General features: G+C 47.3%; 1 pseudogene; it reads right to left on the bottom strand.

Moving 5' to 3' along the window:
* Positions 1-36821: 36821 nt before the first annotated feature.
* On the bottom strand, positions 36822-36994 carry LOC138570449 (U2 spliceosomal RNA; annotated as a pseudogene).
* Positions 36995-72089: the final 35095 nt, after the last annotated feature.

Genomic DNA, 72089 nt, shown 5'->3' with positions numbered 1-72089 from the left:
ACCTCTGCATACGCAGCCCTACTGAGAAGGCCCCCTTCACCTTCCCTTTCCAGTCATACACCACACGCCACACACCTATCTTTGGAAGGGTCCTATCATGCTATGCCTTCTGGGTTTGCGGCATCATGGTGCTATTTCTCCCCATTGAACATTCTGCAAACAGGTGGCATATCAAAGCACTGGCGTTGAACCACCAGCATGCATATGAAGAAAGTAGAAACAGCAGATACAAAATAAAAACAATATTTAAGTATCTTTCCTATCTTCTCGTGGACCCGTCGTTAGTCAATTCCGGCAAGTTCAGGCCAGCTCATATCCTCTCTTTGGACCAGGCCAGCACTACTTATTGAGTAGGCAGTGTTCTTTGCTTTTCCAGATCACCAGTCCTTCTATTTCTGTTCAAGAGGGAAGCAAGATAGCCACGCCCATTGTGTCAAATAAGGTCAACTTGCACAACACTGCTGTCTTGCTACTGGCCACCATATTGTATTTTTGTTGATCAGTGTGGGATCTAACTCCCCAGATGTTCTTTAGTACCTAGGTCCCTGTCAGTCACACCCACTGTCTTCAACTCGCCAATGGACGACCTCCTCGGGTGGGAACCATTGGACTCTGGCCAACCAGCACCCTCTCACCTCCCTTTGCTTCACTAACAGCATTGCAGTGCCATGCATTGCACACTTCAGCCCTACAGGGACAGAATGGGCTACAGACCTGATGCCTCTTACACATATTCTGCTTGGAATGGCCCAGTGGGGTTTCCATTGGTTGTCTTGGCCTCCCCTCTCCAGCTCTATGTTGCTCTCAGAAAGGTACAAGGGGGCCCCACTTTCTTCTCTCAAGAGAATGATTTATTGTTGTGAGTTTTTGTTTCGGATTTCCGGTTGTAAAACCAGTTTTTCTTTTTGAAAGCATGAGCTGTGGCTGTTACCAGTCCACCAGTGTGCCACTCAAATATTTTATGAACTATAACAATTACCATGTGGTGCTATAGTAAACCAATGAATCATTTTAAATGCATATGCCTATAGGGTTTTTATATTACAATATGTGTTTAGTCATTTTACAATCCTACCAACATGGCCACAATAGAGTGACAAGATGTGAAACGAAGGGGGCCTGACTTCATCTTTAGTTTATGGTATCTTCCTCCGAGAGTAGGCATCAAAGCACTGTCTTGAATGTATACTAAGCTTGATATGCACGTAGCCTTGTGCGCGAGAGAGCGGGTTATGCAACAGCAAACGCCCTGCACTTCTTTGCTTGTAATTTGCGAATGTATCCGTTTTAATTACTCCATTGCAACCTTTCATATTGTTTGCACGCAGTGGTTGTCCAGTCATCGCGCAAGAGTTTAATTTAAATAGCAGCTAATATGGTTCCTGCTCTAGTGGCTAGGATGTAGTAATGTAATCTGTGTTTCTTTGCTCGAGGGCAGGCAGCCCGCTCGCTGCTGAGCAATACTGAAAGGGCAGGCAACAGCAATGTGACTGTAAGTGGCAGTGTCAACCGCACGCGCTCTCGGCGGAGATTCTGTGGACAGACCAGTTTGGTTCCCGCGCTTTTTGGCTTATTGCTCAAAAACCCAGACTCATTTAAAAGTGGAAAAGGTTGCTTTAATGTGACAGGCCAAAGCTTACAATTAAACGCTTACCTGGCTCCATGGCCTTACAAACTAAAGAAATATTTAAACAACCAATTAACTAATTAAACATTTTCATTTTCCCCCAACAATTAAATAATTAAATAACGCCATTTCCTCCCTAACTGTCCCTTGGACCCTACCGTCTCCTTCCCCTTTTCCAGGTGTCCCGCTTTCTCCCTGGAGCCATGCCCCTCCAGGCTCAATACCTGTTCCCCCGGGGTGGCCCGCTTGTGCAAACAGCACCACCCCATCCTTTCCCGTGTCATTCCCCCATTGTGCTTCCCTCCCCCCCACATCAAAAGGGGCCATGCCCCCAGCACCAGAAAAACCCTCTCCCGAGGAGTTCTTTCTGCCCCACCCCCCCACCACTTTTATTTACCTCCAACTCTTTAACCAATCTCCCAGCCAAGAGCCCAGGTCCGCCAGATAATGATTATTCCCATAAATCGACAAGTGTACCACATCCTCTAAAGATCATGAAACCTTCATACACTATTTCCTTATGTTCCATAACCTGTACCGCCACCGAGGCACAAAACTTAACCATCTCTCTGTTGATCCCTTTCCTAGCCCGCTCTATTGCCCCCTCACTTCTCACACCCCTCCACACTCTCCGCGGCAACAACTTAGTCCATACTACAGCTGCTTCAGGCCACATTTCACGCACCCAGACTAAATCCCTTTTCATTTGCCTTAGCAGAGCCACCGCCGTATCCCTTACCTGGTCATTCTCTCCAGCATGAATAATCAACACCTCTGGAGCCCCATAGCGTTCCCTCAACCCAGCCAACATAGGAAGCAACTGGTCCCAGCGCAGACCCCCTAGCCCGTGCCATCTTACCACCACATCCTTATAGCTACACTCCAGTTGCCTACCAAGGACCCTTTTCTCCGCTTCTTTCCCTGCCCACTTAACAATTGAATGGCCGACAATCCACTCTTGCGCCAACTCCCCCTCCTTTCGCACAGCATCTGAAAAAGAAATTACAAAAATTACTACAAATCAATACATTCTACCAAATGCTGTTGTCAACCAGGTCCTCTGCCCCCTTCCTTCAAAATTCCCCTTTATCAAACTCCCTGACATACCCTTTGTATCTCCCGGACCTCCAACGCCCAAAACTTTTCACCTTATCCTCCGAAAAACCCAGCCTATTACCCTCAGATGCTGCGCCCATCCTGAATGAATGTGTACCAAAATCCCCTGCCATTTCTCCTACCGCTACCAGAGCCTTCCGCAATACCCCCCGGACTTGTGCCGCTGAAACCGGCGTCGCATCCTCATGCTTAAACACCAAGCCTGTCTTACCCCCACAACTCTCCTTCCACAACCTGCCTGTCTGCACTGGGCATAGGTCCTTGCTCCCCTGAGCCAACAAAACCCAAGAACCCTTTCCCTTTTGGTCCGTTTTAGACCTATTAATCTTGATGTCCAAACCCAATTCTGTAATTTGCACATCCTCCCACTGCAATCCCCCAAACCCCCCATTTCCCCCCACCAACTCCGAAACCCGAAAAGCCCCGAAGAATAACCAAGTAAAACAAGTCGCAAACAGCTCCCCTTCCCATACCGACCAGCAAACTCCCCCCACCGCCTTAATCAACCTCTGCAGCAATTCCGCCGATATCGGCCTCCTCTTATCCTTGTCCCTCTTACTCTCCCTTGCCCATCCTTCCAACATCCTACTCGCCATTTCCCCCCCACTCGGCTGAAAACCCCAGAACCATTTCCCGTAGAAAGCAATCCCGGCTAACTTCCCTGCTATAGTTGCTCTTGACCAGCTCCTGTCCATGCACCTCAGGAGGAAGTTCATGACATCGTCCCTCCTCCGCTCTTCTGCATCCCATCTACCCTTCCAACTACAAGCTCCCCCTCCAATAAAATCCTCCAAGGCCCTCCTGTATAACTCCTTAGATGCCCCGGCCAATGAACCCTCCACCAAAGCAAGCACTCTCAGCTTCCTATCTTCCACAGCTCCTCTGGAATCTGCTGCCCCTCCTGATCCGCATCTGGAGCCAATCCACGGAATCTCTGCCATTGAAAACGAGATAATGCATCAGCGATGCCATTATCCTTCCCTGGCACATGTGTTGCCTTAAACACCACATTCCATTCCATGCAGCGCAGAACAAACTCTCTCATAAGTCTTTCCACCCTCTGATCCCTTGCTGACTGCCTGTTCACCACATGGACCACGCATTCATTGTCAACATTGAAATTCACTTTCCTATTCTGCAAATCCTTCCCCCACAACTCCAATGCCACCAGCAAGGGGAAAAATTCAAGGAATGCTATACTCCTTCCCTCTTTCAACCACAGAGCTGGCCACTTCTCCGCACACCATTTTCCCCCCAAACAAACTCTGAAACCTCCTGCTTCTGCTACATCAGAAAACATCTGTACTTCCCATGCCACCGGGTCTCCCTGCAACCACATTGACACCCCGTTGAAACTCTCCAAAAAGCGCAGCCAAATTCTGCAATCCTCCCTCACTGCCCCCGATACTCTTATCCGATGATGTGGGCACTTTGCTCCCGCCATAGCCCTCGCCATGTTCCTACAAAACGTCCTCCCTGGGGCCACCACCTTGCATGCAAAATTCAAATGCCCTACCACTCTCTGCATTTCAACCAGCATAATGTTCTTGGCCCCTACCGCTCTCTCCAGCAGTACCCCCAGGCAAGCGTGAGATCATGGCCACTGAATCCAGTTCAATTCCTAGAAATGTCAACACCACTGCCGGCCCTTCTGTTTTGTCTTCCGCTAACGGCACACCCAACTGCTCCATCAGCTCCTGAAACAACTTTAGCATTTCCTTGCACTCCCCCTCTCTTTTTGCCCCGCTAATGAACAGAAAATCATCCATATAGTGCAGCACACTTTCCCAACCCGAGTTAAATGAAAAAACCCACTGTAAGAAGGAGCTGAACGGTTCAAACAAAGCGCAGGAAATTGGGCACCCCATTGGCAAGGCTTTGTCTATGTATATGCGGTCCTCGAACTGCAAACCTAACAACCAAAAATCCTCCGGGTGCACCGGCAATAACCGGAACGCTGCCTTAATGTCACACTTGGCCATGAAGGCCCCTCGCCCTTCTTTCCTTACCAGCTCCACTGCCTGGTCCACATTTGCATATACAACCCCACATTCTTCCGGGGCAATGAAATCATTGACTGACATGCCCTCCGGCCATGACAAATGGTGTATTAATCTGAACTCCCCCGGAGCTTTCTTGGGCACCAACCCCAGTGGGGATATAACTAAGTCACCCGGCAGGTCATCAAATGGCCCTACAATCATCCCCGCCGCTATTTCTTTGCTCAATTTTTCTCTTACCACCTCAACATTTTCTTTGGCTGACTTCAGATTTTCAGCCCACCGGCGCACCCTTGGGCCCTGGTACCCCAATCTGAAACCCTGACAAAACCCCTCACTCAAAATCTTAGCCCCTTCCCTGTCTGGATAAAATTGCAACCATTTTTGCAGCACCCCCACTTTAATTGGAGTAAAAGCTTTTCCCCACAACCCCTCTACCTGAACCTCTCCCCCTCCCCCTGTCTCCCTGTTGGAAACACTGAGTAAGAGGGTGTTTTCCTCCACACTTGCTACACTCGTGCCTGAACCTACACAGGGTCCTTGTGCAGCCGTCCTTATTAAACGCCCAACATGCTGCTGAGGACTGCCCTCTGCCTCCTCCCCACTGCCCCCTCATGGGCGGTGCGACCAAGAAAGGGCCGGAAAGGCACCAGCAGCCCACTTGCTGTGTGCAATGTCGGGGCAGGCCTCGTCTGAGCCATCCATTGCAGCCAAAGATCGATGTCTATCTCCCCCCAGACCGCCTGAATGTCCTCCGCCATTCCCGCTCTGAATTCCTCATCATACCTTACCCAGGCAAAGCCCCCAAAACTCGTGAAACCCTGACAAAACCCCTCACTCAAAATCTTAGCCCCTTCCCTGTCTGGATAAAATTGCAACCAGTTTTGCAGCACCCCCACTTTAATTGGAGTAAAAGCTTTTCCCCACAACCCCTCTACCTGAACCTCTCCCCCTCCCCCTGTCTCCCTGTTGGAAACACTGAGTAAGAGGGTGTTTTCCTCCACACTTGCTACACTCATGCCTGAACCTACACAGGGTCCTTGTGCAGCCGTCCTTATTAAACGTCCAACATGCTGCTGAGGGCTGCCCTCTGCCTCCTCCCCCCACCCCCTCATGGGCGGGGCGACCAAGAAAGGGCCGGAAAGGCACCAGCAGCCCACTTGCTGTGTGGAATGTCGGGGCAGGCCTCGTCTGAGCCATCCATTGCAGCCAAAGATCCATGTCTATCTCCCCCCAGACCGCCTGACTGTCCTCCGCCATTCTCGCTCTGAATTCCTCATCATACCTTACCCAGGCAAAGCCCCCAAAACTCGTGAAAGCCTTCCTAATTATGTCCATATATTTAAGCAGGGCCACAAAACGCTCTGGGAATTTTTCACAATAAACACTGGCATAAATGATAAATGCCGACGTCCAGTTCTCAATAGTCACTGGGACTCTTGGGCGCGAAGCCAGTTCCCTCTTCTTCCTTAGACCCCGCCTTAGCTCTCACTTCACTATGGAGCAATTTAAAAACATCTACAAATTCCCCCTTCCTGAATCTTCTCCCTAGTCGCTGCCATCAAGTGCGCCCCCAACGGTTTTGTTATCCCCATGTATTGCAGTTTTTTCTCCTTGCCTTTCACTTCCAACTCCTTTTCTTTCCCAACTTGCCCCTCGAGCACCAATGGCTCCACCACCTTGTCCGTTTGGACCTCCACTGAGCAAATGCCCTTCTCAACCCCCAAGGCTCCCATGGCCTGTACACCAACTTCTTTCCTTGCCCCTTGCAATCCAGACCCTTCATTTCCCGTCCCCCTTCTTGTGACCCCTCTCTGCCATGCAGAGGACCATTCCCTTTCCTGCTCACCTCTTTCCACGCCGGCCGTCTGCGGTCTGGCGTCCACACCGATGCTCCTCATCTCTTTTCTTAGAGGGCTCCTACTGCGGGGACAAAACATGTCAGTAGACTCACCCAGCCAACAGTTCCCCCGACCTCTTGCCCCCCGACCACCCTGCACCTGCCTTTTAAGATCCCACCACAAACTTCTTCTCTCCTCCCCCCTTTCCCCTACCGCCCTATAACCTTCCACCTCCCATTGCCCCACATAATCTTCCAATCCAACTTCATCAACCCTCAAATACCATTGTGGATGCGAGCTCATGCCCGAGTTGAGCTGATCTTCCTCTTGCGAGCCCGGGGCATCCGCCCCACCACTCCTTTGACGTCTTCTCGGCGGGGCCGCAGAAACCCCTGCCTGGTCCTCTTCACTCGGGCGAGGCGTTCCGTCCTCCACCCTGGAATCCTCTTCTCTAGGGGCCGTGCTGCACCCTCTAGGCTCTCCTTGCGCTGACCGAGGAGGGGCCGTTCTAAAACCCTCTACCTCAACTTGACCGGCGGGGGCTGCGCAGCGCCCTCTGCCCTCACTCCTCCTACCCAGGTGGGCCGTTCCGCACCCCCCTCTAACCTCCTCCATTGATGGGGACCTCACCCTCCTTCTCCCACCTGCACTCTTCTGCAGATGTTTACCCCCTCTTCCCCTCTGCCCTGTCACCCCCTTCTGCGCCCCCTCACTGGCCCCACTGTAGTTCCCTTGAGCCAACTCCATTTGAGCACTCCCCGCTTCTATAGGGCTATCCTTCCTTCCCTCCCTCACTGGCTGCCCCCCCCGAAATCATTCCTCCCCCGGACACCCTCCTGTCTATCTCCCACCTCATCTTCCTGCCCCTGGATTCCCAAACCCCCCCTCTTCCCGCCGCAGGGGTGCAAGCCACCACTGCCGCGAGAGCCCCATCTGCCGCAGCTCTACGCTGCGGCCTGCCCCCACCTACCTCCCCTTCTCCCGTTACTTCCCCTACCGCCCCTTCCAATTGGGCCTTAGATGCCCTGCTAATTATTTCCAGGGCCTCCATCAGAGCCCTAGCATCCACCAGATCCTTCTTGCTAGCTCCCTGGCCCAACATTGTCCACCAATAATTTGGGTGTGCACTAAAAATATGCCCCCTGAAAATTAAGCTGGCTAACTAAGCCCCCAAGCCAAAACCTACCCGTGGACCTATACCCAAATTGCCCAAACTGCTAACTTTGAACAGCATAAAAATACACCTCTTAAAAACCCACTGGTAATATGTACCAAAATAGTATAATTATTTATTCATTTATTCAATCAAAATGTTTTTTTTTAAATTTATTTATTTATTTTATCCTGCCCCGCAACTACTGCCCCCTCTTACTGCCTGAGCCCTCCGATACCCCCCACTCCAGCCCAAGCAAGGCTCTGCCCCCACCAGCCACACAATCCACTTAACCAGAGATCCACTTGAGCACAATACCTCCCACACCGCCCCCTGGTGGATCGCGAGATGCACCGCACTGTCAGGGAATCAATGAAAAATTAGCGCTGTCCCTTTAAGGAACCGCACTGCCCCCTCTGTCCTTAGCCTGCTACCGCGTACACTAACACACTGTCTCCTCTCCCCTTAACGGCCGGCCGACCCACACACCAGGAGGACCTAGGAAGCGCAGCACTAGCGCTGGGTTAACAGGGAACCTGCGCTGACCTCTCCCTCAATGTTGCAGTGCAGCGCACTGCTTCCCAACCCAAACACCCCGCCGGCAAGCAACCGTAGGAAGGATGTGCCCCACTCACCCACGGCGCCCCCAGAGCCCTCGAACCACCCACTTCCTGCACTTCCCAACGGCACGCACCAGAAGATACAGACCCTCCGGTAAACCGCAAAGGGTGTCTTATCTACGGCACCCCTAATATACTTTAAAAACGAAATAACTATATATATATTTATTTTTTTTTGTACTATAAAACTACCTAGCCCCCCACTCTAACACTCCCCTACCTCACCTCACTATCTCGCGCACCTCTAGGCCCTGCTACTACCAAGGAAGGCTCGGGAGTAGGCAACAGGACTTGACAATCGCCAAGTCTAACCGTCGCCTGCCTCCCGAACCTTCCCTGGACCCTTAAATACCCCGGGGAGGCGCTCTGCCCCCCACGGCCACTCGCTGGCCGTGTGCAGCGCCAAAAACCTCCCCAGGGGGAAACGCTTCGCGTTCCCCCTGAGTCCCCCCTTCATACACAGAATGCATGTGCGCCGTTCACGTGAAAGACACGGCGCAGTCTGTCGACCCAGCAAACAATGATTTTGTGACGATAAACAGAAAAAAGTATTTCTTCAGAAAAACGTTGCACTGTTAAATACGCAGGTGTTTTTTGGTAAACGTGTTAACACAGCTTATTCAACTATATGCACAACAATAATAAACGAGTTTAAGTACATTTTATGCTAAAAGAAAAACACTAGAGGGAAAGTGGGCCTCATTGTGAATTGGGCGGTATTCCGGTGGTAAATCCACCAGAATACCGGCCAATGGAGTAACCGTTACTGCCACTTAGTTCGGCAGATGTACTGCCAGATTACAAATGTTGGTGGCGGCGTTAGTCTCCATGAATTTGGAGTCCATAGGACTGCATGGGGGATTTTGGTGGAATTGCCGCCATGGTAATTCTACCTATTTTGCCAATTTTGCGGCAGAAAGTGGGAGGATTGACCTACAGCATGATGCTGGTGGTAAAACCCCCACTCCAGGGCCAAACTCATAGTATGGCAGAGCAGGAAAAGCGGCGGTAAATCCGTTATCATCACTTTTTTCTCACACTGCCATACTCGTAATGGGAACATCAGAGGCAAACTTCAAAGCGGAGGATCCAGGTTAATACGTGTTTCTGATCATGTTATACAGCATCTGGAAAGTGCTCAACTGCTATTGGTGTGACCTCAAAGAACTGAGGTAGTCTGAACCAACACTGCACAGCACAGTCAACGAAAAGAGTGTATAAAATATGTAATTATATTAGCAGAGGCCACTCTACTGATTAGACTTTAGGATTAAGAATAACATATGGTGTGCCTCTTTGGAGTGGGCTGTGTATTGCCTGTGTTTATGGTATTGGGTGTGTAGGAGTCGCATTTGAGCATGAGCAATTCAGTCAAATGAGTGACTACGCGGAAGCAGTGGTCAAAGTGTACAAAAAGAAGTAGTGGAACTATGTTCCCTGCTGGTCTGCCCCCACTCTCCACAAACCCCCACCCACGAGCAATCCAAACCCCCAAACACACCTGCAGTTTAAGGGAATGTTAACTGCAAGTTTTCAAATTCTTCCTACACTTTTATTTTAAAACTAAGCCATTCCGGAATTGTTTCTTTTTAAAATAAAAGTATAGGAACACTAAAACTTAAAAAATAAAAGTAGAGGAGCTCCTCTCCCAAGCGCTCCCGCCCACTTCGACCACTGCACGTAAGTGTGTGGTCAGGTGGTATCCCATCTATCACAGTGCAAGTGATAGATGCCGTTGTGTGCACAGTAACATAGATAAATGTAGTTCAGTTAATTTAAAAGGTATCCAAACACTATTTTTCTTTTTGGGAATGTTCGACAAACGCCAGGGCAGAGAGAAAACACTGAACAAAAAAAAGATCTATTTGCTATAGAGATCTAAAAAGGGAGATCATTTTTTTAAAGCACCACTTTACAGACAAGCCTGGGTACTCTGAAACTACTACAGTGGTGGTTTGGTGCAGTCTCACAGCTTCATAGCAGAGCACAAGATAGAAAGGCAAGTCCTTTCTGATCTTATTGCACAAGCGTTCTTACAACTCGGACTAAGAGCAGACATGCATAGTCAGAGTAACCAGGCGGAGGAGGGTGTGCTTGCAGAACAGGCCCCACAACTAGGCTTCTGGGAACCACAGCAGAAATCAGGGTTCCTGGGAAGGCGCGTGACCAACTAATGGAGGAATGCGCTCAGGTGTGTTCATGATACGATCTTCCCTCTACAAAGTGCTATGCAAATGAAGTCTAACTTGCACAGACAAAGCCATTGCAGTACGGACAAAAAGCAAGCTCTTCGTGTTCACATGGTGAACAAATCTTAGTTATGTGTTTTATTTTATCATTGCTAGCTGTTCATGTATTTACACATTCTCTTATTTATTGAATTTATATCAGGCATTAAGGCAATGATTGGAGACATTTTCCTAAGTCACAGCACTCAGGCCAAGAGTAAACTGAACAGAGTCGAAGCAGGCGCAGGCCCCTTCATTGGAAGTCATGAAAGGCTGGATCGAGAGGATTAAAGAATCCGTCAAGGAAAGCTCTGGAGCAGAGGTGTAGCCAGGATTGTCTAACAAGTGAGGCCGGAAGCTAATGTAGTTGGGCATGCAGCAGTGACATTAACATCTGTAAATACCCACACCGCGATGCTGATTGGACATTTACAGATTTTAGGTGGGCCTTTCCCGCTCAGGCCCTACCCTGTCTATGCCTCTGTGGAGCTGCGCAACTGGTGTGAAATTATGTTAAGAATAGATTATAAGTGCTGGTGTGACAGAGAAGGTGGAATGGGGGTTTAATGGGCTCTGTCCATAGAGGCACATGCTACCATTTAAACCCATGATGCAACCGAGATCCTTTTTCCAGAGGATGCGAGCTGTCTGAAATTTCAATGAACTGCAATTCTGTCTAGGAGGGAGGGGGGTTTGGTCCACAATTATTTTTGAAGGTGGCATGCAGTGTCTTTGCCTTCATTAACACCTGCTCCCTCGGCTCTTTACTCACAAAGATATAGGGCCTCATTACGAGAATGTAGGTAGCGGTTTATAGTCATAATGTCGAAAAAAAAATGTCGACAGACAAAAATGTCAAAAAAAAAATGTCGAAAATAATAATGTCGACATCCTATACTTATAATTGAAAAAGTCATTTTTTCGAAAAACAAATGTCGACATTTTTTTTTGACATTATGACTATAAACCCTTAAAACTATCAACACCTCACCCAACACCCCCCTGCCACCCCCCCACACCCCCCAACCACCCTTTCACCCCTCATACTCAACACATACCAATTATTTATTTATTTATTCAATAAATAAATAACCTAAAAAAGGATCATTTACTATGGGGGGGTCCCCCCAACCCCCCCTCACCCAACACCCCCCTGCCACCCCCCCACACCCCCCAACCACCCTTTCACCCCTCATGCTCAACACATACCAATTATTTATTTGTTTATTCAATAATTAAATAAATAAAAATTGTATTTACTATGGGGGGGTCCCCCCCCAACCCCCCCTCACCCAACACCCCCCTGCCACCCCCCCACACCCCCCCAACCACCCCTCATACTCAACACATCATATATTTATTTATTTATTTATGCATACACTAAATTAAATTTCGAAAAAATATCGAAAAATGTCGACATTTTTGTTTGTCGACATTATTGTTTTTCGACATTAATTTGTCGACATTTTGACTGTCGACATTATTGATGTCGACATTATGACTGCACACCGTAGGTAGCCTTGGAGCTATTAGATCCATGGCTGCCTCCGTTCCGGGCTCCATTACCGGGTTCCTGCAATGGGGACTTAACGGGTTACTCCGAGATAGGAGGACCCGGTAAGTCCTCCATGCAGGAACTCATCCCCATTCCCATTTGAGCCCCCATAGGGCTCAATGCAAATGGGGAGGGAGGTAATAACGGGCAGAGTACAACTTGCCCGTTATTGCCTCCCTCTTCCCCTCGCGGGACCCGGAAAGCACGCCTGGTTTCACCAGGCGTGCGATCCAGGTCCCGCGATAGGAAGCTCGTAATCGGCGCTCCCGGATTGAAAGGAGCCGGTCCCGTACCGGCCCCCTTCAATCCGGGAGCACCATGGTTATAATGAAGCCCATAGAACAATAGCTTGTCCAGCACAAAGCAGTGGACTCAATACTCCAGGGGGCAATAATGGTCATCCCAAAGCAATGGCAGGACCCCACTCACAGCATAAAGGAAGTTATCACTATTTATCCTTCAGGCAAAGTAGATTTTATGAAAGTCAGAATGCCCTTCATCATCGAAGACGAATTATACAGACTGGCCTATCAGCGGGTTTATCCAACACTTTTATGTATCAACTCAGAGGAGGCATTTGACAGGGTGGAACTGTCCTACATGTACAGAAGAATGGGAGAATTTAGCTTTGATGTAGGGTTGGTTTGCGGGATCATGGCCGTAAAAGTCCTGGATGTTGACATACAGAAACAGGGGATATGTGACTTCAGATTGAGAGGGGTACACACCAGGGATCCCCTCTGTTATAACTACGGTTAGCCATTGCATTACAACTATTAACTGTACAATCAAAAATGTCCCATGGATTAAGGATGCCAGGTTGGGTAGCAAACTGCCTTTGTATATAAATGACATTCTTTATTTATAGAGAAGCAGAAGCCCTGCCACTTCTCTCAATCTAAACTGATAATGAAAAGAACACTGGATAAAATCTATGAAGGCATTCACACCAATGGGGAAACATAGATACACTTAAAAGTATCCCATCCAAGCAGATATCTGAGCCAAGCTATAAGTCTCAACTTTACCTAGCTTTACTCACAAATCTATTGATTCTATCAGCACGATGCTGCTTGATTTGAGGTTCCTCCGTGCTTTGTATGTTGGGTTGAAGGATTTCCCTCACCCTGACCATTCACTGCTCTGTGTGCAATGCATAGTACTTTACAATGGATCATCTGCTTCCCCAGAGTTGGAGTGATGTGTTCCCTTTGCTCTAATATTAGTAGAAGCCTTGCTGCAGTGTTATGATTATGTTGTAACTTCATGTGAGATAATCTGACATGTGTAGGCATAGGCTGTTTGAAATGATCAGTGAGATTATGGTGAGTGTCCTGTGTGGGAATCTGAGATAAGGCATGATGCATCTGATTGAACGTAGGTGGTAGAACACTTTTCTTATTATGCCGTTGACATTCGGCTCTAGAATTAATCCACTATCCATGACAATTCCAATGTTTTTATTATCACAGCTGGGGTTTCCTGTCTCGTTCTCACTTCAGCAGGCCACATGAGCGGTGCATGTGGTCTATTGTTGTGGGGGCTAGGATGATTCCAATTTTGTTTGGGGTTAGTTGAAGGTTTTTGTTGGTCATCCAGGTGCTTATCTGGCTAAGGCAGCTACGGAGAGAGTTCTGTGAATCGATTTCCATTCTCATCTCTGCCACCAAGCTGGGCATCAAGTTGAGGGGTTTGCAGAGTGAGATCATCTTTTTAACTTCAAGGAGATGTGGGGTCAAGATTGAAATGGAAATGTAATCCTGGAAATCTCTCTCAATTCCATTGTTGGACCGGTGTTCCCCTTATAAAATGGCCTTGCTTCCACAAGTTATCTCTTGGCAATGAGTCCATAATCAAACTCTAATTTATGTTTCTTGAAATTGCTTTAACATTCTTAAAGGCTTCTGAGGCATGGGTGCAGAACAGAGATCGCAATAGAGATCATCACAAGGTGAACTGAGGGGATGTCTGAAAGAACCTAAGGCATAGTGATACATGTGGCAAATAGAATTACACAGCTTGCAAGACCCCATAGCGAAGGGACAAAACAATAACCAAATGTGTGACATATGGTGAACATCTACTGACATTTTTCACTACGCTAATGGGGATGAAAAAATCCCAATCCCTCAAAACAGCAAGCTTGGAAGCATCCCTGTCCACAAGACTGGCCAGGACTGCTTATGCTAACAGTCTTATCCTTCCACAATTCCGATTATCAGGAAAGGGCGGATCCAGCTTCCCAGTCATGGCAGCAACACTGTGGAATGCCCTCCCCCCTTCACTGAGAGCTGAAAAATCCTATCGGATCTTCCGGAAGCACTTGAAAACATGGCTCTTCTTGTAAGGCACCCTGTCTGAACAAACCTTGTCTTTCTCTGTAACACTGATCATCAACTTGTTTTTATAATGTTCTGTTATTTTCCCCAGCAAGCTGTGCTTTGATGCCTAAGGATGTACTGCACAATATAAATAAAAAAAATAAACACATAAATACAATCCCAGAGAGGTCTGATGTACACTCCACAAGAGAGAAAACTTCACCTTGACATTCATGCTTAAAGCTAGAATTTGGAGGAGCAGTTGTTGCGGCATGGCCAGAACTGCCATGTTCTGGGGATCCTGAAATATCAGGACCTGCAGTATATTAATCAAATAATTACTCAGGGGCGTCTGAAGGCAATTCATGACCTGCTGGAGGGAGAAATGTAATTTACAAGGAGAGTAGGTGTGTGTCTGCTAAAACTGTGAAACTGCTTAAATACAAGGAGTGCAAGAGAGTGAACCATTACCATATGAATAAAGGTATCCTTAAGAACATGATGTAAGCACAAGCATTTCATATCCTGATCGTGCATCTTCCTATAGCAAACTCCCTTATTAGGACCCCAATGGAAACAGCACGCATGCTTTAAATAGGACATCATAGAGGCAAATTCATTTTACATGTTTGGGATCTGGAGAACCAGCTTGAGGGATGTTAAAACCGAACTGATGCCCTACTCCATACTGGTACCCAACAAAGCTATGTGAAATCAATGGAGGATGCCTAGAGCTCTGCTCGAGAAGCTGGAGAATGAAAAACGTGTAGAAAGGTCCTAACATCATTTGCACCCGAGATGGGTGCTCGCCAATCAGATGGCTAGAAATGTGGGTGAGAACACACAATGTACTGCCCTCATTTTCAAGCCACCCAAGAGCCTTCCCCCATCTTGATGGGGGAGAGGCAACAGGAAGCCACTCCCTGTTGCCTTCCCACATGCACAGCCTCTCCTCTGAGACATCCCTCAGCCTTGCCCCTCCTTCGCTTCCCACTTACCTGCTGGACTGGAGCTTTGTTCTGGGGTCCCAGAACTCCCTCCCGTCCTCGGCACCGGCCATGGAAATCAGCAGGGGCCATCTTGGTTTTTTGTTTTCATGGGAGATTGGGCTCACGTAATACATACAGAGCCAAGTTCTCCCATGAAAAAAGAAAAAAAGATGCTTTGCTCGGCCCTGCCTATGCTCAGCCTGGCTTGCCCCCCAACATGTGGGTGATAACCATAATAGGCTCTGGAAGGCGAGGCTGGGAAAGATAAACAACACTCTATCTGATCTATCATTCGGTAGAAGGTTAAAGTTGCAAAATGAGTATATAAAGGTGCACTCTATAATCAATTGGTGTTTTGGATGTTTATTTCAATTCAAACATATTGGCTGTGTGAATCAGAAAGTGTTTTCACTGCGGCATATTTCACTTTATTAATACAATTGCTATTTTGCTTGATTTAGAAAGGACCCACCTAACATTCGATCATTGTATTTGTTGTCTTTCTTTGTTTTTTCCTGAAGAATAATCATGTGTGATAACCTTAAAAGTCTGTTAAGTCCTTAACAATTAATCATGTGAATCTGAGATGCTTAGGACTTGTATAAAATAAAGGCCAATCTGTTTCAAACCTCTGGACATCAACATCTCAGTTGCTTGTATGTACTTAGCACGCGGAGTGGAACCCAGATATCGTGGACAGGCAATGAGAATCCAGGGCTTCTGGGAAGTAATCGCCAGTAGTATCATCCAGCATTCTGTGGATTCCGATGCTTTTTGGGATCTCTGCCCCTGCTCCAGGGCCTCCTGCTTCCCCACCCCTGAGGAGCTGCACTTATCGTAATACCCCTTCAGATCTTCTGTACAGATGAAAGTGTGAATGCTTTTCTGCGACTACCAAGCATCCCTTACTCTTTGGACGTCTTGAAATGTTTTTTTTTAGTTTCACTCTCATGTTTTCTAATTTGAACATTAAAAGCACGCGAAGGACAAAAATGAAGACTGAAAGCTGTTCATTACTCCCTGCGATCTGGTGCTAATAACTTTGTAGCCCATCACTGTGGAGCAGCACCTTTGCCTCAGGACCATAGGATGGCCCTCCAGGTTCATAACGCCCAGATTTCTATGTGGCACTAGCCTATAGTGCTTAAGTGATTCATATGAGTAATTTAGATGTCTGTTTCCTTCTGTCATCAGTGTTTCACCATAGCTCCATCCTGGTGGAAACAAGCGTATGCCCAAGACTCTTATGTAGGGTGACCAGATAAAAAAAAAAAAATACGGGACAGGCCATCGACATAGAAGTAGGACTACATTAAACACAAATAAAACGGTAGTCCTACTTCTATGTCGCTGGCCTGTTGCGGGGAGTGTGCTCACAGGCACACTCCTCTCATTGGAGGAGAGCAGCCAGGGAGGGTAGGTGGGAGGAAATGGGGAGGAAATGGGGATGTGAAAAGCCCCCATTCACACACAGGAAGAGTCGCGTCGGGCTCGATTTCGGGATTTCGGAATCGGCGCCCCGGCAAAAAAAAAAAACGGGACCGTAGCCACCCACCCATCCAAAACCGGGGTGGGGGTTTATAAAATTAAAAAACTTCTGGGACCCCGAGACGGAAGGCGATTTCCCGGGACTGTCCAGGGAAAACCGGGACGTTTGGTCACCGTATTTTATGGCACCTGCCAGACATAAAATGCAGGAGAGCTGCCAAAGGGAAATGTTTGAGGGAGAATATGCACCTCTTATTCTATATTAAATAATTAAAGAATATCTTTGAAGAGCGCTTTGGAAATCATAATCCACACAACATTGCACTTTAAAATAAAAGCGCATCTGAAGAGTCCTTTTATTCACCTGCACAGCATCATTCCCCTTCTTGCCTGATGCCGCATGCTATTTTTGAGTGCCTTCTTCCATCGCTCTTTCAACTCTTCTATTCACCTTAGTGGGTGCAGTCTTTTTATACTCTAACTCTGCTTGTCCTTACCGCTGTGTCTTGGAATATAGCCATAACATCAGGACAGCTTGTTTTTTTACTGAGCGTGCACTTAAGCTTCCATCTCTTTTTCTTCAAGTGAATGCAAGCCAGACTGTACCAAAGATCAATACTAACACCATGTATCCAATCTATCTATTCGCACTCTATTCACACTCTTCTTGCTCTTCCTCCACGCTCATCTACGTTCCTTGTCTTGGCTCTCTTATTAATCCCGCCTTCCATTTAACTTCTTATTTATTGTCTTCAAATCTCTCCATAGTCCTTCTTCACCCTACCTCTCATCTCTCATATCTTTCTATTCCCTGGCGCTCTCAAGCTCTTCCTCTTTCTGCTCTGCCGACGCCTTCCTGTGCCTCTTCCCGCTTTCGATCGTTTGCCCTGATTGCTCAGAAGGTTTGGAATTCCTTGCCTCTTTTAATTCGTTTTTCTTTGCCTTGACTGTTTTCTGTTCTAAACTTAAAACCTATCTTTTTTCTTCACACTTAATGCAATTTTGTGATATATTTTTGTCATTTTTGCCTTTTTACTCATGATTTTGTCCCACAAGTTTTCTCTTGTTCAGCGCTTACACATAAGCGCTTTATAAATAAATACATCCAAATCCAAGTGTAATGGAATGCATGTCTATTTCATAATATCAAAGGTAGGGTGTGGTCAACGGTTTAGAGGGAGAGTAAATGGATGGATTGAAGGGGGAAGGATTTGAGGGACTCACTTGTTCAAAGTATTTCTATGACTCCATATGCCTCATTACGAGAAGTGCGCTAAAAACGGGGTCATTACGGGCATGGAGGAACTAGCGGGTCCGTGCTCGTTTGATAGAGACATCCCGGGACCCACCGATACCGCCTCCGCCTAGGAGGCACCACTTAATACCGACCCGGTAATAACACCATGCTAATACCGGGCTCGTAATACCAGACCCGGAAGTAACGTCATCATGTCGGAACGGGAAATGCGCCGGTGGCCATCTTTAAAAACACAATCCATTGCAATCCTCCCAAACCACCAGTGTTGCACAAGAGAGACCAGGGCCTTTCAAATCAACATGTCTAAGGCAACCAGAAAATCCAACCCCCGCCTGCGCAAGAAGCGTTTCTCTGATGAGGAACTTAACATGTTGGCGGACACCCTTGCTGCCCATGCTGAGGAGATAAACACCCACAACCTCAAAAGGGAGGCGCAGCAGAGGAAGAAGGAGATATGGGAGGAGGTAGCCTGCAAGGTATCTGCAGTCGGCACCACCCCACAGACAGTCGAAAACTGCAAGAAAAGGTGGGATGACCTCCGCCTTAGGGTACGCAACATCCTGGCCAGCAATCAGAGGGAGGCCATGGCCACAGACGGGGGGGGCCCACTCCCCGACAAAACTAATGCGCTGGGAGGAGAGATGTAGTACTTTCATCCAGATGGAGTCTATCGAGGACTTTGGGGAGATGAAGACGGGTGCCGCAACATCTGGAGATGGAGGTGAGTGACCCTGCAGACCCCAGTAGGGCAAACCATGACGTAGCACAAGTGATCTGGAATAGAGCGTAGGCAAGGCAATGCATGTCCCAACACACACACATCAACATATCCATGTCCAGATGGAGGCCCAAACCCTGCCACACTGGAATGCATGCTGAGTGCCAATCCCATTACCAACAGACAGCCAACACACAGGGACCATTCCCATGTCATACATCACACAAACCCCAATAAAACGGCATGCCACCTGCCATCAAGCATTCCTGAATTGAGACTTCACGGTAAATGCCAAAATGCCCCCCTTGAAACTACCCCCAGGCACTGATGGAGAAGATGGCAGTGAAGATCCAGCCACAAGGGCATCCACGTCCCGGGCCAAAACAACTGCCACGGGAAAAACCATCTCTGGGGCAGCCTCGCAGCCCACACTACAAGCCAGGGCAACTGCACAGGCCATGCCGGCACACGAGGGCCTCACAGCTACAGATGAGACCGGAACCACAGAGCTGGCAACACCAGCGGAAGGGGAGGCCAGTGGCACCCATTCTGCAGCAACAAGTTCCGTGGGCGAGGCAGCAACCACAGACCTACTGAGTGACATCGACATTGGAGTGGAGGAGTATGTGGACAAGGAAGGCCTAATCCATGTGGCATGTCCACACACTCCAAGTCCCCTGTCCACCCCCCAACCCCACACTCAGACCACACCCTCCAGCACCATTGCGGATCCTGTATTCCACAGTTCTGACCTCCTCACCACCCCCGAGGCCAGCCCTGCAATTGGACGCCCGGCCGCAGCACCCTCAACCTCTGCTGCTTCCACTGACTTTGGGGCATGCCTATCAAGGGACTCCATGCTGGAACTTGTTCGGCAATATGTCGCTGAGGGAGAGGACACAAGGCGAAAGATTGCGCAGGCCATTGCAGGGAACACTAACGCCATAAAGGCCTCTGCGGTCATGATGCGCAACAGTCTGGGGGCCGTCACGCAGGTCCTGACCACAATACTGCAACATATGCAGCAGCAACAACTGGCGCCAGCCATGCCAATCACTACGGCATCCACCACATCCACCACACCCGCATCTTCTGCACCCTCCAGCCCTGTGCGACAGACAAGGCGTAGTGCGAGGCAGTCGGAAATGCTGCCCCCGGACACTAAGAAAGCACGAAAATAGTGTGGGACAACAATGGGAGTGGGGGAGGTGGTGTCGGTGGTGTGTAGGGGAATAAGGGAGTGTTCATTCGGGGTATGGGGTGTTCATGGGGGTATGGGGAGTTCATTGGGGGTATGAGGAGTTTATTGGGGGTATGGGGTGTTCATGGGGGGGTATGGGGAGTTCATTGGGGGGTATGGGGAGTTTTGATGTGTTGGGGGAGGTGGGAGACGAGAGGGCATGTGAGTGGTGGAGGGGTGAGGCACTTTTCTATAGTTTACATTAATACAGCCGTTGTGTAAAAAAGCATTCAATGCCTGGACATTTCGTGTGTATTCATTTTATTCATGACAGTGCACAGTGCCTAACTCCCCACATTCCATGTGTGCATGTCCACATGGACCCAGTGTTAAGTGTATTACTGACACATATCCATCAACGTCCCTGTGGGTCAGAAGTATTCGTCAATCAGTGATTGGCGTACAGCACGGCCATCTTGTGCATCACGTACTGGCAGCGGTGCTGCTTCTCCTCCATCTTCATCCTCATCATCCTCACCCGGTGCATGCATATCAATGTCAGGTGGCAGTGGTACATTTCTCCGGACGCACATGTTGTGCAGCATGACACAGGCCATGGTGATCTTTGCCACCTTCTCCGGCCTATAAAGGAATGCTCCACCAGACCTGCTTAGGCAGCGGAATCGCACCTTCAACAGGCCAAAGGTCTGCTCAATCACAACACGGGTACGGGTATGAACCCGATTGTACTCCTCGTCATGGCTGTTCCGCGGGTTCCGCACGGGGGTAAGTAGCCACAGCTTCAAGGGATATCCTCCATCACCTGCATGGGAGTACAGAGAGGTCTGTGTGAGTCATTCTGAGCTGCCACCTTCAGGATTCACAGCTATGGCCACAGCTATTTGCTGTTGACATGCACGTGTCTCTGTATGTATCCACAAAGATTATTTGGATGCATTGTGCACTGCAATATGGTCTGCTAGTCTAGATGGCATTGTACAGATGATGCAGGGTGTTAACTTGCATGTTGATGCAGATGTACTGTGGATGTGGAACTATATCTTGCCTCCCATGATTGCAGTGTATGCTACACTGGGCCTCATTACGAGTTTGGTGCTAAAAATCAGCCCTTAACGGCATGCCGTTAATAACATGTCTGTCTTGGCTCCAACACGCAAACAGCAGGTGATTAAGAGTGCGTGAGCATGCGCACCCGTGCATGCCGGTAATGGCCATACCGGCATGCCGGTAACGACCCTCAAACCCCCAGATAGCGGCATCGACGAATGCGCACATAACGGCCCCCGCCCTCGGCAACCCCTAAAGAGCGGTACTGGTACTAACATAGTGCTAAGAACGGGCCTGTTATCACCGGACCCGGAAGTAACATCATCGCGCCGGGAACGGGAAATGCCTTGCCGGACATCTTTAAAAACACAGCCTGAGGACCAAAGGGCTGTGGACTATACTGTTTGCTGTTGCGAGTGACTCTATCCAGGAGGAAGAGGGAATTGAAGAGGTGCGTGTGCGTGTACCTTTAACAACTGACCCAGGAGTCAGGTCACCTGACCTAGGTCATCTGGTACATAAGGCCGCCTCCAGTGCCCTTGCGGCGCTAAGCCCTGAGGACCAAAGGGCTGTGGACTATACTGTTTGCTGTGGCGAGTGACTCTATCCAGGAGGAAGAGGGAATTGAAGAGGTGCGTGTGCCTGTATCTTTAACAACTGACCCAGGAGTCAGGTCACCTGACCTAGGACATCTGGTACATAAGGCCGCCTCCAGTGCCCTTGCGGCGCTAAGCCCTGAGGACCAAAGGGCTGTGGACTATACTGTTTGCTGTGGCGAGTGACTCTATCCAGGAGGAAGAGGGAATTGAAGAGGTGCGTGTGCCTGTATCTTTAACAACTGACCCAGGAGTCAGGTCACCTGACCTAGGACATCTGGTACATAAGGCCGCCTCCAGTGCCCTTGCGGCGCTAAGCCCTGAGGACCAAAGGGCTGTGGACTATACTGTTTGCTGTTTGGCGAGTGGCGCAGGGCGCCGGGTCACTGTAATTCGGCCTGATGGATCCAGTTACACCAGCCTCGAGGACGAGAGCCCAAGTCAAACGCTTGGCAACATATGAGGACCACCCTGTCAAGCGGGCCCGCCAACAACAGGTGAGCCAATACTATTCATGTGGCTCATTATTAGAAACTTGTGAGGATATGACAGCTGTGCTCGTTGAAGAGGTTTTTGAAGACTCCCCGGGCGAGACATTAGTAGCCAATGAGCTTCTACACTCATCTACTTTATCCGCTTCCTTATCTCCGCCCCCGCCTCCTAATCTTACCCAACCCGCTGAGTTCACGACTCGGATGGGCATCGTTGATCACACGACGGGTAATGAGTTGATGGATAACATACTGGGTGATGCGCTTGCTCCTTCGTCCACCGGGGCGGACCCGCGGGCGCTGCCTGAAGATGGTGAGGGGAGCGCGGGCTTCGTGGGTTCGCCGCGGGAGGGTGCCGTGGTGGACCGGGCGTCTTCTACGGTGGCGCCGACTCCGGCCACGAGTGATGACGCAGGTGGGCGTGGCGGCATTGTGTCCGATGCGGCTGCGAGTGATGACGGCACAGACGCGGAGGCTCGGCAGCGTCAGCTGGACTTGGAAGAGGCATGTCTGGATAGCAGACTGACCGTCCTTGCTGACGCGGTAGATCCTCCATCCGCGGTCTTTCTTGACTCACGGAAAGTTGGCATGACTAAAGTGATGAAAGTAACCAAAGCATGTACGAAGTCTGAGAGACAGAATGACGCAACCACGCACTTGCACTCGCATGGCAAGCCACAAGCTGGTCAAGGCGTGGTCATGAATGCTCCATCAACATCACAAACTGTTCCTGCTACCCCCTTAGATACAATGGATCCCTATTTGCCATTACTAGCACCAAACACATTACTACAAAGTGAATGTAGCCTAGGTGCGGTAAGTGATAATGTAAAATGTAACGATAGAAGGAACTCGTTAGAGGTGGTTTCTGCGGTCTTGCAAAATCTGATCGATTTAAATAAATCACGTTCATGCAATCTGTCGGTGATGGCTACCCCAGATCCAAATGTGACACAAAAATTTTCCCAGAGTAGTCAATGTAGAACCATGACGAATGACAATAGAGATATATGGAGATCTGGTAATTATAAAAAATTAAGAATGGGATCCTCTGAGGAGTCAGCACAATCATCAGAGGAAAAGGTGGTACACTCCCAGAAAAGATTGCCCTGTCATTCTACTGAAGGTCATGAGGTTGAGAGACAACATCAAACACATCAATCACAGTTAAGTCCAAACTCAAATAGCGATAAGCCAGACGAGCCTATGTCAAGAGATTCATCGTTTGTGGCGTGTCCATTCCCAAAAATAAGAGAACGCGTTCGGCTCTCACGATCTGCACGCGATGCGCAGCACATTTCTGGTGGCGGATCTGTAGCCCCGTGTGTACATGTACCATCGAATGACCTACTAATGGCCCTGACATCCGTGATGGCAATCTCCCTGACACCTTTTACTAAATTGTATGAAACATTAAACGAAAATGTGAAGGATGTTACAACACTGCTGGCTCTCGTGAATTCAAAACTCGTTCACCTAGAGTTAATGCACAGAGGCCAGGAGTCAAAACAAGAGGAGATAAACCAAAATATACTGGCAGGAATGGAAGCAGCTAATGAAGCCAAACGGAATGACATGATCGATAAAAAACTGTTTGCGGAGGTTGCAAAAGAAGCGTCTTCCACAAACCAAACACACACCTAAAAGGAGAGGAGATGGGCAGAGCAAGTAACATGGCTCACGTGGATATGAATGAGCAGTCGACTCTTCTCCCACTTCCATTCACTATTGCAACGTCCACAGAGCATATCGGTCAGCAAACGCCATTATCCCATAGGAAAGATCAGTCCCCTCAAACCAACTTGAACCCGACAAGCCGGCAAATGGAATTAATTGGCTTGCCAAAAGGTTCAACTAACGATGCCGCTTTCCACGAGGCACCTGGTGAAGAAAATTCGAAGAACATCAGTGAAGAATCTGAAAAAGGCGAAGACCAGCTATGCTCACTGGAATGCTCGTTTCATTCAGCGTTTATGCAAACTAAAAATATATCAAACCCCGCCTTGCATGACGGTCAACAAGCATCTGGCTCGCTGTTGATACAGCAGGCTGTGGCTGATGATTCATGCCTGAATGAAGCGGCTGTTGACACGACAAAGCCTGAAGGCCTATTCCCCATTTTTGGAGGTATATTGGTAGAAGCCCAAAATAAAAACACTGGGGAAGTAAGAAAAAAAAATCCCTCACAAGCGAAAAAGGAAAAGAACATGCCTGCTCGTAAGAAGTCGAAACAAAAGGGAGCCCGAAAATTTCTTCGCAACATCAACATGTTCCAACTGGTCGACAAAGCGATCACATCTAGTCTAAAATTAGCAGACACAATCAAGGTGAATAAACAAGTTGAGGTCGATTTGACAGGAACTATCACGCCACGGCTCTACAAGACGAAACCGAGCTGGACGATCAGGAGCTACTAGAATTATCAGTTTACGAGGATCCGATTCAAGAGGTCCCTGTGGCAATACCTCTTGTCGTGCCGTGTGATCATAAAGTAGTCACGTTGCCTTCAAACTCAGGAAGGAATTGTGAGTTCAGGATGCCAGTAGTAGGCATTGCTAATTCTCACGACCAGTTGCCGGGAAAGCATCAAGCTCCACCTAATATCATAACATCGGAGTCCCGTGACAGGATATGTGTGATAGTTTTACCCGTAGGAGAGGCTGTAGAGGGGGAGCAAGGGCCTAAGAGCCCGGAGTTTGTCACCTTACAAGAAAAACGAGATCGGCTGGCGAGAAGCGCGGCAACAATGAGTCAAAACGTTGGTGGCACAGGCGTGCCTCCTTTGATAAGGTTAAACGCCGTAAAAGGAACAAGTGAGCTGGCCGCTGCACTGGTGGTTGATGATTTACCCAGATCACGGAAAACCGAGTACAATCAGCCTGAGGTGAAGGAGATCAAACTTAAAGACAGGAACGGACACGAATCAGCCCAACCAGTAGGGTTAAGCCCTGCAATTAAATTGATGCTGGAGAGGTTGGAATGTGGTGAAAAATTAATTTTGAATCGTTCAAATGTGCTAAGGCTGCTTCATCATGTGCCAAGGCTATGATCCCTGTGCTCTAAAGATCTGCGTATTATTGAATTTCCGGAGGAGCTACGCACGGATAAGGTGATCCTACATATAAATTCCAATATAATCGCAAATGTAATCTTGGAATCAGTTGAGGAGCTATTGTCTCTAGGTTTCGACACTTATAAATTATCGGATCCTCTAAGGTGCAAAAAAGTAGTGATGAAAGACGGAACCGCCCAAGCTCAGTTAACACAAAAAGGTAATTTAGGGGACATAGAAAGCTTAAATAGAGCTGAATCCAGAGAACAAATCCAGCAGGAGCAACTTGTCGTGAATGAGCTGGCGCCTAAAGAGGGGTCATCAGTTTCTGCGCGAAGAAGTGTAAGCGCAGGCAAGAAAGATGAGATTGCGAGAACAAGTCCAATGGCGAAAATTAAAATCACCATAAACAACGGTGGCTCTGCAGACATGACTACTCCGATAATGGTAAATAGCCCATCGGACAGAGATACGACGCAGGACTGGAAGTGGTTGGCCTCAGCGTTGAATGTTAATACTCGCAGCTAATGCCTAAAGGCCAGCGCGGTGCACTTATGTTCCTTTGCCTCATGGAACACGCGAGGGTTCATACATCTGCTAAAAAATGATTGGCTGCATGATTTACAATTGATTTGCCTGCAAGAAACGTGGTTGTGTGAAATGCCAGTGTCTTCTGAATTTGAGTGTGCTCTGAACCCCGCTATCAAAGCAGAAAAGGAACGCCCTATATCTGGTCTCTTAACGATGATCAAACGATCTTCAGGTTACCGGTTATTAAATTCTGCTAATGTTACGCCTTACATTCAAGTTTGTGAGATTGGCAAAAGCAACGCAATACGACAAGTGGGAGAGGCGATCCATATAATTAATCTATACTGGAACCATTACCGGACTGGAACATACTCGTTCATCGACCAGGTGACATTAATAATCGACAATTTACTGGAGTCAAACAAAGGGGGTTGCTTGTTAGTTTGTGGCGACTTAAATGTTGATATTTGCAAGCCACAGAATGCAATCAAGAGACAACTCGCGAATACCTGGGTAGAAGAACTGAATGTAAGAGGTCTATCAATGCTAAACGGATGTACACAAGGAGACATTCCAGCTCAGCCTACGTGGCGGCGTGAATGTCAATTTTCGACCATTGACTATATTTTTGCTTCAGATATCATGCAGGCGCGGGCAAAATCCTTGAAAATCCGTACCATGAGCAACAGTGACCACGATTTGTTGGAATTAACATTCCGTGACTCAAAAGAGGAACAAAACCAAAAATGGAGATCAAAAGTGCTGGTGGAATCAAATCGACTCCGGGTGAGACTGGATGAAAGTGACGTGGCCAACATATGCGCTCAATTTAGATCAACTCCCGAGGAGATTGAATACGCGTCCATTCTGTCTCAATTCAAAGCTAAAAACATCGGGATGAAAAACTGGTCTTTCCAGAAGAAACATCGCTTCGACCTGTTGGTGATGCAGCGCAAAAGACTGATGAGGGCTGAAATCCGAAAAAACAAGCAAGGGCCAGTCCATGAAATAATAGCAAAAAATCGGATAACCAAACAATCCTACAAAAACTGGATAAAAAGTCACAAATGTTTATTGCTTCAGCAAGACGCAGAGGCAATGTTGAAGATCCTAATCACTAAGAACAGTAGAGAGTTCTGGCGAACTATTAATCAAATGGAAACACCGCAAGAGGCTTTGCAAGTAAGTCTGATATCTGAATCTGAGTGGGTGCAGCATTTTTCTGCTTTATACCACAAACATTTAGTTCCTATTACTTCAAGACATAATTCAGTACCATGGGATTTATACTTTGCGAAGGATGAGATCCGAGAGGCAATCATGAGAGCTAAAAATTCCAGAGCACCAGGCCCTGATGGCCTGTCGAATTTCATGATTAAACAGTGCCCTGATCTCTGGACTGATTTTTGTTTCGACCTATTTAGAAGAATTAATACACAAAAACAAGTGCCAAATTCATGGAAAACTGGGATTATAGTCCCCATATTCAAAAAAGGAGATAGATTATCACCAAAAAACTATCGACCTGTGGCGCTGCTGGATGTCTTGGGCAAGATTTATGCATCGTTGCTGAAAACCAAATTGCTAAACTGGGCTATAACAGCAAAGAGAGTTGACGAAAGACAAGCGGGATTCGTAAAATTGGTCGGATGCTCATTGAACCTGCTGGTCCTAAACCTACTGAAGATGGAAGCCCTCCGATCAAACACGAAGGTGTACCTAGCTTTCGTTGATTTCTCTAGCGCCTTCGACATGATTGATCGTGAGAAGCTATGGCAGAAAATGGAGGAGTGGGGTTGTCCAGTGGGTCTCTTAGCGGCGATTAAAGAGCTTCATACAGATACCTCCATTACAATTCGCCTAGATCAATCAGGCTCCTTGTCGGCACAAATCAAGACATATAAGGGTGTCAAACAGGGATGTCCGTTGGCAGCAGCAATTTTTAGTCTCTTCATTTCTGATATCGGCGAGGCTATCTATTCCGTGAGAGCGTTTCCACCTAAACTCAATTCTTCACGGATAAGTTGGCTGCTGTATGCCGACGATTTAGTAATCTTAGACGTAACCCCGATTGGCCTTCAATGGAAACTAGACGCAGTACAAAGTTATGTAAGCTCGAACAACCTCAAGATCAACGCAGCAAAGACGGAAATACTGGTGTTTGGGAACTCAAGAACGACTCAAACTGCAAATGCGACAAAGTACGTGTGGAAACTAGATCAAGTACAGCTAAAGGTTTCAAAAAGAGTGAAGTACCTAGGTATGATACTGAATTCTAGTATCTGTGATGAGTCCTGGGTAGTAGAATCCAAGAGGAAAGGTGGCCAGCTAGCTTGTCAGGGTCTAGTGATACACAGAAAGTTTGGGCGTTTTTCGATGTACCCCCTGCGTAACTTTTATGAACAGAAAGCGGTACCTATCCTGATTTACAGTGCGGAAAATGCGTTTGGATGTTCGTCAAAGCATTGGGCATCCTTGGAGCACATGTTCTGGTTGAAAGCATTAAGTTTACCGATTGGGGTATCGACTGCTTGTATAAGATACGAACTGGCGTTAATATCATTGCATGCTCGAGTCAGCTGGAATCAGCTAACCTTATTTCGGAAATCCAGAATAGAGGAAGGAATCTTGCAATTCAAGATATTACACCAGGCTTCAGCAAAAGGGTGTGACATTCTATCTCAGTGGGTGAAACGTTGTGAAGATCTGTTGGCACTATATAACATCAGTATCGAAATTCTTCTGGCAAATCCAACGGCAGCAAAGGAGAAGCTCTGGTGTGCCGACTGGATTTCCACATGTAGTGAGCGAAAGTCGGCTAGCGCCATGAAAGACTCTCCGGTCAAAGCAAGAGCCTTCAACGTGCCCCAAAAGTATTTGAATTGCTCTCTAAACTCGAAAGCAAGAAGACTGTTTATGTTATTCCGGTTAAATGCCTTCAAAACAAAGGAGAGGACCAGTCATTGGCCATGCAATGTAGGTGCTAATTCCACCTGTCGCCTTTGCGAAAAAGATCTGGAGTCACTTAAGCATCTTGTGCTTTTCTGTCCAGCACTAAAAGACATAAGATCAATTCATATGAGCCAGTGGTATAATGTCCATCAGTCCATATGTGCGGAGGAATCATGGCAGATTATGTGTAATGGTTTGGATATGAAATTAATATTGCCCCTGACTTCCTTCTTGGCAGTAATTGAAGAGAGACTAAATGCTCTTGATAGGCTGTGAGCTAAAGAGGTTGTGTAAAGCCATGTTTGACTCAGTGACCTTAGGTGTTATCTGAGTATGCTGGCATAAGAGGTCACTGGAAGGAAGTAGGATAATGTTGGAATCATGATTTCGTTTAAATGTTGTGTTAAATGTTTGTCTTATGTGTTTGTTGTAATATTTTAAAGGTTTGATCTAAAAACCAATAAAATAAAAAAAATAAAAAAAACACAATCCACTGCCATCCTCCACATACTGGACCTTCACCACCAGAACCCCTAGCTCACCACAGACAAAATGTCGAAGGCCACCCAGAAAGGCACTGCCCGCCTGTGCAAACCAAGGTTCACGGACAAGGAGCTGAACATGTTAGCTGACACCCTAGTGGCGAATGCTAATGTGGTATTCTGCAGCGACCTCAGGCGTCCAGCCCAGTTGAAGAAGAAGGCCATCTGGGATGAACTTCATTGTCCTCCAAATGTGACAGCAATGCCAGCCAATAAATGGCCCATCATGCACACCTACACATATCCACATACACATGCTGGGCCCACCACCATCCCATCCCAATGCATGTGGCATGCTGCGCCCATACACGAATACACACCCGACACACAGATGACCTGCACGTGTCACACAGGATGACACTCCCAACACACATCAAGGCCCAACAGCAGCCACCATGGTGTACATGTGACCACCTGTACAATTCCAAAATGCACCCTCCAAGCTTGCATGTACACAGTCTGCTACAAAGCCAGGCATGCAACTGATCACATGGCGCCAACTGCTCAAAGACTAATGCATGCATGATGCAAGCACCACCATCACTGATGCCCTGCCACTCTCTGTCCCCCACAGGTACGGAAGCAGACAGTGATGAAGCACATGGGAGTGCACAATGCACAACAGCAGCCAAAACAGCAAGGAGGAAAGGTGATGGCACAGGACCATCTACATCAAGTCGACCAAGGATGGGGCGAGCTGCACGTGGGACAACAATCAGTTCCATACCAGCCACACAGACACCTACACAGGACGAGCAGACACCTTCCCCTGCACCCCTGGACACACTATCCACACAGGCTGAGGACACAACTGGCATGGACGATGGCACACAGTCTGCTGCTGCCAGCACAATTGGGGAGATGGCTGCATCAGCACAGCATACTGTTGATGAGGAAGCTGAGCCTGACGATGAGGGCAATGCAGGACTTGTCCACTCAGAGCCTGTAGTTCACACACCAAGCCTGCAGGTCACCCCACAGGACACACTTCTGTGGCACTCATCCGACCAGGGCAGCCATGGTGTGTGGTCTCCGGCAATGCACAGCCCCATAACGCATGCAGTGCCACCACATCACCCACCAACCACGACCCACACCACCATACAGGACCTTGAGGGATGTCTGTCCAGGATGGAGGCCCGCCAGGAGGCGATGCAAGGCTATGTCCAGCAGTACCTTGCTGAAGGGGAGACAACACGCCGTATCATCCAGGGCAGCACTGCAGCCGTAATCCAGGCCATCAACTCAAGTGCACAGCAAGAGCGCAATGGCTTCAATGCCTTGGGTCAGATTCTCACCAGGATTGCTGACAGCATGGAGCAGCGGGAAACCCCGGCTTTGGGCTCACAACCATCTGGCTCATCCGCATCGACCACGCCAGCGAGTTCAAGCCCCGTGCGCAGGTCCCTGCGAAGTGCACCGTGCTCAGAAATCCAACCCCCACCTCCGAAGGGGGCTCCACAGTAGCAGGGCCACCCTGCAGAATCCCTTTAGGAATACATCCCGACACATGTTGCGCCATTGTTGACTTTGGGTGTTAGGGGGAGGGTAGGTGGTGGGTGTAGTACTGGGGTGTTGGGAGGCGTGGGAGAAGTGTGGGGGGAAGGTGAAGGGGTGTTGGGGACGTGGGAGTAGTGTGGGGGGGAGGTGTAGGGGTGTTGGGGGGCGTGGATTGTTGAATTATGTTGTACAATAATTCTCACTAATACACCTGTTGTGTAGCAAACATCACATGGATGGACATTGCTGATTTGTTGTTTGTCCATTTATTGCTTCATAGTGATCTGTGCCCATATACCCACACACCCAGTGCCCACAGTTCCCAATACATGGCACCCTCTGCATCCAAGTACATCAGAATGATTGGTCTATGACCAATTGCCGCACTGCGTGACCCTCACGTGTATCGCGTCCTGGCCTATGTCCTACATCTACTCCTTCCTCTCCTTCTACTTCACCGGGTGGTGGCTGCTCCACATCAGGTGGCAGGGGTACGTTCCGCCAGATGCACATGTTATGCAGCATTGCACATACTGTGATGATCTTGCACACCTTCTCAGACCCGTATATGATGCAGCGAAACCGTGCCTTCAAAAGGACAATTGTCTGCTCAATGACCACACGCGTACGTGTATGTGCACGATTGAAGTCCTCCTCGTGCCTGTTCTGCAGATTCCTGACAGGGGTGAGTAGCCACGCCTTCAGAGGATATCCAGCATCACCTCATGGGAGCAGAAGGAGGTATGTGTAAGGATAAAGCTCAGTTGCCATGTGTGCTCAGCCTGTACATCATTCAAGTTCATATGCACAATCACGTCAATGGCAGCCACATCCACATGACTGTCAGCCCTGTAAAGTGCATGCCAATCCATGGAGAGAGCCTTGTGTCACATACAAGACCCAGGGTCCTAGGCATTTAAACCACCAGGCCCCCCGATGCATCTTGGCTAGGGGCATTTTGTATGCACTTGTGAGGGCTGTGTGGCGGCGGATGACTGAAGATACTTCCATCCCTCTCCTCCCATGGCCCAGGGGGCATTCCCCTTGCATATGCATGTAGCACCCCATCCCTCTCCTCCCATGGCCCAGGGGGCATTCCCCTTGCATATGCATGTAGCCCCCCCCATCCCTCTGCTGCCATGGCCCAGGGGGCATTCCCCTTGCATATGCATGTAGCCCCCCATCCCTCTCCTGCCATGGCCCAGGGGGCATTCCCCTTGTATATGCATGTAGCCCCACCCATCCCTCTCCTCCCATGGCCCAGGGGGCATTCCCCTTGCATATGCATGTAGCCCCCATTCCTCTCCTCCCATGGCCCAGGGGGCATTCCCCTTGCATATGCATGTAGCCCCCCCATCCCTCTCCTGCCATGGCCCAGGAGGCATTCCCCTTGCATATGCATGTAGCCCCCCCATCCCTCTCCTGCCATGGCCCAGGGGGCATTCCCCCTGCATATGCATGTAGCCCCACCCATCCCTCTCCTACCATGGCCCAGGGGGCATTCCCCTTGCATATGCATGTAGCCCCCATTCCTCTCCTCCCATGGCCCAGGGGGCATTACCCTTGCATATGCATGTAGCCCCCCCATCCCTCTCCTCCCATGGCCCAGGGGGCATTCCCCTTGCATATGCATGTAGCCTTCCCATCCATCTCCTCCCATGGCCCAGGGGGCAGACTCACCCAACAGCCAGCCACTTCGTACAACGTCTCCTTCCATGTAGTGGGGTAGTGAGGAGTTCCGCAGCACCATGGCATCATGCGTGGATCCTGGGTATCTGGCACAGCAATGTGTTATTATCTGGCTGGCATCACACACCATCTGCACATTGATGGAGTGGTATAGCTTCCGATTGCGGTACACCGCCTTCACGGCATGTGGGACTACCAACTCTACATGGGTGCAGTCGAGGGCACCAATTACATTGGGCATGCCTGCCAGTGCATGGAATGCTATTTTGGTGGCATTTGCCTCCTGTGGTGTCCTTGGTAGGGATATGTAGGCACTTGTGTGCTTCAGTAGTGCATCCGGCACTTGGTTTAACACAACAGAGAAGCATGATTGCGACATGCCATGCATTTGGCCCACTGTGTGTTGGTAAGTGCCTGTGGCCAGGAAGTGGAGCACAGATGCCACCTTCAGCAGAGGGGGGATGGCTGTGCGGATGTTGATCAGGCTGACCAAGTCTTCCTGTATTAATTACACTATGTTGGCGATGGTGCCCCTGTCCAGCCGGTACAGGGTGTGGATCTGTGCTGGGGTTAAGTCAAATGGATTGTCCCTTATACGTGGAATTGATGGCTATCTGCGGGGAACAACTGCATGCGCTGGTGGGATTTGCTGGGCCTGTCTCACCCTCCTTCTCCTCCTGTGTCTCCTCTGTGTTTCATGTTGTACTGCCTGCTCAAGGAGTAGCAGTGCAGGCATGTCCTCCAGCCCCAGTATGGCAAGTGCAAGTGGTAGCATTTTGGCTTGCAAAGGGGTGTGGTGTGTGGGTGTGCTCCTTTTGTGCTGGCCCTGACTCCAATGCCTCCACCTGTGCTGATTGTGTGCACCTGTGGCACTTGGTTACACAGCAGTTTGCTGTTTATGGGTGGTTCACGATGCCGGTATTGCCGGCATCATGGTGGCCCTTCGTACCGGCATCTCGATGCCGGTATGTACTTGTCCGTGTGACTCATGGTGTCTCCTTTGTTGCGGGATTCCGGTATTACGGGCACGCCATCCACGCGCGTGCCGGTACGGTGGTGCACGGCCACAGTGGGTCCTTGTCGATGCCGGTAGTACCGGCATATAGGGTCATGATATGACGGCCCAGTAATGGATGCCGGCATTGCCTTACCGGTGCCGTTATTACCGGAGCGCCAACCTTGTAATGAGGGCCACTGTGTCTAATCACATTAGCCACATTGGCACAGTTGTAATCATGTTCAGTCATGCATCGCTTAACATACCCATGGTGGCTTGGTTGTGCGTCTTACATGTTGTCATTGATGTATGGCATTGGTCCAATGTGTGGCAGTGATGTGTCATGTTCGGGTTGGGAGGTTCAGGTCAGAAATGTTTAGCTCTGAGTGCATTGTCCACTCACCACCCATTCCCACCGAGGTGTAGTATGCATCCCCCCCATTCCTACCCGGGTGGAGTATGCATCCACCCACATCACCACCCCGATGCACTGCCATGGGCCAGTCAGGCAACTCACCAAGCAGCCAGGCACGTCGTCCAGCATGTCGCTCCATCTGACGGGGTAGCGTGGAGTTATGCAGCACCACGGAATCATGTGTCAATCCGGGATATTGGGCACAACAATGTGTGATGACCTTGCTGGAATCGCATACCATCTGCACTTTGATGGAGTGGTATTGCTTGCGATTGCGGTACACCGCCTCTATGGCATGAGGGACTACCAATGGTGCATTCGAGGGCACCAACGCAATTGGGCATGCCTGCCAGTGCATGGAAGCCTACTTTGGTGTCAGCAATCTCCTGGGCAGTCCGTGGTAGGGATATGTGGGTGCTAGCGTGCTTCAGGAGGGCATCCAGCACTTGGGTCAGCATGCGTGAAAAGAGTGGTTGTGATATACCATGCAGCTGTCCCACTGTGTGCTGGTAGGTGCCTGTGGCCAGGAAGTGGAGCACAGACACCAACTTTAGTAGTGGGGGGATGGCAGTGCGTATTTCAATGAGACTGACGATGTTGTCATGTATCATGTCCACAATGGTGGTGATGGTGGCCCGGTCCAACCGGTACAGGGTGTGGATCTGCTCAGGGGTTTGATTGAATGGACTGGGTCTGATGCGAGGGATTGGTGGCTGCCTACGAGGTACTACTGGCTGCACTGGTGGTAATTGCTGGGCCTGTCTCACCCTCCTTCACCTCCTGCGTCTCCTCTGTGCTGCCTGTTTTTGCTGCTGTAGTTGTTGTAGTTGCTGTTGTTGCTGTAGTTGTAGTAGTACAGGCATGTCCTCCAGCCCCATGATTGCAACAGCTAGTGGTATCATTTTGGTGTCGGAAGGGGTGTGGTGTGTGGGTGTACTCCTTTTATGCTGGGACAGGCTCGATTGACTCCACCTGTGGTGATTGTGTGCACCCGTGGCAGTTGCCTTCACTGCAGGTTGCTATTTACGGGTGGTCTGCGATGCTTGTATTAACGCCGTCGTGCGCTCCCTATTTACCGCCTTCGGGATGCTGGTAAGTGCATGCCCGTGTTACTTGTGATGTCCTCCTATTACCGGCATCCCGGTATTTCCTCTGCGAAGGGGCACGTGTACGTGCACAAGCCGGTATGAAGGGGCACGGTACGGGCGGTGGTGGTATTGGCGGGCTGTCGGCTCGTAATGGCCCAAACCTGTTAACGATGCCTGTAATACCATTCCGCCTTCCTATTTTCATTACCTGCATTCTCGTAATGAGGCCCCCATGAGTTAATAAAACGGTGCCCGGAATCCCAGCTACCAGTTATTTGTAGGAATTCATTTGAAGAATTTCTCCAGAATGTGTTTAAAGAGCTAACCTCCTGAATGCTGCATGACAGAGATTTTGCAACATTTGGCACAGTATTAGCACCAGGCCAAAAAACATCCTTTCAAAGCATTTTTGCACCAGGGCAGTTTCTAGGGTAGCCAACTGTCCCGTATTTTGCCTGACTGCCCCGTTATGGAGGACTCTGTGAGCCTGCAGATCGAGCTGCTGCCTCTCTTTTAGTCTTGCTGCCAACGCCTGAAACCAGGGGTGGACTGGCCTATAGGGAACTCTGGAGATTTCCTGCTAGGCCTATGCAGCCCGGGCCTCTTTTGTGTGATATTCCCAAATGTTCCCATGGGAAAGGAGAGTGCTTGCGGAAAATGTGTAATATGGGGCCACTTTGAACATTATTTCCAGGGCCTCTTTTGGTCCCCATTCCACCCCTGTCCGACACGCATCCGGCTTCATTACAATGCTAATGCTTTGTTCCTGGGGTTGTGATGACCATTAGCACTGTAATTACGCCAGGTGTGCGAGCATTAACAGCTATTCATAAATTGTTAAAAATACAAATGGGGATGGGCCAAAGGTGAATAACGCAATGACGTCATCACTGCCTTGTGGACACGTGCCCCACAAAATGATCTCAGAAAGTTGTCCACCCTAGTATTGGCCTTAGTGCTAATACCGTGCACAATTACACTTGCACCGCCGCCCCGTGACGCGCACAATCAAGTGTGTGTATATTGCACTTGAATTGCCTGTGATCGCTCCTGGGGGCATGCGTTCCCAGTGTCTTCGCACAATAATCCCCAATGAGGGTAATTTGCCTGTGCTGTCATAACAGAGCCCTATTCATACACTGAACAGCTCGGAGGCACACTTTCTAGACAGCCTCGTGTAATGCACGGCCATTAATCTTTATTACACCAGTACTTAAAAGCACTCCTGGAAGCAGAGAGTCCTCGCAAGGATTTATCATTCATATTAACGCTGGTGCCAGCGCTGAGCTAAAGTTTCACGTGAACTTTTCTTTTCGGGGCTGATACGCTTGAGTGCAGATAATGAGTTAGTGAAGTCAGGTGTTCATCTTCACATCCTCTTGTCTGCGAGTAATTTATGTGTTAATATTACACTCACCTGGGGAGCGCCTTTTGTGCTGTTACAGGAGTCGCCGTGTTATTAATGACTTTTTGTGAGTGGTGGCATTTGCTTGGCTCGCTTAAGGCCGTGTAACGCTAACTGCTACTTTTGGGAAGGTAAACAATCGGTGTTTGAGTGGAGCCCGTGGTTCCGCCCTCTAAGTGGCAAAATACACAGGATTCATTGTTTGTATGTGCATGCTCTCTTAATACTGGGAACGGGTCTCTGACGGTCTTGCTTTCGAGGCAAACGTGTTGTCCCTGAGCTATCCTCCCAGACAACAAAGCAGAAAATGAATGTCAAATGGAAACAGACAATGCAAACCACAAGCTATCATTTGCAAATCAGTTGTTTGTTTCACTTTCTTTTTTTAATTTTTTTAATTGTTTTTGTGCACCAGTCCTGGAGGCACTGCAATACCAGGTTGATGCGTGGAGTGGGCAGAGCAAGCTCCCATTCCATCTTCCTGTGCCAAAAATCAATTTAATATATGATCCCCAGATTAAACTGATAAGAACAGATACTACACCTGATCTTAGCCAAAAGGCAGAGAAGTGATAGTTGTTTGTTTCCCTGACAGTGGAGCATGTTCCATTTTTTTTAATTCTGGTGAGCTGCACTCTGATTGGAGAGGCCCCCCTTCCAGATTTTAGCCAAAGACACAACGGGTGAGTTCACATTTCCTCTGCTCTTGTCGAGGAGGTGGTTGGAAAGCTGCGAAGGGAACCACTGGCCGGCAAGAGTTAGCCACTGTTCCGACTACTCGGTCACAGAGGAGGGAAGGAACCCTCCCCTCTGCTGCTTACCATCAATGGCTCCTGTCCACTTTTGGAACTTGCCTACCACTTTTTCGTGCACCACTGCTGCTGCGATTCACTTGCAGTGCTTCACACAGAGGCAGGTAGAGGCAGTGGAGAGGTAAGAAGAGTCCTTCCTGAGGACCCAGGCAGGCAGGTGCTGGCCTGTGCCCTGGAAGTAAAAGGTGACCATTTGTCCTGCTTCAGCCTTTCTATAGTTAAGTGCGAGTGCAATAGCCAGAGGCAGGATCTGCAACATTGTGAAGCCTCAAATAGAGCATTCTTCCTCTAGGACTGCTACTATTATTGTCATATGTTAGGGTGCAAACCTAGCTCTGGAGCCATGGACCACTGTCCTGGTCATAGAGCAAAACACCGGTAGTGGGATAAGTCATCAATAATAATAGCAACCATTAGCATAGTCCAACGTATGGATGGGGTTGTGCAGAAGATAGATGGAATTTAGGTCACACCAAGGTGTTGTTGGAAGACGCAGGTCTTCCGTTGTTTCCTAAACTGAAAGAGACTTAGAGCTGTCTGGAGTGCCACTGGGATGGAGTTCCATAGGACCAAACTGTAGCATGAGAAGGACTGTTACCTACTTTTCTCCCTGCAAGCCAGTCTAGTTTCCAATCTGGTGGTAGGCTTGCTGCGAGATGACTGTGTGCCATCCAATGTTTCTAATGTGGCAAACAAGTGGATTGGCATGCCAGTCGTGTTGGCCTTGTAGGTGAGACACATGGTTTTGAAGCAGGTCTTACCTGGGATGAGGAGCCAGTGCAAATTGCACATGCCTCGGGAGGATAGCTCAGAGGCAACGTGCCCGCCTTGGAAGCAAGACGACAGAGAGACAACACAGGCTTGATCCCTGGGTCCATGCTTAGAAACCTCTGGGTATTAGTGTGTTATAAATAACCTATCATATCCTATATCATGGTGGTTGTGATGTGGTCAAATTTCCAAGAGCCAGTGATGAGGTGAGCTGTGGCCTGGTGGGCCACTTTGAGAGGGAGGGGTAGGTGAGCAGGCAGCTGCCCTGCAAGGGGGTGTTACCTCTGTTGATATGCAAGATCACTAGGGCCTGCACCATGTTGCATGCACCTGCAGGACATGACATACTCTGTTTTGGGAAACTGTCATTACACTTTTAGCGAAGTGGTAAGAAGGCAGAAATCCTATTAGGTAGGGAACGCACAGCAATTTTTAGATTTATGAATGCAGAATTGGTCTTAAATTCCACCATGCTCTTCATTTGCAGCCAATAGAGTGGTTCCACTGTAGAATTAATGTGATAATTTACATGTAGTCACATCATTAGTCAAACTCCAAAGTTTTGAGCCTTTTGGAGTTCATACATCCCTTTGCCTTGAAGGCCTCTGAATACTAACGGAACTGTAAGTGAGGGGAACATTATAGCAGAAAAGCTCAGCTTTACATACAGTTACATTCTCTGCAGACTTACTACATTATACGGGATACTCAACTCATCCAAACGGGTCACTCATTCTTATACGTGATCTAGTTGACAAGCAGATTTGGAGGCCCCCTCCCTCTTTCCCTTCTCTCCCTTTTGTGTTCCCTAAATTCAAGCGAACACTGCCAAATCCTGGCAGTGGCACTTTCTGATCAGTTACTTCGCCCCCCCCCCAGATTTCTCTCTGGTTTTATCAGGGGGGAAGTTTTACAACTTATCTAGAGAAGAACCCTCCACACCAGGGGAGTTGCTAGGTCTGGAAAAGACCTGGGGCAAGCTGATGTCAGAACTGTTGGGACTGGGGGCTAGCTAGTCTTTTGGCTGTAGCTCCTGAGATTCTATCCGGGGCTACAACCAAAAGATCAGGGGGTATAACCCCCTTAGCCCCCCCTAGCAACGCCCCTGCTCCACACTTCAAGGGCACACAATTGCATCTCAAGGCCATCATACAGCCAGGGTCTGATTGACACTACTGACACATATGCACTGTACTATAAATTTCCTTCTTAAAAATTGCTTGCTATCCCATGCCACTATTTTCACTCCTCTTTTGTTGCATATTTTATGTGACCCAGTTATTGATATTGACTACAGATACACCCCTGTGACTACTATCAGACCCCCCTTAACAACTTATACCTCTTCATCAGTTTATTTTTCTACACCTGTGCCACTATACAGACAAGGCTTGAACCACTGCATTGGAGATGTGTGCAGTAGTATAATAGACTATTAACATAACATAACAAAACATAATATGACATAGCACACCAAAACATACCATAGCATAAAATAATAGTATGATGACAAGAGCATGCTGATGAGCCAACAACAGCGGGAGGATCCAGGAGAGATGGAAGACGAAGAATAATTATTTGCTGATGTTCATTTATGGCATAAATCAGAATCCAAGATGATGCCAGCTCGCGGACTGGAGTTGGGACAAGACAGGTTTGAGTCTATGGAGGGTTCCAGTCCAATGAACGTTATGGGTGGTTCACTGGTGCTAAGTAACATCATCTCAGTTTCAAAACCATTGAGATGGGGCATGCTCAGTCTCATCAAGTTCTGAACATGTATAAGGCAGTGCATGATATATGGATGACTTATCTGATCTTTGTATTATCTGATGTTATTTTGTGTGCCATCAACCGATACATAGAAGCTGATGCTGTCACTAGCAAACAAACCTGACGGATGACATGTAAAGGTCAAAAAGAACCTCAAATGTAATGAACTACTAATGTCACTCTATAGGTGATCTTGGTAATAGAGGGATACCAATTTGACCTGATGTGTGTGATTTGACAGGAACAATTTGAACCACTGCATGTCTGAACCCCCCGACTCTGCAAAACATCTCAAGGCAGTGGCGGTCTGTGCAGAGGTCCACCACTTCAAAAGCCATTGTAGGGAAAACATGTCAATACCCACCTATGATCCTGGTCTCCAGAGTTGAACAATCTTTGCCTGATATTCATGAGTGGTGGTTTGGATTCATGTAGTGTTACAAAACCATACTGGAAGGTTCTTGAGTTCAAGGTAAGTGTGGAATTGAGAGTTAATGGTGGTTTTCAAGATGTGTGCTGGCCTGGGAGACAGGAGATCAATCTGATTTCTGCCAGAATCTCAGGATGTGCATTGAGTTTTTTAAGTAAAGATAAGGCTACCAGATGACTCTAGCTCAATAGGGACACCAAACTCCAGTCCTGAGCTTTAATTTTTCGATCACTTGTATTCTGGGAATTGTACTCTTGGCTCACTGCAATTGAATACAATGGACTGAAGTAGCAGGTAAGACTAGGACTGGATTTAAGGGGTTCCAGGTGGCATAGAGTCAATGGGAAGTGTAATTAAATATGCTATGATGGCATTCTTAAGAAGCAGAGGTCTTGATTTGAGAAAAGGGTGGTGTAAAAGAGGGGAGTGGTGGCTAACTGGATTATTGTACGGGTTTTAGTATTGCTGCTGTCTGTAGGTGTTAGATGGCCTTGGATCTTCGCGGTTGTTTTCACTGGCACATATGGGCATTTTCAGAAGGCTGCAGTAGGAGAGGACTCCTTCTCGAGAGACTCTTGCTGGAAATCTATAACACAAGCTGTGATTCCTCCCAGACCCCCAAAACAGCTATAAGTTCAGGACACCATCGGAATGGGTTCAGACTGCGTAAAAGCAATGTCTGTGTACGCCTGGCAGTGTGCATGCTTTGATAAGATATTGAGTAAAGGTCTATGGCGGAAAGGGAGTAAAATGTTTTCTTCATTATCTGATATCCTTTGGGGCCCACTCCTGCCCTGCGGGGACCACTCCTGCCCTAACTGTATTTCTCCTAATACTATTGCACCCCCACTGCTTCCCCAAAACCCCCCTTTCTCTCTTTTCCCTAATGTAACATGTAACTTTGTACCCTAATGTAACTAGCGCCTATAAACCCAAGGGTTGTGTGAACTGTAACAAATGCAAAATAAATAAATAAATAATCTTCATAGCGAAAGGCAAACTACAATTATTTTAGAGTCACTGCAATTCCAGGAGCTGTCTTTGTATGTTTGCTCTGCAATGATGTACCTCATTTGAGGGTTGCTATCCCTACCTCAACTTTGCGACCTCTCTTATTGCTCGTGCAAACCTATAAGTCAAACGTCACAGTGGGAGTCACATGAACAGAAAGCAAATTAAAAGCATTTCTGTTGTTCCCACCCTTTTCTCCTCCCCTAGTGTCATGCTAGTAGATAGGAGGCAGCTGGAGGCCAAGAGTGCAGCTGGAGGTCAAGAGTGGTAATCCAGTTCACTGATTGGCGGAATGGAAGGGGAATGGGACAGAATCGATTTCACCCTCTGCAAAGAGTGTGACCCAAACAACTCTGCTTGCTGCCATAAGGAGACCACATTGTGTGACAGTCCCTGGGGCGGCTGGTTTATGTGCGGTGCCCCACCAGTTTTTTCAACTACATGTGTTAATATTTTAGTGACTCACTAATAACTGAGCTTACACCTTTCATTTTCATTGATGCTGCCATCAATGAAAATGAAACGTTTGCAGCAAGCAGCAGCTCGGCCTCAGCATGGATCAGTGACTCAGTGGCCAGCGCTCTTTTATTTGCCAGGTCAAGGCTGGCTGTGCTGTAAATGCAGTGGGGCGAGTGCTCTCAAGAGACTTCCCCACTGGACATGCTCAGTAAACTTTGAGCCCGGGGAGACATCCAAGTGTCTCCAAGCCGGGCTCAAACGGAGGCATGGGGGCGTATTGAAACGCCCCCAAGGCATAGATGGCACTCTTCCCTCTTCCCCCAATACTATCTCTGATACAGGCTGGAGTGGGGTTGAAGTTTGCTGACCCCGGCCCAGCCTATATGTTAGGGACAGGATAGGGGGTGGAGTCAAATGATGCTGGCAGGTCGTCATTAGGCAGGATCTGGACTCCAGCCCATGCCTTTACCCTCTCCCAGCTCGTAGCTGTCTTGCACTGTGTGGTTTTCAGCAGGCTTATGGCGGAAGGAACAGGCCCTCCCAGCCTCCACCGACTTCACGTACCAGGCCAGCACCATACTAAGTGCAGAAAATTCTTAGGAGGACTGGACTGTGAACCGAGAACAATCACTCATTAAGGAAAGTGTGGGGATTCAGCCTCGCAAGACCACAGCGTCCACCATGACCTTGCAAGACTGCAATGCGCATGCGCGCAGCTCGGCGCGCGGAGAGCGAAGGCGAGAGGAACCACAGGAGGAAGCGGACGCTCTCCAGTGCCCCTCCTGATTAAAGACTTGGGCCTTTGACTGATATAAGTACTGGAACTTGAGATTGTCACTGATCTTACAATTTTGCTCTTGAGTAGTGAAGATACTACTGTATTTATGCAACAGGATTTCAATATCAGTGATTTGATTGCTACCCAACATACCTGATTTGTAAGCAGCAATTAACCCTTCAATCAACACTTCATGTTGTGTTATATTTAAAGTCAGAACAGTAAGTTAGCATCACCCGTGCCGTGTGAATTTTAAAGCTAATGACTCAAAAAAGTTCAAATTATGTGACTGTGAGTCTGCGTGACTAATGGCAGCAACATAATTCAAACATTTTGAGTCAGTCAGTTGCGAGATGTGAATGCGCTTTGCTGTTTGAAAAACAGCACCGCCCGTCCGGTATTCTTTTCTTGAGTTAAGAAAAGCCTTCTGGACTGGTACTGCCTTTAAACCCCTCTTGCTACAGAAGGCAAGTGTGTACAGACAATTTGCACATCTAGGTGTGCTTTGCAGGTGCCACCTCATCAGTGATGCGTAGTTATGGACCGGTCCATTGCAGTATGTGTCCTCTTGTACATCAATGCATTACTGAGCTGAGCCCAAGACCTAGGACATAAGGAGTGGTCACATATCAATAGACAGTCCATGGAATTTAATGATCCTGTCCTGTTTTACGGCAGGCCAGATGGTATGTGCTGGTGGGACTTCACCCTGTTCTGACCCACATGGTAATACCAAGACAATGTGCAATTGCTGTACTGTCTCTTACGGCAAAAGTAATAACAAGTAACTGAAAGGGAAACCTGTAGTTTAAGGAACTATTCATTACCTGCAGGTGTAAGGAACTATTCCTTACCAGCATTTGTAAGGAACTATTCCTTACCTGTAAGACATACAGTGCAAGGCATTTCAACGCCATGCATAGTCACATAAAATGAACTTTAATGAGTCAGTCCTGTGGGCCCTGACTCATAAAAGTTCAAATTATATGTGAATGTGAGTATGAGACGTAAATGCACTCAAAATCATAGGAATGCTTTAACTTAAAGTAACCTTCCAGTTAATTTTGATGTTCCCAGACTAAGGCAGGGCTCTCATAGCAGTGTCGATCGAGCCTTTATGTACGCTGTGTCATCAAGTGGGCAAGGGCATACTAAGTGAGCATGGAATGTTATGCTATGTTGATTTGTACCGCGCACCGCTACCACCCAAGGGCGGCTTGTTTCGTTCGGTAAAGGTGTCCACTATTTCTTGATTGTTTCTTACACTTGTCCAGAAATCGTGGACACCTTTAACAAGTAGGTGTTACGTATGTGAACAGCCATTGATTCCGGCGGGCTAATGATTTTGTCCTGCGGCCCAGATATGATATATGATACGATATGTTATTTATAACGTGCTTAATACCCAGAGGTTTCTAAACTCAGACCCGGGGATCGAACCTGTGTTGCTCCGTGTCTTGCTTCCAAGGCAAGCACGTTACCCCAGAGCTATCCTCCCGAGACAAAGCCTCAAGCAGCATCAGACTCCAGAGCAGCTCACTGTGAGTGGGGATCATTATTTTTGACTAACGGCAACTCTAGCTATTGCTAAGCTTGTTGTGTGGGTTGTACTTGAACTATCGTGCCCCTTGTTTGCTTGCTACCTGGCACAATGTATCAAAGCAGGGGTAAGAATTCCAAAGCTACCCTTTTCCATTTTATAAGCAACCATCAAGGGATGGAGGAGAGCATCCATTAAAATGCATCTTTTTTTTATAACAGATTCGGGGCCTGTACCAGCAATGAGACATTTGTAAAAGTAAAGCAAGCACAGTTTACTGTTTCAATGCCACCCTCCACGCCCACCCTCTTTTCTCTCAAGTCGAGGGCTGCCTCAACTGAGCCAAAACCAAACCACATGTTAGTATGTTCCTCCCTCAGCGGTAGTTTGAGGACAGCACTCGTCTCTGACACACCCAGCCCCTGAACCGTGAAGCCCTGAATCATTAATATGTTGGTGGGACCTCTTACATCACTCCTATTCTTGCTCTCCTTTCTAGCAGGCTTGGGTCTGGTTGCCTCCCCCAAGTGGGGCCCCAATACACCACAAAGATTATGGTTTGAAACTACTATGGTGGTGATTTGTAGTTCCACAAAGGAATAGTAGCATACCATACCTAATCCCCACAAGCCCATACAAAGCGTCTGACACACCCGAATCCATGTTTGAAGAGACTGGTGGTGGTGGTGACTCTCCTATCATTGAATGAGTTGTAGTAGTAGTATTTTGCCATTTATATAGCACCTTTATCCCATTAGCATGGCCTCAACACGCATATGGTGGGAGCGCCCTCGGGGGACCGAAGTCCAATGTATGGGAAAATTGTCAGAAGGTTTAGAATGCATGTGTAGATGAGGTCCCAGACATGGCCTGCACCCCTTCCCCTCATTTCGAGGTATCAGGAGCGTACTTGCCAAGGTATGTGACGTATGAAGAGCAAATGAACCTACAAAGAGCTGAACTGGGACTCTGCCCATTATACATCAGAAGATCCATACCTGTTGAAGCACCCATAACCAGACAACCCTGGGCAGCACGGTGCCCTATCAGACAGCCATACCAGCCGCTGATACGAAATGAGGAGTACCTACATACGGTCCACGAAGAGAGGCCAAAAGCCTTAGTAGAAGGCCAGTGGAAATGACACAAGGGCCTGAACAGACTTGTGAATGAACAAAAGCGACTATCGAAGACAAGCACGCCAGTGCGAGTAACTACGAAAATAAATGTAATAGACACAGAGAAGAGACAATGTTAAAACGTAAGGAAACGGTGCTACGAGACAAGATGGAAGCACCCGACCTGTTAAACGAGTGTAAATAGGCTTGAAACGCAAGATGCTCAGAAATCGATACTGCTTGCAATGCTTAGTAGAAGATAGAGCGGCAAGCGCCAGCCATATATCTACCTCAATAAGGCACATTATACAAGTGCGACTCCATTTTGTAAAAGCAGAAATGTACCCAGGCGGCCAGCGGCCTGACAGGCCAAGTTTCGTTACCCAGCCAAAGGCAAGAGAAGGAGCAGAATCGAAACTCAACAAAGAGCGGCTCATGCCTAGGAAATCGAGGTCAACCAGAGAAAGGGAGGAGAGCGTCAGCTAACAAGACTCAAACTTCAGAGCATACCAGTCTGCCTCATGAAGGTCAAGATAAGGGGGGCCCAAGCAGGTGGCGAGGCTGAAACAGAATTAAATGCACTAAAAGCTGGAAACTGAAGCAGATTCATGGCGAACTAACATGTGACCAGCCAAGCGCGAAGAAGTCCCACCGCCTGATGTCATCCAGGACCCGAGGATGCCATAACTTTTCCCAATAAGAGACTACAGTTTTGAGGCCATCCTTAGCCAACTAATTGACACATCGCCCTAAAACACTGATTGATGGAAGGCAGGCAGGGTGAAACTTGGGACACCAGACACAGGGGTGTCCATTCTGCACGCTGCTAATTAAAAGTGGAAATTTATGTCTAGGGGTGTAACCTGGCCAATCACAATGGACCAAGTTATCTGGAGTCCTATAGATAGTAGAACCAATGAGACGCGTAGTTGTAGTGACGTCTATCATGCGTGATGTAGAGGGATGAGCATAGACACCCGGCTGAGTAGACTGAGAAGCTCCCCGTGGACAATGATAGAGTAAAATTTCAAAAATCTGCAGTGGGTCTGAAGGAACCCTTCTCATTCCCACGGGCAGCCAATCAGACGAAAACCTTAAAAGCTGGAAGAGGAAGGGGCGGTGATCCCGAAGTTACAGAGAGGACAAGATGCGATCGGTGAGTGAAACAGTAAACTCGTTACTTTGGCAAATGTCTTGTAGGCATTAGAGTAAGTAAGGGAAAGGTAACAGAGGGTGGCGAAGAAAAAATAAAATAGTTAGAAGTAGAGAAGACTATATATATATATATATATATATATATATATATATATATATATATACACAGGGGGTTAATGACTCGAGCATAAGAAATAAAGAGTGGATACCGGGGGGACACCCGAGATAAAAACGTAAGGATACCGGGGGGGCACCTGAGATAAAAATGTAAGGATTATCAGGGGGGCACCTGAGATAAAAACGTAAGGATTATCAGGGGGGCACCTGAGATTAAAACGTATGGATTACCAGGGGGGCACCTGAGATAAAAACGTAAGGATTACCAGGGGGGCACCAGAGATAAAAAACGTAAGGATTCGTCTTATTCCTGCACTTTAAAACAGCGGTCAGAAGAAACGTGAACTCAGGGCCCACAGTGGGGGGACGATTAGGCTACGGTGACGATTAAAGACGGCATCAAAGGGTTTCATCTACACCCCATGTCGGGGTATTGATTAGAAGGCAGGTATATGTGTGTCCAACTGGTGTTCGTCTAGTCTGTCGAGTGTCTGTTATATGTGTCTTGTTGTATGTCAAATGTAAAATAATTGTATTAATGATTGTTTGAAATGCATTTTGGCTGTACGCGATTCTGTAACTAAGAGGGAATCGCCATTGAATTGATGGGTTTTGAGTAAATTGTTGGTATAAATTTTGGTGGGAAAAGATTGGATTGGAGCTTGCGTATGTGGTGCTCGCTCATACTATTGGAAGGTTAAAGAACTGTATAAATACTGTTAGTGATGAAATTAAAAATGGAGGAAGTTACCCAGCTTGCGCATTTGTGCATGCAACTGCCCAAGCATGCACCAAAATTAAAGAGATACAGCACGGAGGGGTTAAGGTTACCGCCAATGAGATGTTTATGCCTTGGCCCCAGAACGGGTCACTCTCTAAAGCCGTTTTACAGCATATGACGACTTTCCTGCATGCCACATATACAGGCAAGAAGCTAGAGAAACATCTTGCTGTTCTAGAATTGTGGAAGATGTTTGAAGAAACGAAGCTGGAAGAACCACCCACAGACTGGATACTAAATGTATGTACGGAGGGGGGCGAGACGCCTACCGCGCCACCAGCCCCGCCTGAGCCAGTCATTGAAGAGGGTAAAACAGAGGGGCTTTACCCACTAAGAGAATTTAAGGTAGCCACGGGGTATAGCAACCCCGCATATGTGTCGCTTATGTACAGTAGTGACGATAATAAGGGAAAAGAACAGGAAAACAATATCGCCTCCACGGTCTTAAGGGACAAAGAGAGATGCGAAGATGAAGGGGAAGATTGGGCACGGAGTTGTGCACCTCCAGATAAGGAGAAAGAGAGGAAATAAACTTAAAGGAAATGAAGGTAGAGGTAGTGAGATAGCATTCGCGAAAGACGAATGGATAGGAGGTCAGATATTACTGAAGTTGGATGGAAAAGGAAGTGATGATTTGAGGCCAAGGGAGAGGTCTGATGAGATGCAAAGGAGAGAGAGAGAGAAAGGGATGGAAGGAAGGGATGAAAAGACAAGAAAGAAAGATAGGCTAAGGCGAGAATAACTATATCACGAAGAGCAAGGAATACCGCTCAGTCGCACACAATACGCAGCCAATGAAAAGTACAGGCAGAACATGTTAAGGTTAGAGGAAGAAAGGAGAGTGCACGAAAGGAAAGTAAAAAAGCGGGAAGATGAGGAAAGTAGAAGGGCAAAGGAACGTAGAAATGAACGGATAAGGAAAGTAGATAAGGCTAGAGAAGAAGCAAAGAAGCGAGAAGAAATAGCTGAGGAAATGGAACGTAAGTGCAGACAGAGGGCATGAGATCTTGAATATTTGGAGCGGGAAGTGATTAAACCCAATCCTACAGTAGAATGGGAAGACGTAGAAGAATTCTTTCCTGCAAGCAATGCGGTACCAGGTACAAGTGGGACAAATATTGAAGATGACTTTGACATCAGAAGCATCGGGGAAACGATTGATAAAATCTATGACAAAATGGGGTTGGAACTAATTTCCCAATGGGGAAGGGAAGATGAGCATTTAGAGAGCACTCAGCTATATGACACTGAGGATGTCACCCGAAGTAGTGGGAGCAGGGGACTGTCCCTAGACAGGCTGGAGATTGGGCAGAACAAAGAAGATCCAAGGAGTTGTGTAAACTGGGAGTATTCAGAATCTGACTCTGGTGGGGAAACGGAGGATGTGGCACATGAAGAAGGGAGACGGTGCAAAAAACGGCTATCAGGGGACCGAGGGGTACAATGGTCAGACGTTAGTGGGTCCGTAACGATGACACCAAAGTCTGCTGGACAGTCCAGCCGACATGAAGAAACACCCCACGGTCAGAGGGGGGCGTCAGCACCAGCCTATACAGACAGACTAAGGGCATTGCCAGGTAGATGGCAAGGCGGGAATACCACCCCGGCGATAGACCGGAGAGCTATGGGGAATGAGAAGGAGGACTGTGCATTCCAATTCCCGTTGCTAGAGAAAGGGGGAGTAAGACCACAATATATTCCATGGCCACACATGGACTGAGAGAACCTTAAAAATAAGCTTCCAATGCTGACATCGGGAGCCAGAAAGTGGATACATGAGTTCGAGAAAATGACGGGGAGTGTCACCTTAGCTATAGGGGACATTAAGGGCCTCCTAATTGCCATACTTGGTGAAAGAGCAGATGATGTATGGAAACTGGCAGGCTATCCTAGGGTAACCCTTACTAACACCTCTCATGATGGAGCACCATTTAATAACTGTAGGGCAGCAGTGTGGAAAGCGCTGTGAATGCTATATCCAGACACTTCTGATATGGGGGCTATAGTGACTCGGAAAATGAAAGAGTCAGAGGATCCGTTGATTTATATCCAGAATTTTCAAGACACGTGGGTGCTCGAAACACTGGAGTCTTGGACGAAATCTATCCCTGTATTCTACCACATATTATGCCAGGGGTTGCCTGAACCGGTGCACAAGCAGCTAAAAAAATTGGTAGGAGTAGAAGCAAAACCATGGGCCGAAATACAGTTGACAATTGCACATTACTGTAGATTGTTGCAAGAAAAGAATCGGAAAAAGGAGGCAACTCGTAAGGGCGAGGAGGCGAAGCTGGTGCAAAAGAAGCTCTCGAAGTAGGCTCTCGAGGGAGCCATGCTCACCAGCCCAGCCGTACCAAGCGCACAACAAGCGACCAACCCATCGCAGAATAATCAGGGTAACGCAGGATTTTACCCAAGAGGAAGGGGTTTTGGAGGAAGAGGATGGCAGAGTAATCAAGGAGGGTTTTGAGGTAACCAAGGAGGTTTTCAGAATATTCAAGGTGGCTTTCAGAATGCGCAGATGGGCAGTCCAGGTACGCCAGATGGACAGATGGCCCGACCACTGCCAGTGTGTTGGCTGTGTGGAATGACAGGACACATGGCGGGCATGTGCAGAAGCCAAAGCATGTGGCAAAATAGCCAAGGGATGGGAGCAGGCATGGTGAATCAGTCTGCCGTCCCGAAACAGGGCGGTGCACAAAATTACACCATGCAGCAGCAGCCATCAGGCATGCAGTAAGGTGCACAGCAAGTGGTTCAACCACCGAACATGGGGAACTTGCCACAGGGACAATCCCAACAGGCACCACGGCAAATGTCACAGGGCACTAGCTCCGGAGGGGGAGTTAACCCTGGGGCTGGGGAAAATCAACAAGCATACAGTGGGCCGAACTTATATATGAAATAGGACAGCTCACGGGGGACTCTGATGTGCTCTATCCTATCAGCGACACCAGATCCTAACAGGGAACCTAGGGAGAATGTCATCATAGGGGGTAAAGAATATTCCTTCTTAGTTGACACTGGTGCAACACGCTCGTGCATACGAGAGGGCACATTTTCCTTGTCCGGCGAGGCTATAGATACTCAGAGTTTCACTGGAGCTCATAGTAGAGTTCCCTTTACAGACGCACTCCCAGTCTCAATGGGAGAGCGCGAAATGAATGTACCCCTATTATATTCACGTCAGACCCCAGTAAATATTCTGGACCGAGACCTGATGAGTAAATTAAACATGACCATCTCATTTACCGAGAATGGTATAGTGTGCTCCACTCCAGGAAAGCATTATTCAAAAATGTGCGAAATGATCAGAGCATACTCAGGACGTATAGCCATGAGAGTTGTACCGTTAGAGCCAGAAGTCTTTGCATATGGCATGCGGGTGCTTATGACGGGATTGCCAGGCCTCGCAGATAGAACAATGAGGACACCTGATGAGTTTCTGTTCGGGTCAAGAATACCCATGCACGAAGAGAGGGACAAGTATTTCCCTTAATGATACAATCTGCCGCAGTGCGAGGGAAAGTGGTATTGGTCGAAGGATATGATGACGAAGGCAGACAATGTGGTGCGATTATCGCCATTGAGGAAGGGTATCGAGTGATTGACGTCACTGATGACGATCTGTTCGCAGAGCACCCTGACCTAGAGGAGACAAGAGTGGATGTAAGTCTCATATTTTGGATCAAAATGATCAAACGGGAGGTGCCACAGAGAATGATGTTGGTGCTGGTATGTCCAGAATACTTTGATGATGACATGGCCCAAGTGCCTGCCACAGTATGGACTACAGGGCCCTATGACGTAGGTTTTCCTCAAGGGGGCAGGTAAAGGGAAAAATAAACTGAAACCAGGAGCAATTTTACCACAAGCGCGACAATATCCCATATCCAGAGAGGCAGATGAAGGGATTGCGAAGACAATTTCCGCCATAACGGAGCAGGGCATCCTAGTGATGTCAGAATGACCATGCAATACGGTGATTTACCCTGTCAAAAAATCAAAGGGAAGGTCGGGGGTTAATCCAAGATTTATGAGCATTAAACGATATAGTTGAAGCCGAGTTCCCTCTAGTCCCTAATCCATCCACAATACTGTGTAACACACCCACCAAGGCAAAATATTTCACGGTGATCGATCTGAAAAAAGCATTTTTCTCAATTCCACTGCACCGTGACTCTCAGGACCTGACGTCATTCACTTTCAGACAGATGCGTCTGAAAAGCACGAGGTTGCCACAATGGTATTGCGAGTCACCATCTATTTTCAACAGAGTCCTGCAAATGGACCTAAGCAACATTGCAGTGGACAGTGTTGTTTTGCAGTACGTACGTAGATGACATTCTGATCTGCAGCACCACTGACGAGCAATGCAGGCGCGACTCTGTCCAGCTATTGACTATACTGGCTGAAAAGGGATACAAGGTTGATAAGGAAAAGTTTCAGTACTGTCAACAGGAGGTGTTGTACATAGGGCACCTAATCTCTCATGAGGGAAAAAAGGTAACCCCAGAAACGGCTCAAGCTATCATGAATACGGCCAAGCTGCGCATGATAAAACAAATTCAGAGCTTCCTAGGCCTTTGCAATTATGTCAGAGCATGGGTCTTTGACTATAGCTCTTATACCAAGCCCTTGCTTCAGGCTTTGAAGAAAGCCCAGGCAACAAAAGGGGAAATGGAATGGACTGAGGCAATGGAGAAAGGGTTTGCAGAACTCAAGGGGGCAATTTGTAAGGCCCCAGTTCTCGGGATTCCTAATTATGCAGAGGAATTATACCTGTTCTCACATACCAATGGTAATTTTATGATGGCAGTGCTCGCGCAGCGAACCTCGCTGGGGTACAAGCCCCCAGCATATTACAGCGAGAGTCTGGACACGGTTATGAAGGGCCACTTCCCATGCAAACAAAATCTAGCTGCTGCCGCATTCGCTATCAAAAAGGCCTCATCCATCGTGATGGAGTGCTCCATGACATTGTATGTTGAACATTCGCTGTTCGCCATACTAGAAAAGCCAAAGGGCACACTGACATCTCAGAGAGCATCCGCCTATGTTCCCTAGATGGGGGTGTGTGAAGTAATGAGATCAGATAACGGGGCTCACTTTGTAAATTCAGTTTTCGAACAGATTAGCTTGTTGCTTGGTATAAAGCACAAGTTCTCGTCGGCGTATCATCCTGAGGGGAATGGGATATGTGAACGGATCAACGGCTTGCTTAAGGAGAGGCTAGCCAAGTTGAAGCTCACATTAAAGAATGGATGGCTGCACTGTCCACCATTGGCATTGTATGCACTTCGGAACCAACCCGGCTCCGACCATCATCTCACGCCGCACGAGATAGTTACAGCCAGAAGGATGAGGACCCCTCTTAGCACCCGAGATAGAGCTAGATGTGATGCCCAGCCAACGAGGGAGGTTCTAGGAACAGAGATGCAGGACTACCTAAGTTGTATGACATCCAGTGCCTCTGTCATTGCAGGCCAGCTGCAACAACGGCGAAAAGGGGACGGTGCAGCACGAAACACAAAAGGAAGTGCTGAAGCAGACACCGAGCAAGGTGTACATACGCCCCTCGTCTTCCCTGGTGACAGCGTGCTTGTGAAGAACTTTACCAGGAAGAGGTGGGACAAGCCAAGATTTAATGGCCCATTCATCGTAGAGGACTGCACCCCCTTCGCCGTCAAGCTCCAGGGCAGAAGGGCATGGATCTTCATAAATGACATTAAACTGTATATAGGGGAGAGCCCTCCTGCTGCATCCAACTGCGAAGAAACCACAGACGTCGGGGAAGAACCTCAGCACATGCAGACAAGATCCATGGCGACGAAGAAGGACGCATGAGCAGGAAAACCAAGACAAAGAAACAAGTTGTGGCATAAAACTGGACAGGTTCCCCAAGCAAAGGGGGATAGGGACATAACGAACACTCTGTACATCCCAGTTGCAGGGTAAAGAGAACCACATCCAAAGCCACAACAACATTGATAAAAATGAACTTGTGAAAGCACGTTACCGGCGCATTACAAATAAAAAATACGTCATGCCCAAGTAGTACAAAGAATCAAGACTCTGATAGACTGCAAATAAGACATTGCCTGAGAGTGTAACACAGTATCCTGAAACAATCTGTATCGAGACTTTATTCACAGAATTTATGGTACATTCCAGCAGAAGTCTCAAGTGGGATGTGCTAACCTATTTCCAACTTGTGGCGTTATCCTACCCATCATTCATAGGGATAGGAGCCAGTGTCACAGACTTTATTCAAGATCCAGCTGACAAAAAAGTAATGAGGCAGCTGCTGACCGTCATCGCAGAGGTCTTCACTGAGTTACCAGAGCATAGTGAGAAGGACACAAATGCTTCCACCACCAATAGACATTGATGAACTCACGTTTAATTTGTTCTTCCAAATAATTGAGAAGTGCCCAGGGCTTGTCAGGAGAACAACTGATACACACACTTATATCAGAGATCCAAGAAACCAAGCTCAACTGAGTCAGCTGTGGACTAAATTAAATCATTTGGTGGTAATCCACGCAACGGGAAGGTGAAAAGACCGTGCAAATCAAAAGAAAAGCTTGTGATCAGGACAAAGCCAAACAGGGCAAATGTCCCTATCACCCGAGGACACCCGGCGGGCACAGAACGTCCTGTTTAGATTATTCACAGACTATCCAGAAATGGTAGGAAGACCTGCAGATGTTGACGTTATCACCTTCTTTAGAGATCCGACCAATGCCCCACACATGGGCACACTTCTCCATGGTATAATGCTCCAAGTGGAGCTGTCTAACTTCCAGCAAGAATTCCTAAGGAGATTCCAGTGAGACTTTCCGCCGGGGACAAATCAAGGAGACAAAGACACAGTTCTTCAAACTTTCTGCCGCAGAGCAGATCGAGGAGAGAGACACTGTTCTTCAACTTGTCGCCAAGAGACCGAGCGAAAGGAGCAGACACAAGAACTTCACCATCTTATTTTCCTTTTTCTTCATTTTTCTCATTTTTTCCTATTTTTTCATGTGTTCACTTTTATTTTTATTTTTGTTTTTATTTTTACAACATTTTATTTTTGTGTGATTTTAGCAGTGTCATCTCTTCATTCCTTCACATTGAGCATGTTCCTGCATGTCCTCAGGACCAAAGCAAATTCAAGGAGAGCCATGGGACCTCACCTATTATAGAGATGCATAATGAATGTGATGTACCAAAATTGCTAGCCTAATCCTTTTCCATAGTCTAGCATAGAAACTGTACTGAGTACCCAGAGACTACCGTCATCACTCACATGAGGGGGGACATTTGGAGAAGCACTCGTCACTTTAATAGTAATGAACTCTCAAACTACGAGAGCAGAGCAAGAGAAGGAATAAATAAATGACTATGAACTCATTCGAAATGGGGGCCCAGAACAGTAACTTGGTTTTGCCCCCAACAGAAGGGCGCCCCCACTTCCCTGCAAGAAAATGCTGCAAATTGTCGTTCCGAACGATTATTTGTATCTGTATAGTTATTATTATTGTTTTTCTGTCATTAACAATCAGAACTGCTTTCTTTATTGGTGCACGAAGTGTCCCAATCTCAGTGCACCCACCAGATAATGAACATCTGGCGCCTACGAAATCACCCAGACCGTATATAGTCATTCCAATCCCAAGAAAACCTGATGATAAAAATAACAAACTAAATTTAAATGTAATGAGCAATGATTTAGACACATTTGAGATAACACATGAAGAGAAAAGCTGGAGACAGGGTCAGCACGGAATGAATGAAAACGCACTGACCACTGCACGCACCCACAAACAGGATGCACACAGACAAGGGCAAGTGTCAATGGCTACAGGGCCTCCAACGAAGGCAGCAGAGAAGGGGAGACTGTCTGCCGAACAATCAGTTCCAGAAAACAGTGGAAGTACCCAAGAGGAGCCAAGTGAAACACTAGAGTGAGAGGGCATAACAAAATCCCTCAAAAGAACAGAAGTAGACACGAAGGAATTCACAGAGAAAAGACAAATGCTGATAGACTATTTGTTCCCTCTCATAGTCAGAGCAAAGAAACTGCACGAGGAGCTGAAAGGCAGGACTATAGAGACTATAACAGCAAGCACACCTGCTCCAATGCAAGGAACAAGCCTCAGGCCTACAACACAACCATGCGTTGGGAGGCTGGGGAGCCAATGGCGGTTAGAGGAAGTCTATGACAAAATACAAAAGGGAAGGAAAGGAAACACAAAACCTTCTCCTACCACTGCGATGCAGTCGAGGCAGCCTGCTCCACCGAGACACCCAGAGAGGAAAAGCAACACAGACGCATTTAGAGACATAGTCATAGCAAACTAAGAAAGAAGGCTGAGAATCAAGAGAAGCCCACCCGAAGATAACAATGAACTTAATGATGACCTGGACAGCACAGCCCATCTCGGAAACAACATATGGTACCAGCACATGAAGGAAGTAGGACGAAGGCAGTCAGAAGGAGAATGCTTCGTCTGTGCTCTCCTACCAAACAGCATGGGAAAATCCAAGATCTTCATGGCTGTAGAAATTGATGTCCCTACAGCACACTGTATGTCACACGTAGCAATGTGCAACACCAGAGGACAATTTATGGGAAGAGACGCTTCACTGATGTGGGCCACCGAAAAGGACTACCCTGACAAAGATGGCTACGTCCCGGACATTAGAACAAGAAACAGGGCGCACACCAGGAATCACGTGATCTGATACGAGAATCCTGACGTCAAAGGATCAGGGACACGATGGGTGACAAACCCGAGACTGAACATTCACAGAAAAACTGCAGAAGAGGCACAAATCTGGAAGAACAGAGGCCAAATGCAGATCTGGGGAACAGTGGTTTCCCCAAATGGATGGGAAGAAGGAGTAGTGATTTGCCGAGCGTGGATTGTCCTTGGAGCCTGCAAAGAAGCAATAGAGAATTCGCAGAGGTTATGCAAACCTCTGTGGCCAAGGTTGGTAAAACTGCTAACATGGGTCGAAGATAGAGGAGGACCCCTGCAAATAGAACCACTGGAAAGCCTGAAACTATGCTTCAGAAGTAATGGCACAAGGAAGATGAGAGAGAATGTGAACTGCGGAAGAATCTTTGAAGCCCCAGGAATGACACAAGGTACCACAGTTATCATGGACCATTACTGGGCGTGTGGATCCAAGGCATACATAAGACTGCCGAAAAACTGGGGAGGCATATGCACACTAGTGAACGTCCACGTTCCCGCGCTAGTGATCCTTAAGAATGACCTGAAGTTGGACAGTTTCCCGAAAGCAGATGCTCAACTAAGAAGAAGGAGATCTGTGGAACAGGTATTCAGGATGAAGAGGGAAAATTACTTTTCTCCCAAATCAGAAGAGGCATTCCATGCAATCCCGTGCGAACACAGGCTGTCCAGCCTCACCTCAACAGTATTCACAACACTACTCCTGCCCCACATCCTAGTTGGAGTGAATGCTAAATGGTTGCAGATAACCAGATGGGAGTTATTGCAGACCATCAATACCACTATAAAAGGCTTCAAGGCGATCAAAGAAGAGCTGAGAGCAATCGGACTGATGACCCTCCAAAACAGATATGTGCTTGACATGATCACTGCAATGGATGGAGGTGTTTGTGCAAAAATTAGAGAATCATGTTGCACATTTGTTCCATCACACGATGAAGAAAACTGAAACCTAACAGAGGCCATAAGCATGTTGACAAACCTGGAAAACTAGATGATCAATGAAAGTGATGAAGTGGACGATGACAGCTGGTTTGGAGACCTATTCTCGTGGGTCCCACAATGGATGGCATATATATTCAAATTTCTTGCTAGGATTCTGTGTTATCAAGATAATCATTACACAGTGCCAGAAAACTGCAAAGAAAGCCATAGGGATGAAAATAATGGTTGATGTCGAGCCAGGGTGGAAGCCCAGAGACCTGACTATTGAAGAAATAAGAGACTTTGTGAAAGCCAGCAAATTTGCGCCAGAAGGAACAAGGTTCACATACCCTAAGAAACAAAGAAGGTATGAAGGAAAATGGATCTACTGCAGCCCAAATGGACAATGTCAGCTAATGACATGGAACAAAGACGAACATGTGAAAACAGCAGGGAGTTTGAAGGGAGTGATAAAAATATGGACGCTAAAGGCTCACACATTCACACCATCATGTACAAACCCTGAAGACGATGAACATGACACCGAAGAACCAAAGGAAATAAATGAAAAGGATGCTGCAAAAGTGGTCGATGAACCAACCAGAGGGGGGAGTGTAGAGGAGGTCCCAGACATGGCCTGCACCCATTCCCCTCATTTCGAGGTATCAGGAGCATACTCGCCAAGGTATGTGACGTATGAAGAGCAAATGAACCCACAAAGAGCTGCACTGGGACTCTGCCCAGTATACATCAGAAGATCCATACCTGTTGAAGCACCCATAACCAGACAACCCTGGGCAGCAGGGTACCCTATCAGACAGCCATACCAGCCGCTGATACGAAATGAGGAGTACCTACATACGGTCCACGAAGAGACCCCGAAAGCCTTAATGGAAGGCCAGTGGAAATGACACAATGGCCTGAACAGACTCGTGAATGAACAAAAGCGGCTATCGAAGATAAGCACGCCAGTGCGAGCAACTACGAAAATAAATGTAATGGACACAGAGAAGAGACAATGGTAAAACATAAGGAAATGGTGCTACGAGACAAGATGGAAGCAACCGACCTGTTAAACATGTGTACATAGGCTTGAAACGCAAGATGCTAAGAAAACGATACTGCTTACAATGCTTAGTAGAAGATAGAGCAGCAAGCGCCAACCATATATCTACCTCAATAAGGCACATTATACAAGTGCGACTCCATTTTGTAAAAGCAGAAATGTACCCAGGCGGCCAGAGGCCTGACAGGCCAAGTTTCGTTACCCAGCCAAAGGCAAGAGAAGGAGCAGAATCGAAACTCAACAAAGAGCGGCTCATGCCTAGGAAATCGAGGTCAACCAGAGAAAGGGAGGAGAGCGTCAGCTAACAAGACTCAAACTTCAGAGCATACCAGCCTGCCTCATGAAGGTCAAGATAAGGGGGGACCAAGCAGGTGGCGAGGCTGAAACAGAATTAAATGCACTAAAAGCTGGAAACTGAAGCAGATTCATGGTCAACTAACACGTGACCAGCCAGGCATGAAGAAGTACCACTGCCTGATGTCATCCAGGACCCGAGGATGCCATAACTTTTCCCGATAAGAGACTACAGTTTCGAGGCCATCCTTAGCCAACTAATTGACACATCGCCCTAAAACACTGATTGATGGAAGGGAGGCAGGGTGAAACTTGGGACACCAGGCACTGGAGTGTCCATTCTGCATGCTGCTAATTAAAAGTGGAAATGTATGTCTAGGGGTGTAACCTGGCCAATCACGATGGGCAAAGTTATCTGGAGTCCTATAGATAGTAGAACCAATGAGACGTCGCAGTTGTAGTGACGTCTATCACGCGTGATGTAGAGGGATGGGCATAGACGCCCACCCGATAAGAGTTATCCAATCTGCATGCCCTGTTATCATATACAGATATAACACCTATACTTAAGTTACATTTCCTAACCAATTATATGGCATGATGATTTTTTATAGAATTAGACGTCAGTGATGACGAGTTTTGCCTATAACAATGACTGTTCGACTGAAGTTCGAGGAAGTCGGAGCGAGACAGGTGAACACAATGCTGCTGATTTCCATTTGTTTCTCTGTTTGATGTGCTTGTCATTAAACGGACTTCCCTTTGTCAACTTACTGAGTCCTCATTATTGAGTCGTGTTGGAGTAAGTGAATCCTGCACCCCCTGTCCATACATGGTGCAGCTATATTGTCTTACAAGTTCTAGAGGGTGAGCGCTGACCTATGGGCCCGTCCGTGAATTCCTCTCCTCCAGAACACATGTGTGCATTTGTCCAGGATAGGGAGTTAGGTGGGCTGGCTGAGTTCCAGTAAGCTACCCATGTATGCCATGCATCTGGATGGGTGCTGAGCTGGTCAGGAGAGTGTATGAGATCCAAAGACTTGTTTATCCAGCTAGACAGAATTTTTGTCATAGGTTGTTGCTGCATTCCGAGCATGCGGGTGGGTGGGTAGCTGTGCCTCGGCGATGTCCACCAAAGCGGTGTGTGAATATGTAACTTGAGGCTAAGGTGGAGTCTTTGATGTAGCTGTGTTATCAGATTGTCTGTATAATAGATTGGCTTCCCTCATGAAGTCTTCTAAGCACAATAGACAGGCTATCCTAATACATCTTCTAAGTGCAATGGACAGGCTACCCTTAGAAATCTTCTAAGTGCAATATCAAGGCCACCTGCATAGGTGTTCTGTGTGCAAATCATTGGCTATCCTCACAAGTCTTCTAAGCGCAGTAGACAGGCTAGCCTCATAAATAGTGAAGTGCTATAGACACTCGTCATAGTCTCTAGTGCAACTGACAGGTTATCCCTAAAATTATATTAAGTATTTTATGTTTTACACTATTTTATTTATTTATTTGCATTTTTAAAGCACTCACACAGCCCGGGCGCATCGAGGTGCTGTTACAGAATATGTCTCTTAGATGCATTTTTATAACATGCTTAATAACCAGAGGTTTCAAGCGGGACCTGGGGATCGAACCTGTGTTGCTTCATGTAGTCTTGTTTCCAAGGCGAGCACGTTTCTGCTGAGCTATCCTCCCGGGACGCTAAAACCTTTTGTACATCATCCAGGTTAAAAAAACAAATAAATAAAACATTCAATAGATTTAGTAAAAAGCATGGCAAATATAGAACATAGATATGCAAAAGTATCAGATAAATAATTCTCTGCCCGGGGAATGAGAAAAATACAGTTTTGAGTTTTACCATTCAATTTATGTATAGTTAGCTGTCAAAATTCCATGTAGTGCGAAACATAAATGGTCTGATTCCCTTTCAGACTAAAGGCCAGAAACTCAGAGCTTCTGCTGGAACTGGACACTGGATGTTCAAGAACTGGAGGAAACCGCAGGAAATAAGACTTTCCTACCTTCATCTTGTCAACAGAGGGTTAAGCTATTCAACTTCCTTCCCCACGTGATGCCGGATCATATGCCAAGCCCCTCCCACTTCCAGGGCGGGTAATCGATCAAACATGAATTCATAAACTCCCTGCAGCTGACATGTATTAGCTTCAGGATGATTTGAAGGATCGGCTCCATCAGATATAATTCCTGCTCTTCGATCGGCACATTTACATTGTTTAAATAAATCGGAGTTTTACATCGCACAGCCACTGTGGGAAGCATTTCAGACATCCATAAAACATTGTAGTTGAAAAATGTAGAAACAAAGAAGTTCATGTTTTGTATATCACTTAATTTTTTGCGATGAGCTATTTTTAATTGAGTTGGGAATATAGCTTCCTAAACATGTTTTCCCGCCCACAGTATACCACCAGGGCACATGGAGACTCACAGGATCTCGTTTTCCATGTACAATGATATCCGCTTCTAATTTGGCATCGCGGTTCTCTCCTCAGGGGTTCAGGATCGGTTCTGCTCTTGGTGGGATTTTCAGCAACACACTTCCCATTACGGGCCCGCTGATCATTGCTTTACAGTTGGTCAGGACTCACAGTCTTGTGAGGAACTGTACTTCTGCTGCTTTCCGGCTTTCTGACCAAAATGACTGCCACCTCCTGAGTTGGTCTTGTGGAGGCAACCATCCGCTGTCGAAGATCGGTTCGTATTGTTACCTTCTTGGACTGTATAGCGTCTGTAAGCTAATGGATGCTGGTGCCTCAGACGGAGAATTTCTGGAGCTTGCGACTTCACTCTCTGGTTGAGACATGATGCAATTCTCCCTCAGACAGAGGTCTGTCAAAACCACAGTGACTCTTTGTTCCATCTGCGAGTGGGAGGCTTGTGGTTGACACACTTCAACTCCCAGAAGCTCTTTTCCTATGTGATCTGGTCTTCCTAACCATGTATGTGGGGCTTGGTGGTTATGCACACTGATGGTGTGTATTTATATGGCAGCAGCTGCACTCTCTTTCTCACAGTTCCTTCAAGTGGCCCCGTATGTGCTGTGCTCTGACATGTCGCGGTATCTGTCTGTGTATCTTTCGTAAGTTGGAAGAAGGTTTCCAAAGGCTTCAGAAGGTCTCCAGGTCATGTTTGTGATTCAATGGGCTGGTGGGATTTCCAGCTCTTTGCTATCAATAACAGGTTGGCAATGTTACACCAGCTGTGACTGTTTTCCATGGGCTCAGTTTCTGAATGCATGGACGAAGGAAATAAACGCCATGGCCAAAAAACACTTGCTTGCACTACCATGCTCTCTGTGGATTTTAGGGCTCGTGAAGTAGGCAAGTTAGGATTCACGCGAGACTTGAGCACTCAAGGAAACAGTTGTCCATTCCCTTCTGCATTGACCCCACCACAGTATGACAGTATACCACTGACAGTATAACACTGCAATGTATTTTCAATCCTAATGGTACATCCTTAATATAGGGCTCATTGGAGGTGCCCCTCCCCCCTCCTTTCAGATCAAAGCACAAGGATGAAGGCTTCTAGACTGCCAGATGAGAAGAGTCCACAATTTGAAAGTTTCAATCACTTAGATCTCCCTGTGTGGCTTTTTAGAACCAGACTCAGCATTCTGCACATGCGGAAAAGGCAGTCCATAGTCGTCTCGGGAGGATAGCCCCGGGGCAATGTGCTCGCCTTGGAAGCAAGACGACATGGAGCACCACAGGTTCGATCCCCGGGTCTGCGCTTAGAAACCTCTTGGTATTAAGCGCGGTATAAATGACCTATCATATCATATCTTGCAGGGAAGGGAAAGAGGCCAGTTAGGGCAGGGTTTAGACACAGGAGAGCAGCTGCCTGCTGCCAATTATCAGATAAAGATGGGTGTTCCTTGAAAAGGTGCTCTTCCATTCCTGTCTCACGTGTATGTGGGATGGAACGTCCCTTATTTGTGTTGAAACATTGCTCCAGATTCATGGTATCTCTTTATTATTTCTAGCCTTGTTATCTTGTAACTCTTGGTGCTGGGGATGGTCAGCTTCTCTGCCTTGTAGGTGATGCAGGCATTCTGAAACGTGATATGGGCTTGGAGGGATAGTCGGTGCCTCTTCTTGACGTCGGCTGTGATGGAATCACATCGTTGAAGGAGATGGGCTGTGGAATTATGCTTTCAACACGAGCAAGGGGGTGTTAGCCTCACCCAGGAGCAGGGTGTTGCCACTATCCAGATGGATAAGGGCTAGGACTTTGATGAAAGTACACATGTCAGAGACTAGAATTAAGGGTTTGATTGTATGCCGAGGGATGAGCTGGTACTTGGCTGTTTTTGTTTTTTCAGTGATATGAGCCTTGAATTTGAGGTCACAGTCAATGTTGGAAGTGATTTTCGACTGGGAGAGAGCTAGGGGTGAATCCGTCAAGTTTTAATTTCTGTCACCCAGTTCTGGACAGTTTGAGACTTCTGTATTCTTCGTGGAGTTTCCTGAGCAGTATGAATTTGGTCTTTTTGGGACTCAGCTTCAAGCAGGCCAATGTAAGGGGGATTCATTATTTCAGCCAATGGATGTCATTGACGCAGCTGACTTTTCTGCAGAGCTGCGTCTCATCAGCGCATTGGATGATCTTGTTCCGAGGTTGGCCGTTCGTTTGTCCAATAGATCAATGTAAAGGTAGAAGGTGATTGTTGGGAGGATGAAACCCTGTGGGACTCCAACCACTATGGAAATGGTGCCCGGCGTGTTGGCAGCCATCGGGATGAGCTTATGCCAGATGGCCAGTGAGGAGATTGAGAAATGCTTTGAGGTGAAACCTGTGATTGTTTCACGCAACTAAAGTCTGACAGTGGTCACAGTTTATGATATGATATGATTGTTTATTTATATAGCGCCTATACACAATGGGCCTCATTACGACCCAGGTGCTAATGGGTTAACGGCGCCGTAAAAGGCTGCGGCACCGTTAACCTATTAGCGCCTAATAACGAGGTCCCTTTGCGGGACCCGACCTTAACGGCTGGTTTTACCAGCCGTTAAAGTAGGGTGCCGCAAAGGGACCTTGGTGCTAAGTACGGTGCCGTAATTTGCGGCACCGTACTTAGCGCCTTCCCCATTCCCATTGAGCCCTATGGGTCAAAAATGGGAATAGGGAAGGGCCCATGGTGAATGGGGAATTACCGCCCCGCCAACCTTGGAATGGGGCGGTAATTCCGCCATTCACCATGGCGGACCCCGGCATGGACCATGGTGCTAATAGCACCATGGTTTAGCGCCGGAGTCATAATGAGGCCCAATGTGTTTCAAAGCGCTTCAAGGCAAGGGAGGGAACAAGGGAAAATACAACCACATTCTTACAGGCCATGAACAGTAAGGATGTGAAATTAACTATCGCACTTGGCCTGACGACATTTCAGATAGTGCAAGAGCTAAGACATAGATAAGGAAGGGTGGGGGAGAGAGGGAAGGAAATGGAAACAGACAGGCAACTACCGTACTAGGCCTGACGACATTTCTGGTAGAGCCGGAGAAAAACAAAAGGTGAGGGAGAGGGGTGCAGAAAGGGAGGGGAGGAACAAATCAAGCGACTATCATACTAGGCCTGACGACATTTCAGATAGTGCTGGAGGGGTGTTGGGGAGGAAAAAAACAGTAATGGGAGGGTGGAGGAAACAGACGAGGTTGCTATCATATTACTGTTTATTGAAGGACAGGCGTGTGATAGGGAAGTAGTAAACTTGGTGGAATGGGACGAGTGTGGGCTTATTCAGATGGGGAAGAATATAAACACACTTCAGTAACACACTTATCCAAAGTTTAGTATTCCAGGTACGAATCTGGAATTCATTAAGATTTAAAAAAGTTCTATGCATTTAATCTCTGCCAACAGGAGAAAAATATTTGCATGAACCAAGCATCAAATGTACAAATACTCCCAATACATCCAAAGAAGGACCTCTTGGGGGAAGAACTTTTCATCCCAGTGGGTAGACTTGAATGAAAGAGCAATGCCTTAAATAATCCCTAATACTTTTATATTGGTATTGGTATTAGATTTGTAAAGTGCACTACTCATCCTCAGAGGAGGCATCGAGGTACTGACACACCCAAGACAATATCACCTTTCTAGAACAATAAGAAACCCAATCTCACAAACGGCATGGTCTTCATTCGATGTCCGAACTCCATCTGAATTAGATTGAAGATGGTGCCGGAGATTGTTCCATAATTTAGGAGCAAGAACGCCCGGCCCCACCACTCATATTTGACCTTCGGCACTACTATCAAACTGGTAAAGGTTGATGTTAATTGTCTGCAGGAATATAGCTAGTCAGACATCTATGGATAAGCGCTGGTCCGTTGTGATACAAAGCTTTATGAACCATACAGCGTGTTTTGTTGAATTAAATATTCTGGCCACAGGTATCCAGTGTAAATCTTTGAGGACTGAGGAGATATGAGCCAGTCTTTTCAGATGAAATAGGACACATGCAGTGGAATGAGGGCCAAAAGCTAAGACTATGGGCCTCATTATAAGGTTGCCGGTCCAGTAACAATGGTATCGGTAAGCTTGCTGGTACCGTTGTTACTGGACCGTCAAACTACGAGGTCTGCTCGAAGGTGCCTGTCAGCCTGTCAGGTCCGAGATGCCAGGCGGAATGGCACCCGCGAGCAGACCGACACAGTAGTACTGCCACCGTTATTAACTGTGCTGCCGCTACCTGCCCCCCCCATTCCCATTGAGTCCCTTGAGTCCCTTGGGACTCAATGGGAATGGGGAGTAATTTTTACCACCACCCGGTCGAAGGGGAATTACCGGGTCTGACGGGCCGGAATACCCTGGTAGATCCCCATTGCTGGTTGCCGGTAAAAAACTGACTCCGGCGGCAGCTGTGCTGGTATTTACCAGCACGGCTACCACCACACTTATAATGACTCCCAAATTGCAGCAGCAGATGTCACCAGAGTCCGAGTAGGATTATGTTTGCAAAACAGGACCTCTGTTTTTTGTGTGTTGCGTAACCATCAGTTTAGCGACATTCAGGACCCTATTTGTTCTATGTAGACTTTGCTATAGGGTTGCAGTAACTAATGAGTCTGTATTATGGCTGCAACAGAAGCCAACCAAGACATTTGTTTTCTGCCACAAAAGTGTCACTTCAGCCTCCAACAGCTTGGCAATATGGGGGAGACCCCAGGCAGCAGGCAACACAGTTAAAGAGGGGTAGGCATGTCCAGAGGAAAAGAAATGCATTATCGCTGTATGTGTAATCAATGAGTTCTCTTCTCATCAATTCTGTCTAAGACTGAGTTCTATATCTTCAGATTGATGAAGATGGATTTGAAATCATACACATATCTTCCAAAATGTTGCATGTTTTGAACCACGGGTGCTCTGTTCTGAGAAGATGCTCAATGGGCATAAGAACTAAATGATGTTTAAGAACCAAACCATATACACACTGGGAAACAGATAAGGAGCAACAGGGATAGGCGGAAACATTGAGGTTCTAGTGCGACATGAACAATGTAACAGGCAGGCTATGTACAAAACAGGGATGCTGCTGGATGCCGAAGCTAGGCTATCTCGCCGGTGGGAGAGGCTCTGGAGTACCATTAGACAGTATGCAATACTGTTTCCAGGAAAGGGTAGCGAATGCTCAGCAAACACCCGCCCAGCATAGGTGGGCAGGTGCACAAACCGGAAGACATGGGAGACCATCACAACAGAGGAAATAGCAACAGAAAGTAGTATCTGTAATGTGAAGAGTTTGCAAAGAAATAGGCAGGCCTGGGTCTGTTGGCGCTCATTTGGACCTGTGTGGTTTGCTCGAGTTAATTTGATTGTGGTGGAATTGATCTGATTGTTTCTTTTTTGGTCGTTTTTACCGCAGATATATGCAGGGGGAGACCCCCGCACCCTCCCCCCAAACCTCCTATATTAGTTATTACCCTAAACCGACCCCCACATATATTTGCGGCAAAAGCCGTCAACCAAAAATTCGATCAAATCCACCACGATCAAATCAGCTACAGGCAAATTGGATAATACCGCTTATTTTCCACCACACACTATCGGGCACACTATTAAGTGCAAATAAAATGCGTGCAGAGGATGCCCCTTTTTTTATTTTCAATTGTTTGCGAAATGCACAGGTCACCTTATTCCTAAAACCTCTGGGTGAGTGGCGCATTAGAAAATTAAAACAAATAAGTAAAGGTCACCTGCGCGTTTGACAGAGGCTGAACAGCGGTGCAAAAGATCTGTCCAGCCCCCTAAAATGCATTTATGGCAGGTTGCCAGCACTCGTGGGTCCTGAGAGCACATTTCACATAAAAATATTGGGTCTCATTCCGAGGCTGGCGCAAAGGGATTACCGGCACCGGTAAGGACACCGGTGCCGGTAATCCCTTTGCGTCCTATTCCGAGGTCCCTTTGCGGGTCCCACTAAGGCCGCCTGGTTTTACCAGTACGGTAAAACCAGGCTATTTATGGGGGCTCAAATAGGAATGGGGAATGGTATTTTCAATGGGGACTTACCGGTCCCGCAAAGGTCCGACTAGACTGGTAAGCCCCCATTGAATGAGGGCAGACTCGGTACCGTTATTAGAGGCAGCCAATGGGTGCCCTGTGTATACTTGGGAATTGGTGTAGTCTAATCTACATTTACAAATCCAGCATAAGGAATGTTCTTCAAGTGAAGCAAATATGAACAGTTCCTGAATTCAATGGCTAAGGAATTCTGGGCTGGCAAGTCAAATAAATCTCTCTCTCTTGGTTTTATATCACAAAACCTACATGAAACTAAACAAAATCATACCAGCCTGCTAATTGCAGTGCACACCTATAACAGTGGGGGGTGGTGAATTTTTTAATTAGAGTGGTGTAAATATTTTCCACCAAAATTCTGGAGCGACGGAGCGTAGCAAAGGAGCCTGAACTACCTGAACTAACCAAGTGTTGTTTGGGGAGGTCTACCTCCAAGAAAATGTACAAAATAATGGGCTAATATGGTGCATTTTACAGCACACTTTATGTGAAAAATTGGGTTACAAGCCAGTGTTTGTAATTGGTTTTGTAAGATAAGAAAAATCCAATAGATGCAAGCAACCAACAGGGAGCAGGATCATCTTAATGCACATTTGCATGATTACCTTACCCAAATACATGGCAGTAAAAAACATGTTTTTACTTTCTGTGCCCATGCATGCCCTGGCTAGCTGCACCAATATATGCCAGTATCCGAATGTAAGAACATGCTCATATAGTCTTTGCTAGTAAAGGATCCGATACTACAGTAAAAAACAGGCCCAGAATGGCTGCACTGATGTAGGCAGGTATGACCACACATGGAATCTCATCCTGTTAGCTTTATCCTTGATGCCAGTAAAAAATGCAATGCCACATTAAATAAGATGTGGTGACTAGTGGCACCAATGTAGGCTAGTACAGCCACGTAAGAACACTCATCAAGCTGGCTTTATCCTTGATGTCAATACATCGTATTATTCCACAGTAAGAAAACATGCCCAATCCGCTTGAATCAGTGTAGGCCAGTATGGCCATGAAAGAACACTGGCTTCCCCCTTGATGTCAATAAAAAGAATGCAATGCCAGAGTAAGAAAATATGTCTACATTGGCAGTAAACATGTAGTCCAGTGTGGACATGTAGACCAACACCTTTGTAATAATTCATGCCCTTGCTGGCTGTGTTAATGTAGGCCTGTATAGGCATGTAAGACCACTTTGTTTATAAAGACAGACAAATGAAATGCCACTTAAGAAAATATGCTCTCAATTGTATGCACTAATGTAGGCTTTATATCCAGGTAAGAAAACTTATCTTGTTGGCTTTGCTTATTATGTCTTTGAAATGCCAAGTTTGGTGCAGGTGCCTCCCTGTAACACCCTCCCATACCCCGCCACCTGTCCAAGTCATCAGCACTTCCATCATCTCCTCATCCACTCGTGCCTCAATACACACATTCATACACCTGCACTCAGACAACCCCTTGCATGCGCGCATACATGCAAATACAGAAACACACTATACATACATAACTACTACACCTACATGCGTGCACCCTCACCACACCGCCACCTGACATAAAGAACCTGATGGCTCGCCTCTCATCTTTTCTGAGCACACTGGTTGACAGAGGAGGACTTCAGTGTGCTGCTGCATGCTGTCTGTGCCATAATTTTGAGCTATAGAGAGAGATGGTGGGACCAGGCTCCCTATGCCGCACTCGCTTCTCAAAAGTGCTTTCTACGTCTTTTGAGCAGATCACTTTGGGTTCTGTACTGAGAAAGAAGTAAAATATGTAACGGATGACGCATTCCCTGTTCAGAAGCAGGCAGCACAGTCCCCTGTGCAAACAAAGCACAGTGCCTCTTGGCACTGTACTTTGAGTGAAGAGATGTATGTTTAGATGAACATCGCTTCGGCCAAAGCAAAGGGGGGCGGCGCCCTTCCACCCTAATGGACAATGTCATGGACCAATACAGCTAAACCAAACTGAGCTAACTCGGTGTAGGGCCAATCGCCAAATATTCTGTGAATATAAATAGGAATAACTAACATGTAGTCCCTGAATATCCAGGGAAATCTGCCCGCTGGCAAAGTTAGGAATAGGAAAAGAGACTCTGGTTGAATACGAGCTGCATACCTCTTGCTTCCTGTATGTGTGCAGGGGTGAATTCATTGGGAATGACTCATTACCTGCATCTCGGTTTTCATGAATTATCGGAGTGTTTTAGCTGCTTTCGGTTCAGCTGAAATGAACCGGAACTCTCTTCCCCTTTCAGTAGGTAACCTACAATTTATATATATCTGAAGCCCAGAAGGTAAGATAGTGGGAAAAGAAGACACCTAGCACAGCCATAAGGACTCTGGCATACTGTGCGGCGCCTTTTCGGGAATGCCGCGCTTAGGTTCCCAGTTATCAATATACTGAGTGGTCGCAGTGTACGAAAAGAAGTGGAACTATGGTCCTTGCTGGCCTGCCCCTGCTACTCACAAACCCCATAGCCACGCCCCCTCCCACGCTCACTCCAAACCCCCAAACACGCGCACCTGCTGTTTGAGGGAATGTTCAGTGCAGTGCGTTTCAATTTCTTCCTACACTTTGATTTTAAAACGAAACCATTCCGGAACGGTTTCTTTTGAAAATAAAAGTATGGGCACAGTAAACCTTTTTTTAAAAAAGCAGTGGAGCACCGCTCCCAACTGCTCCCACCCGCTTCGACCACTGAATATACTGCACCACCAGCTCCCAAAATAGAAAAATAGAAGTTGCAGAAGTGTGCCGTTTAAGACATGGCAGGAATCATGCATACCTAGACGGGTGATTTGGAGCCTTATTCCGAAAACGCTGCCAAAATGATTGCTATTGCAATAATGTTGCATTCATATAGTGCTACGAACCCCCAGAAATCTGAGCGTTGTTTATGATTTCCCACGGTGTGCAGTGCTCATTTATCAACCTCAGAAAGATGAAAGGCTGAGTTTGTCCCTGCCGGGATTTGAACCCGCCTCAGCAGGCTCTGGATGGATATCAAAGTGAGCTCTATTCACTGTGCTATCTGATCAGCAAGGGTAGGCTTCCCCATCACAAAATGTTCAAATACGATTGGAATGTGAAAAAAAAAAGTTTCTGACAGTTTCCTGCTGATTTAACACCACGAACCACCAGTGACAGTGAGGCAGTGGCAGCAGCAACCCCCTCCCCTAAAAATGGTAGAAATTACCACTAACAATAAAGCAAACATGTTTTACCAGGTATGGGCTCCCACAATACAAATGGTGTTACGTTGCGTTATAGGACCCCTGGGTGGAAGGATTTTCAAATGTCGGGTACTTACCCTACCACAGCAGTGCACTTTTATTTTGACAAATGAGGTGCCAACAATATATTTTTACCACTGGAAGAACTCCTAGCACTGCAGAAAAGGCTGAAGAATACGTGTTCCTCCTGCAGGCTTTTTGCCACCGTCGGTAATCCAGTGGTAAAACGCATGCTGCTGGAGTCAGTGAAGCATTGGACTGCTGCTGCTGCCCTGACCTCCCAGCAGCGTTTCCTTTGGAAGGAGTGAACAGATTGTCCAGAAAGTTTAACAGAGCCTGGCGGGACGTGACTGCGTGAGACTCTCTACTTTGGAAAAAAGGACTCTGTTGTTGTCAGTAGCAAAATACATTACTGTGAGTTGATTTTAATTTAAATGATTTCGGTATTATACGCTTCCAGATTATATTCCAGCAAGAATAAACAGCAAAAGTGCAAAATCTACTTATTATCAGCCTTGCAGATAAGTAGTGTTTGACAGCTTACGTGTCGACCCGACATAACACAATGCAATGGAAACTTGTTCTTTTTATCAGTTTGTATTGGTTGTGATTACACAGTTATCTTGTCTGCTAATGGTTTTTACGTGCTGCAACAGATACAATAAGCCGCAATTCTTCCAGAAATTAACTACATTCTTTACATGCCACGCGCTCACCAGTATATTTAACTAAAGGGAAAGCCCCCCGCCCCCCCCCCCCAATATTAGGACCTAGGGTAAAAATAGTATATAACAAAAGTTGTCCTAGTAGCCTTGTTTCTAAAGCACTACCGTGTGCATTTCGTATCTCCTTTATTCTCTATGTGTGACCTGCAGTGTCTCCAGACTGCCAGTTATGCGAGCAACAATTAAATAATTAAATACATTTACAACTTATGTATTTTCCAACTTCTTTTCATGTAGAAATGAATGAACAGAGTGTTAGTTTATCAATTTCCCCAACCGCTCCTTCTTACATCTACTACAATAATTGTATTTTAGCATATAGCACATACATTGAAGTACAATGACATAGTTCCAGAGCATTTACCATCTGATGCCCACACACTTCCTCACATTTAACAAAGCAGACAGCATACATCAGATGTGCATAGAATTGGTGTACATACAGACAGACACTAGATGTTGTAACCCAGTACATACAATAAAACATTCCATACATCCTGTGTATAATCCTAAAACTACAACAAACATCTAGTAATACCCTGCTATATATAGGACAACTTTTGTTATATACTATGGGGCTGATTCATGGAATTATTTGCTCCGAAAAACGGGGATTTGTGCGCCTTCTGCCCGCAAATCCCTGTTTAACAAATGGGGATTTGCAGGCGGAATCCCCGTTTTTCGGCGCAAATAATTCCATGAATCAGCCCGCAAATATACACTATGCTCTCACCACTGTCTCTCCTCTTCCCAGCTGCCTCCGGAACAGAAGGCTTTCATGAGATTGCCTGGAGCCTGTGCAAATGGCAGCGGTGCCCGCTATGAATCCTGATCACATGACATAACATATCAACGAGCAGTGTACTATGTTGGCAGGTCTAATGCTTTCAAGCGGAAGAAGTGGCCTGGTTTTGCTTAGCACAGGTTCATAGAATCTTTATAGTGCCATTGAAATGAGCATATGATAGATAGGAGGAGAATTTGGACGTGTTTCTTGTCACCTTTAGATTTTTCTGTTCCTCAACATATTGATTGGACGCTGGCTAATCCTTGTGTGCAATGCGACAGGGTGTATTTTATTCGTCATGTCTGTCTCAGTCCTTCTCGGGGTGTACCTGAGAGTGGGGGATCACTCTCCCTACGCAGCTCCTGTGAGCTCCTTCCCGCTCCCTCTTCAGGAACCTCCAGAAAACATTCTTATTCCAGACATTCCTCACCAACAAGCCCTAACTTGTTGTCCATGTCCCTGAGTGCACACGCTTCTTCCGTATTCATGTACCTCTGTTGATTTGGACCTATGCCTTGTTCTTGCGCCCTCCTAAATCAGGAACTAAGCGCTCTTTGCAAGAACTACGCATTCGTGCATTGCCACT

The sequence above is a fragment of the Ambystoma mexicanum genome, chromosome 2q (assembly GCF_040938575.1).
Source record: "Ambystoma mexicanum isolate Mex_15411 chromosome 2q, UKY_AmexF1_1, whole genome shotgun sequence".
NCBI lineage: Eukaryota > Metazoa > Chordata > Amphibia > Caudata > Ambystomatidae > Ambystoma > Ambystoma mexicanum.
Note: the sequence above shows the minus strand (reverse complement) of the source record. Positions and strands in the feature narration are given on the sequence as shown.